Source organism: Canis aureus, chromosome 10, assembly GCF_053574225.1.
Source record: "Canis aureus isolate CA01 chromosome 10, VMU_Caureus_v.1.0, whole genome shotgun sequence".
Taxonomy (NCBI): Eukaryota; Metazoa; Chordata; class Mammalia; order Carnivora; family Canidae; genus Canis; species Canis aureus.
Genome location: NC_135620.1, coordinates 15,463,724 through 15,535,812, shown reverse-complemented (window position 1 = coordinate 15,535,812; position 72,089 = coordinate 15,463,724). Strand labels below are relative to the sequence as shown.

General features: G+C 40.6%; 1 long non-coding RNA gene across 1 annotated transcript; it reads left to right on the top strand.

The window, feature by feature from the left end:
• Positions 1-23,841: 23,841 nt before the first annotated feature.
• On the top strand, positions 23,842-64,642 carry LOC144322010 (uncharacterized). Its single transcript, XR_013387573.1, has 3 exons — positions 23,842-24,061; positions 42,311-42,399; positions 64,597-64,642. It is a non-coding gene; the product is annotated as an uncharacterized LOC144322010 (long non-coding RNA).
• The last annotated feature ends 7,447 nt before the right edge of the window (positions 64,643-72,089 follow it).

Below are 72,089 nucleotides of genomic sequence, written 5' to 3'. Positions count from 1 at the left end.
AAATCCTTTTCTTGATACTGACAGCATCTTTGATCAGGAAAATCCTTTCCTTACTGATGGGATGTCTCTAGTCATTTCTCACACTGTTAGCACGCACAAGATGATTTTATTTTTGAAGCTGTGTATTAATATGGTACCACTGTTTGGCATATTCCAGGGAATCGTAATTATTAAGGTGTATTATATAGCACTGGCATTGGATATAAGGCACATCCTGGGGTAACTGGTTTGATAGACCACTTGGTCTGGAAGGTGGGGAGATTTATTTAGAAAAGCCTAAGCATTGAAATTCAGCTCTTGATTTGAACCTGGCTCTGCTGCTGATCAAGATCCTGTGCAGATTACCTAATTTTTCAGAACAGAAATTTTTTCAGCTGTAAAATGGGGGATAACATCTTCCTAAGGTTTGGAATGTGTAATATACATGTGACGGATCTGGGATAATAAATTCTCCCTGTTATAAGCAACACTAGTACTGCCCAGGGCAGTGGTTCTCAAAGTGTAGTCCCCAGACCAGCAACATCAGCACCACATGTTAGAAGGGTAAATTCTTGGCTCCAGCCCAGACCTTCTGAACTGGAAACACTGTGGGTAGGAGTTAGCAATTTCTGCTTGAACAAGCCCTCCAGGTGATTCCGAAGCTTGCTGAGATTTGAGAACTCTTTGGCAGAGCAAGGAAGTGTGGAGCTCTTATCTGGAAAATGGGGTGTAAAAAATAAGCCTACCTTAGAGGATAGTTGTAAAAAGCTTATAACAGCGCTTGGTACTTGGTGTATGTCTGAGAGACAAAGATAAGACAATGGTGAGAATATGTGAGTCACATGTTCTTAAGTGGGCAAAATATAGTAGCTGTCAGGTGCATGGGTTTTAAACTGAGCCAACGAGCCAACTGTGTTTAAATCCCAGCTCTGCCACATGGAAGCTGTTGGTCTAGGGAAAGTCTGCATCCACAGGTCTCAGTGTCATTTTCTGTAAAATGGGAATAGTAATAGGATCTACCTCAAGTAATAGAGTTAGTACATGCTAAGTAGGGTGTCTTTGATGCAAATGTTAGTAGTTAAGAATTTTCTTCCAGTAGAAATCCTCTAATTGAAAAGCCAAATCATCATCAAAGGTTTTTATATTTTTTAAGATTTATTTGACAGAGAAAGAGAGCGTGAAAGAGCGAGTACACACGCATGTGCATGAATGGGGAGGGGCTGAGGGAGAGAGAATCTCAAGTAGACTCACTGCTGAGCACAGAGCCTGACCCGGGGCTCGACCTCACAGCCCTGAGATCATGACTGGAGCAGAAACCAGGAGTCATCCACTCAACTGAGCCCCCCAGGAGTCCCGAGATTTTTATGTCTTAAAATTGTCACAGTAAGTCATCCCATCATGGACTCCTGCTTACTGTTTGAAGTTTCAGTACATTTCTATACCTTTTGTTTTAAGCTTTAGGAGCACAAAATAGCCTATGCCTTTTAACGAGATTAATCTGGGCATTTAATTATATGTTCCATTTATGGAACAATATCAGTATCTGTGACAGCTCCTCCCACGTAGGTGTAACCAGCAGCTGCCATTCTGTAGGAGAGGGTTACTCTCCCCATCTCTTGAAGGGCAACTCAGGCTGATACCAATTCGGTTATTTCTAGTGCACTGCACTACTGAGTTCCATGCTCTCACATGAGGCTTTGTTCTTCACGACTGAGATCCCTTAGGTAGGCTGCTTCCACCAAAGGTTCTGAATAGAGGATGTGTCTGCTTAACAAACCTGCTTTTGCTCATCTCCCTTACCTTCTTTCAGCAGGTGCAGAGCTTTATGCCTTATCCTCCTTTCCATTTTACCCACCCGGCTCGAAGCCTTCTTTGGTTCCACCCAGATGCCAGCTTCTGCTTCACCATTCTTGCTTGGTCTTCTTTATCTTCTTTATTTGAAGCTCCTGACCATCTGGAGGAACACTGGTGGGGCATAAGATCATTTTCAAACCTTTGGAAATGGCCCTGGAGGTCGAAAGATCTGTCAAACCAAGGCACCACCCTTCTCAGATCTCTGAGGCACTCGAGGTAGGCAAGGGGGTCCTTGAAAAGCTGAGTCCAATGGAGGTAGCAAGGGAGGCAGAGAGGTGTGTGCTTGGGCTGCAAAATGAGTTGAGAGGTAGAGATCAGCCCAGTCATGATTCACATGGAAGCAAGTGAGAAAACATCCTCAGTTGAGGCGCCCTTGGCCAAGCATCTGGGCTTTGCATGCATGCATGCATAGTGAAGCATCAGGCAGCTGTAGGCTTGTATGGTGCAACAGGGTGGGCAGGATATCCAAATGCACAGTAGGTTGTCTATCAATGGAAGTGTTTTTAAATTCACATGAAGCCTACGATAAAAAGACGTGAGCACAAATTAAACAGTATTCAAAGTGTCAGTGAATAGTGATACAGGCCACAGGAAAACAATGGAAACCATCTTGGTTTCCCCCCATTGTTCTGCCCCCACCTCCACCCTGCCCCCCCCCCAATAGATTAGAGCTGCAGTGCTGACTTTGTTTTAAAATACACTCATGAGATCAAAGGGATCAATGCACATTGAAGCAACTTTCAAGGCATCACAGGAAGAGCAAAACGGTCTGTTTTCTTTTGAAAGACAACAGAGGAAAAATCACACGCATGCATTGGGGCATTGTGATATGCAGATGGTTAGCTTTCAGGAGAATTAAATATTCATGGTAGATAAAAATCTCTCCTCTTTTTGAATCTGTGTGAGGCTTTGGGCTCAGTGTCCTCTGTGGTCATGTGATAGGCAGACCCTGTTCCCCGTTCGCCGTCTTGCACACCCAGCTGACTCTGATGGCATCTCTCCGTGTCCCCGTTGCCCTGGCTGCTCCAGCCTTTGGTGGCTTGGCTGCCCGGTGGGAGCCAGCTACGTCCCTGTTAGAGCTTCCCCATCACCTTCCTTTATTTCCTCGGACGCACAGTCTGTGGCCAAAGCCCCTCAGCTGTGCTGTGTTTACCAGGGCCCCGAACCTTCATTTCATCTGATTGCTGGGGCCGCAGGAAATCTTTGAGGCCCTGACAGATAGAGGGCGGTCTCTGAGCTGCCAGGGCACACAGAACAGTCACTCTGGTGTCTCTGACTAACCCAGGTGCACAGTGGTCTCTTCCTTCTCATTTGTTGTTTTTTTTGCCTATGTTTGTTTGACAGGGAATCAAAGGAGTTTCTTGGAGCCTTCTAATCTGATGAGCCACTCAGGGGTAACGGCTTTCAGGGCTGAGATGATGCAGGACAAGGGGGTATTGTGGCTGGTGGTGGACTCACCATCCCTAAAATTCCACACCCTCCCTCCAACCCCAGCTCTACCTCTCTGATCCAGGAGCCACCCCACACAGCAAACATCCTTCAAAGAGGAGCTTTTGTTTAGGAAAAAGGATGAAAAAGATGGATTTGTTCTCCTTCGATTGATGAAATTATGAATTTGTTGGTCATAGATTAGTGAGAGGAATGAGAACTTGACCTGCTTACGGGAAGGCATTCAGAAGGGGGGAGGGGAATAAGTATTCCTCTGAATTTCAACTTGATTTTTGAATCTAGTTAATTTTAATCCAGTGGGGAAACAGGACTCCACCAGCTCTGTTGATCTGACCCTTTGCCACTGTGTTGCCTTTGCTTCTTCATGTATTTTTCTCAATTACTTTAAGAACTTAACACTATATAAAGATTAGTAATTAAAGAGTAGCTAAGGCTGGAGAGCCACAACATTTGTGGGCATCCAGGTCACTGCATTTGCTTTGCGAGGTAGTTATTGGATCATTTCCGGTTTGATACACTGGTCCATCACTTTTGGCAGTGGGTGTTTCTGCTATTCTCAAATAAATTCCATCTTAGCTCGAACTTAGATGAAAGAATATTTTTCTTTTTTTAAGATTTATTTATTTGAGAGAGAGAATGCGAGCCAGGTGATGAATAGAAGGAGAAACAGATACCCCATTGAGCAGGGAGCCTGATGTGGGACTTGAACCCCAGACCCTGGGATCCTGACCTGAGCAGAAGGCAGGTGCTTCACTGACTGAGCCACCCAGGTGCCCTGAAGAACATTTGTTTTCTAGGTGTTTGACATCCATATTTGAAATGCAACCATAAATGGGCTTGGATTTCTGGACTCCCAGATATATATAGGACACTCAGAAATCAAATATAATCCTTTTCTCCCTGTCTGGGAACTGTGTTTGGGCTAAAAGCAATATTTATATGATGAGAACCTCAGTTTTTGAAAAATCTCTTCCAAAGCCTGGATTTATACAGCACCCCAAATTCTTCCTCCAGTGAGTTGAGCAAAGTAATAATATAGATGTTAGGGATTTAAGAAATAATGCATCAGTCAGGCTCCCTGCCGCCACTGTCATCAAGTGTTGCACATGGGGCATCTCAAAACCTGTTGCCTGGGGGCAAAGCCGTACTCAGGACCCGTGGGAGTGCATCTCTGCGTGGGCAGCCTCCTGTCTGAACGTGAGATTTCTCACAAATAGAGCATGCCTCCATTAATTCACCAGACCACTGTCATCCTGGAAAAGGCTGTTTACTTATTCTTCTACAAGAGGAAATGGGGATTGTTTATGCCTTGTTCAAAGTCCTGGTCTCGGGGGAGAGGAAGAAACCTTGCTTGTACTATAATCGCACTGTCTACCTTACAAGTGTGAAAATAGCACCATTAATTTTAGCAGCATTTAAAAAAAAACCCTCTCACCTTGCTCCCTGCTGTCCTCCCTCTCAGCCCCCACACACCTTTTAGACAGCTCAGCTCTGTGATTTTTCTGATCTTTCTTAGAAGGAGGTTTCAAAAGAGATAAGCAGTGGGAATCAATGCACATCATCTTAATTACCAAATACAGTTTATTTTATTGTAAGCCATTTATCTCCCCATGGCTGTATGACAAATGCCTGGTCCTCGTGCTGAGGATTTGCCTACTTTTCTGCAGTGGTCCAGAAACATTTGTTGGATAATTCAAACATCTCCAAACTGACTTTTTCTATTCAGGATATCCTGATCCATAAGAGAAATGGCATCAACATTTAGTTGAATATGTAGACTCTGCTTAAAGTAGACTAGTACCTGTCAAGCACCTTCTTCCTTTTGTAACAGCTTTGTGTAATCCGTAGGTGGATATGGCAGTAGCTATGAAAGGCTAGGATTCTCCTCAGATGATTTCTGTAAACGCATTTTCAACATTGGTATAATTTTTTGAATCACAAAGTAGTACACCTTTGTTGTAAAGCAATAAAAATTATGGGCTAATGAAATGGAAATCTAGACCTGCATACACATCTGGTTACCATAGGGTTGGACCTTAGCACACGTGAGCCTCTGAGGATTTTGGGGACCCTGTAGAAGCCTGGAGGTCTGCGTAAGTGTCTGACAATCTCTTCACCCAAGATGGAACCGTAGGGGCATCTTTGAGTTGGTTGGTTTGTTTTTGCAATTTGCATCTGCCCTTGTCACACATTCTCCTTATTTTATATCCTAAACATTTATAGAATCTGTGACCTCTGAGCCACTGCCAGTTAACTAGCTTCTGGTCCAGGAACCCTCAGGTCCATGTATCAGCCAGATGACATCTGTAAACACAAATTTGATGTCATCAGTTCCCTTTAAAATCCCTCAATGGCTCCCCATCCCTCAGGACAAAGGCAAACATTCCCTTGTGTGGTCTCCACCCCACCTGTAAACTGAGTCTCCTTTCAGTATCACCCGGAAACACCACAGGGAGGATCCCCCTTAGCCAGTATGTCTCAGTGTGGGGATCACCTCATCCTTGGAGCCTTTTCTGGATCCCTACTTCCCTAGAGAAGCCCCTCTGCTTCCATGATGCTCTGTGTATCTCCATGCAATTGACACAATAGATCAAATTCCTTTCGAGCTTAGATTAGGACTGTGGTCCTGGCAGGAACGTGGCCTGGAGATGATGCTTGGCGCTTCCTAGGTCATGGTTTTCCCTGCAAGAGGCAAAGGCAGCACTGACCGGAGAAGTGAGGAGAGAGTGCCGAGGGTCCTGGAGCTGGCACCCCCGAGTGGCCCTGGACTTTATAGACAGGCGTGATGGAAACCCACTTGGCCTATTCCATGCAGGTATCGAGGTATCTATCTCTTTCTATCCCTTCCATTTGAAGGAAGGAGAGCAAATCGAAACCGAGATATTACATTCAGTTACCTTTGCGTTGCAAACATTGCATTCTAGCCTGAACTACAGGCTTACATTAAACTGAATTTTTTTAACGTTCCAGAAGGCATGTGTGTGTTAAAACTCCATACCACTAAAATGTTGTTATCTTTGTCCACTTGACTCTAGAGAACTGCCATTGAAGACTAATAAAAGTACATTTTTTTTCTTTTTTTCAAGAATATTTGTTCATGAGAGATAGAGGCAGAGACATAGGCGGAGGGAGAAGCAGGCTTCCTGTGGGGAGCCAGATGTCGGACTCGATCCCAGGACCTTGGGATCATGACCTGAGCCAAAGGCAGACACTCAGCCACTGAGCCACCTAGGCGTCCCCAAAGTACATCTTTTCAATAGGTAAACTTCTTGCTTTTTAAATTTTGTTTTTATTTTAAGAATCCAACTGAAGTATAATTATTGACATAATAAACATATAGTATTAGTTGCAGGTGTATAATATAGTGATAGAACAATTCTGTACACGACTCAGTGCTCATCATGCTAACTGTGCTTTGATCTGCTTTGTTTATTTCCCCCCTCCACCTGCCTCTCCTCCGGCAACCACCAGTTGTTCTCTGTATTTAAGTCTAATTTTTTGTTCATGTCTTTGTTCTTTGCTTTGTTTCTTAAATTCCACGTCTGAATGAAATCATATGGTATTTGTCTTTCTCTGTTGTTTTGTACTTTACTTCGCTAGTACCCTCATGTTGTTGTAAGTGGCACGATCTTATTCTTATGACCGAGTACTATTCCATTGTATATATACACCACATTTTCTTTATCCATTTATCTACAGATGGACACTCAGTTTGCTTCCGTATCTTGGCTACCGTAAACATAGGAGCGCATAGATCTTTTCAAATGAGTGTTTTGTTTTGGGGGGGTAAATAACCAGTAATGGAATTACTGAATCATACAGTAATTCTATTTTTAACTTTTTGAGGAAACTCTGAACTGTCACAGTGGCTACCCCAATTTGCATATTAATCAACAATGCCTAAGAGTTCCTTCCCCTCCCCCCAACCCCCGTATCCTTGCCAACACTATTTCTTGTCATTTTCATTGAGCCATTTCTGACATGAGTGAGGTGATGATATCTCATTGTGGTTTCTATTTGCATTTTCCTGATGAAGAGTGATGTTGAGTATCTTTTCATGTGTCTGTTGGCCATCTGGATGTCTTCTTTGGAAAAATGTTTATTCATGCCTTCTGCCCATTTTTAAATTAGATTATTTGTTTTTTTGGTATTGAGTTGTATAAGTTCTTTACATATTTTGGATATGAACCCTTTACCCCAGGTCACTTGCAAATAGCCCCTCCCATTCAGTAGGGTTTTTTTTTTTTTTTTTTTTTTTTTTTTTGTTTTTTGTTGATTGTTTCTTTTGCTGTGCAGAAGTCTTTATTTTGATATGGTCCCAATAGTTTATTTTCGCTTTTGTTTCCCTTGCCTCAAAAGACCTATCTAGAAAAATGTTGCAATGGCTGATGTCAGAGAAATTACTGTCTGTGCTTTCTCCTAGCATTTTTATAGTTTCAGATCTCACATTTAGGTCTTAATCCATTTTGGGGTTATTTTTGTGTATGATGTAAGAAAGTGGTTCAGTTTCATTCTTTTGCTTGTAGCGGCTTAGTTTTTCCAACTATTTGTTGAAGAAACTGTTTTCCCATTGTACATTCTTGCCTCCTTTGTCATAGATTCATTGACTATTTAAATGTGGGTTTCTTTCTGGACTGTAGTCTCTTTCATTGATCTATGTGTCTATTTTTGGGCCAGTACCATACTGTTTGGATGACTATAGCTTTGTAGTATATCCTGAAATCTGGGATTGTGATACCTCCAGCTTTGTTGTTCTTCTCAAGGTTGTTTTGGTTATTTGGGGGTCTTCTGTGGTTCCATACACATTTTGTTATTACATTCTTGGCCTTTTTAAACCTCTTCTAAAATGAATTTTGAGCAATATGTCCTAAATCCAGTTTTTGTGTTAAATATTACATGTAAAGAAGGCCATAGAAACTAGATCCTTTATGTATATCTAAATTTTTAACTTAAACTTACATCCACAGAGTCATAGACTATAACAGACAAAAAGGGCCTAGACATAATCTACTCTAATTGTCTGATTTTACAAACAAACATGCTAAAGTTAAGAGTATAAATTAACGAGCTGAGTTTACCTTCTGGTGTAGGACTGCTGTGGCACCTTGGACAGATGATTGGACTTGGACCTTTTTGTGTCTGCTTCCTCTTTTGTAAAATGGGAGTCAAAAAAAGTATTGGCTTCATAGGTTTGTGTGGAGAATTAAATAGGTTAATAGTAAGTGCTCAGTAATGTTTGTTAATATTGTTGTAGTTTTGTGCATCTCCTGGCAAATTAACTAAGTTTAGAAGCTGGGGTAGTACCTAGATAAAATCTAGGACCCTGACCATGATTAAAATCCAACTCCTATCCAAGGTTCTTGCTACAACTCTCTCTTTTTCCAAGTCTATTTAATTTTTCAGCATTTCTGTAAGATTCTGTAAGCGTGGCTGCAAAGCATTTTTTTTTTCTATCAGTGCAATGTATGCAGTGCCATATGCATTTTTCTGGCTGTATTGTCTATTACTCTCTTGAATCCACTTGATGCCTGCACTACAGAGATAGATGCCTTAGCCTGGTCAAACACTTGCAAGGTACAGCAAGCCATCTAGATTCCCCAGAGGACCTCATTCAAAATGGGTAACCTTAAATTTGTAATTCTGAAAGATTTTATGCAGAAAGGTGGCTGAGAGCCAGCCCTTAGCACAGGTCTGCAGGCATTGGGCAGGCTCGCACACATGCCAGGCCTCAATGATTTCACCCAAGGCCTTCTGTACTGGTCTGAACATTCTGGTCAGCCCCTCCTGACACCCCAATCCTCAGTGACATTCTTGCCCATTGTCAACCCTCAGTGACATTCTTGCCCATCTGCTGCCTGGGACCAGAGTCTTCCAATCCAGGCTGAATGCATCTGTTACTAAGATGAGACCAAATGTAGCTCAGGGTACAGGGCCAGCTTGGAACCAGAATGAATGGTGCCAAATGTGGGATGTTAGTCACCAGCCTCTGCTAATTGTCATCCTTAGTCACCACCTAAAATTTGGTGAACATACCTGCTGGGTTGTCCAGGATACTCTGATTTATGCTTGTTGTTCTGGCACTGTTGTAAATAGAATCTCCATGCACATCCAGAAGTACCAATCCCATCCAAGATGCAGGACCACATTCACCCTCCCTGATCTTGGATCCTCTAGGGTTTGTGTTTTATCCCTATCCTTATTGACATTTCTTATGCTGCCATGTTCCCAATTTCTATATTAGCCCTCTTTTTTTTTTAATCCTTGTTTCTCCATTGTGCTCTTTGGCATTCATTCCACCACAGGCCTCTAGAGCATGTGTCTCAGGCTTCTGGCTGTTTGTTGGCTTTCCTGACCCAGAGGCTGGTATGGTGCTTGGTCTGGGAGCTGCTCAGGGCTGCTCTCTGATGATTTTGGTTTTACTCTCCATGGATCTCAATAGTTTGCTCACCAGCATCCACATCATCCATCCTGGGATTGATGAGAGGAGGGTGGAGGGAGCTCATTCATTCTTACAAATGAGGCTCCTGTGAGTCTCATGGGCTCTGCAGGGTGAAGAACCTGACTTTGTCCGAGGAGGAGTCTGGCCTTTGCCCTTAGTTTCTAGAAGGTAATCTGTTTCATACCTGGTAAGAGTGTCTTTATTCAGGCCAGGCATTAACCTCACTGGATCTCAGAGTGGGGACGAGCCTCGGAGGAGATAGAGGGCAGAGGCGGGCCACAGCAGCAAGGCCAACCATGTAGCTTAGGGTGGGGTCTCTGGCTCATGTGCTATTAGTTGGCCATCAGCCTGGTGACTCTGATCAGTCATGTGGGCAGTTGGTCAGTCAATCTAGCTTGCATAATGGAGCCTCTGTGAAAACCCTGGACACTGAAGGTTAGGTGAGCTTTCCTGGTTTTTCCTGGTTGGCCTGACTCTGCTAGTTGCCACATGTTGATATCAGAAGGGTCATGTCTCCTGACTCCACAGGAAAGGGATAGCAGAAGCTTTGTTTGAGACCCCTCTCCGTTCCACTGCCTGTGTGCTGTGTGCTTCCTCTTTGGGCAGATTTTGACCTGTCTCCCTTCCCTGTAATACATTTTTTAACTGTGGCAATAGCAGGCCTCAGGGAGTTTTGTGGGTGCCTTCTTGTGAATTATCCAGCATGAGGGTGGTTCAGGTAATCTCCTGATCTTGGAGTTGGTATTAGAATGAAGGTGATACTGGGTAGAGACCATACATACCCTCTACTTTACCAGTTAGGGCAACTTCAGGTATGGTCCATATTAATACCTTTGCATTTCCACTGAAGATGGGACAGATGCCAGTCTTTTTCTCCCAAGAGGCCTCCAGCTACTTTTCTGGGCAGAGTTGTCAGTGGAGGGATGCTAACTCCTCCAGCATCATTGCAGTGCTTCCGTCCTTGGTCCACAAGGTCTGAGTCTAGTTTCCCAAGAGCAGCCAAACCTGCCATTGACCTCTCAGCCAAGATAATGAAAAACACTGAACCACGTTCATGGCTGATGTCAGGATCCCTCTTCACGGCCTTTATGAAACACCTTGGTGAGCCTGTACTAAGATATTATGGGAAGGGAGAAGATCATGTGCAAACGACAAGAGGAGTAACTATTCATTTTTACTTCTAGGGAGAGAAGTGGGTGAGTGAAGAGGAGGGAGGACAAGGGGAGAGAACCCCTTGGAAAGTAGAGAATGAGGGCAGCTGTGGGGGCTGCAGGGCAGTGCAAGGACCCTGGTGCCCGTGCTTCATTTGGAGCCTGTTGCCTGCCCCATCTGTGACTCCCCCAAAGGCTTTGCACTCATCCCCACTTGAGAGGCTCACCACTGCTTTGGGAGAGGGGGCCTGAGTTTCTCAGTGGGAGGGATGCGCCGTAGTGCTGGGAAGCAGGTGCGCTGGATGGAGCATAGGCTACTGGTAGACCAGTCCGTTGTGGCCATTCGCAAAAGACAAAGAGATGACTCTGGACACCAGGCAGTGGACTTGGCAGCATTAGGACTTTGGATCTGTGGCATGCATTAGATCTTGGTTTTGTATTTACTATCTTTCTCATTTTCTGAACACTGTTGCCTCCATTTTACAGTCAAGGAGCCTGACCCGAGAATTTACAGCTGGTCGACAGAACATTGGCTTCTGCTTGACAGCCTCAGTAGCTCCTGGAGACCATTCAATTCCAAGTATTTTGCCACCCTCCCCTAAGCCCCACCCCCTCCTATGCCCCACCAGGCCTTGGGATTTGACCTGAGAGCCCCTAGGGCCTGAATTCTTACATCCCCTGCTCCTGTCTTCTGGCCACTCTTGTTGACAGAAACTGGCCCGTGTTCATTTCCACCTGTGGCTCCTCAGACCTCCCCGCCTATTTCCCATCCGCTCATTGCTTCCTTCTGGGCCTGGATGCCCCCACCTGCTGTACCCCCCAGACACCATCACTGTCTCCCTGGCTGCAGTGGGTGCTCTGTGCCCGCTCCTGTCCTAGGGACTGGAAGGCCATGGAGGGCCCCTTCGCCCCGGGAGGTGGGGGGAATCAGCTCCTTAGAGGGTGGGAGGTGTGCTGCGTGCAGGTGACCAAAATCAGGCTTGCTCAGGGCAGTAAGAGTAAGACACATTTTGATTTTTGCCTGCCTGAGGTGCTCGGAACGTGGTGTGAGGAAGCTCCTTAGTGCGTCCTCTCAGCGAAGGGATGATGAAGCTGTAGGGGGAATTTCGGGGAATACGGAGGTGGAGCTCAGAGTCGGCCTGGACTCCTCCGCCCGTGAAGAATTCCATCAATTCTTTCTCGTCTGCCCACTCAGCTCTCTTTGATTTATCAATCTGATTTTCCAGCATTTTAAATTGGCTTGGTTTCTTAGGTTCCTTACTTGCAGCGTTAGTGGGTGTGACAGCCGGAATAATCCTCACCCCAAACTGTTGGAATCCTCATCCCTGGGACCTGTGTATACATCAGGTTACAGGCAGAGGGGGAATTTGGGCTGCTGAGCAGCTGACCTGAAAATGGAGATGATCCTGGATTTGCCTGGTGGGCCCAATATCACCAGGGTCCTTGAAAGCAGAGGAGGGAGGCAAATTGCTCAGGGTCAGAAGGAAATGTCACTAGGGACGAAGACTCAGAGAGATAGGGTTTGGTGGCATCGTAACGAGTTAGTTTGGGGTCATCTATTACAGCAACAGTAGAAGCAGATACAGTGATGACTGCCAAAGTTACCTGTGGAGAACTGTGTAGACCCACTGCTCAGGAGCCCAGGCTCTGAGGCTGCCTGAGGTCAAATCTTGGCTCTTGAGGTGTTGATTTCAGCCCCTCCTAGCATTATTTTAAGAATTAAGGCATTTACTCTATCCATGGGGCTGAATAGAGTGCCACTCACCCCCTGGTATGTTGTTGCTATTAACATTATTTTTCTATGCCACCGGAGCTGGCACCAGTGGTAATTTGCAAAAAAAAGTTGTGCTTGGTAAACATTTGCCTCATGTCTACATAAGCTACTGAGTTTTCCATTTGTTTGACTGGAAGATCTGGATTCCAACTCTACCTTTGCATAAAAGTCTTGGCATTGCTACAAGGAGTCCTGTCCTGAGCTGTGGAAAAATGTTTAAGCATAGCTTTGTGGATACACGAGGGAAGCGGTGCATTGAAATCAGCAGGAGCATGGTACTTCACACAGTTAGCTGATTGCCAGTGAGTTAGATAGATTTTGATTTGTCCTATTTGGGTTGCTGGAGGGTGGGGTTAGAATACTAGGTTAGGTAATGATATTCTTGAGCTGTTTCATAAAGGTGTGGCAAGGCGAAGAGTTTGTTTAGAAACCCACTGCAAGGTGGAGGTCAGATGGGGTTTGTTTAGAAAGCTCATTTGTCAAAAAACAAAACAAAAAACCAAAATAACAAAAACCAAAGCAAAGCAGGGTTTTTTGGTGTGCAATGTCTAATTTGGGGCCTTTCAATATTTCTATCCATGGATATAAAATAATTTGCATCTGTCAATAGAACAGTTTGATGATTTATTTGCAAGTTCAGTTGACCGTTTCCAGTGCAAATCAGGGTATTTGTACTTGCAAAAGACACTCACCTGCAGTCTGAGGACAGCCTACTAGAAGGCCTGAGGTCAGATGTGTATCTATACTTAACCAACTGAGCCACGCAGGTGCTCCTTATATCTCTACTTAAATGGCCGTCTTCTCCTCTCTTGCCTTGCTCTCCCCTCCTGGCAGTCTTTCTGTTAGTCTCTGATTCTATCAAAAACCCTCTCCCTACCTCAGGCTGAGGCCCCTATCCTGTTGGTGACTAAATCTAGGGACTTGAGAACCCCGCAGGGGTTGCTCACACTAGCCCATCCTTGGCATTCTCATGGCCCCTCTCTAATTCATGCCACCTCCCTCCTCCCTCATGCATAGGCTAGACCCTCTTGGCTCTGCTACTTTCAGCCTCTCCTTTTTAAAATTTGTTCTCCATATCCTTATTTTCCTGCAGTGCAGTTTTGATATGTGGTCACTCAGATCCACACAGAGCTTCAGTATCTCTTGCTGGTTACTCCATTAAATATCGGGGCCTCATCCCAACATCTGAGGCCTTTTGTCCATGCCTAGTAGTACATGGTGATGTTTCCTTCTCCATAGGCCCTCGGGCAGCTCCCTCCTTCTGAGCTGGCATTCTCTGTTCCTCTTTTGCCTAGCTGAGGTCCCACCTGTTGTTTAAACAAATTTTAAATAATATCTCTTGGCTTGTTGCTGGCTACCTGTATACATATTTCTTATATGTTTTTAATGAAATTTTAATTTTACGAATGCTTGGCACTTTCATTTCCAGTAGTGTAAGTTTTTTGATGTTAGGGACTATGAGTGCTCCATATATATGAATATCTCCTACAGTTTGGTACATTACCTCGAGGGTGCCTGGTTGGCTCGAGTCAGTAGAGCATGTGACTCTAGATCTCAGAGTTGGGAGTTCGAGTGCCACATTGGGCTTGGAGGCTACTTAAAAACAATTTAAAAAAATGGAACTATTCAAAATGGCATATTACCTTGAGCGCAGTGACAGTCTAAAGATATCTTAGAAATTAAATCCTCTAAATTGTGAACCTATCATTTTATTTCAAAATGCAGATAGAAAAAGTACATGAAGTATTTATGATAATGCAAGAGTCCATAAAGTGGGTAAATATCTGGCATCTTTGAGATGAATTCTGCATTGAGAGTTAGAGGATAATAGCTAAATGGATGCCACCGACATGCACACACATACACACTCCATGTAAATTGATTATGCTTAAAATGAAATGCATGGCTTTATTTATGGAGATACTTTAAGGTAAGAGTCAAGCAGTCAAAGATCATCTAATACAATAGTTACCTATTGCCGTGTAACAAATTAACCCCAAACTCACTGGCTTAAAACAGTCATCATGGAGAATCGGGGGCCAGGAATTGGGGAGTGGCCTAACTGGGTGGTTCTGGCTCAGGGTCTGTCAGGAACTTGCAGTCAAGATAGTGGTTGAGGTTACAGTTCCTGAAGAGGAGACATAGACTGGCATGACTGAAGCAAGGACCCTTGCTTGTGGCAAATGAGCACAGTCTGTGATCAAGTGTCTTTAGTCCCTCACTACATGGTCTTCTCTGTTGGGCACATCCAGTGTTTATTGACACTGTTGCTGGCTTCCTGCAGAATCCTTGGTCCTGGAGAAAGAGCAAGTGCGAGAAGGCAGAATGCCTCTTATGTCTTGGCCTGGGAGGACATAACCCCATTTCTGCAGTATTCTATTGGTTGCACAGTAGGCCCTGTCCAGAGTGGAAGGAGACTCCATAGGAACATGAATATCGGGAAGTGAGAATTACTGGGGCCATGTTGGAGGCTCTCCCACACTCTGGTAATTAACATCCAATTACTATACATCTTTGTGGCCCTGGAGAAAGAAGTTTGTTCTCCTCGTTTTAATTTTGTGGGGTTTGACAGGGCCTGAGGGATTAAATGTCAGCTGTAGAATTCCAGGCTTGGCTTTGCGGGGGGGCCATTTTGCCTTTTGTATCACCCCTCCCCCAAGCCTCAAGCAGGCCTTGCAAGGGGCACCTCGCTTCCTGGGCCACTCAGGGAAGAATGCAGCAGGCTCACAGTAGGTGCACAGTCATCAGTGGCTTCCGGACAAGAATTGGACCAGACATTGTAAAATGTGTCCTGATAGTGCCAGAATGCCCCACGTACTGCTGACTTGTTGGTAGGGCTGAAATTAAGGGCCGATGTCTTCTGAATGGAAGGTATTTCTCTCTCCCTTTGGAAACAAATCCTTTTAATAAGGCTCTGGATTGGCTTCAGTTATTCAGTGCTCTCTCAGCAGCAAGTTGATGATTAGATACATTCCATTTCGGTGACACACACATTTGAAAGGATTCATGCTTCTAATCATAAAAAGATAAAGTTTTTTTTTTCTTAACATCTGGAGCCTGATGAATAATTACTATAATTAAACAAGAGGCCATTGTATATTTGGGTATTTTTACAGCTTCAAATGCATCTCTGTGTGCAAGATTCATGTTGCACGCTCTTTGTTCTAAAGCATTCTACTGTGCTGCACTCACAATCTACTGAGGAGCCTTCATGGCGGATGTTAAAAGTAGGTCACGATTGCCTAATCTTCATCCCTCCATTATTCTGCTTCCCTGAAACCCTTAGTAAGTGAGCTCAGTGCTCCACTCTGGATTGTCCACCTGGCCCTCGCACACTTCATGGCTCTGGAGGGGAAGGAACTGGATTGGGCATCGGGGGTGACTTAGTGATGTCATCTTGATAGGTAATGCCACTTCAGTGGTTGTTAACCACTGCTAGGGAGAGATTTTGGATGAATCAATGTGAAATAGGCAATTTAAGAAACCTGTAGTCAGCTTTGTAGTGAAAAATAAAGGCAAATTTTTTTTAAAGTAATCTCTACATCCCATGTGGGGCTCAAGCTCACAACCCTGAGATCAATAGTTGGATGCCCTACTGACTAGGCCAGCCAGGTGCCCCGGCTTGTCAGCATTTTTGATGCAAGGCCTTTCTCACATGTTTGGCTTTCTCATGTTTGATGTATGGCTTTCTCCTTTTTGAGTTGGATAATTCCCATCGCTTCTAGCTTAGGCCTTCCCTACCGATTATCCAGTCATTCTGGTGTCTGGCTCTGAGTCCTCTAAGTTCTCCTTATCCCTCCCAGTTTTAGCCTAGGGTTGGGCATCATCCTCAGTATCAAGATGACTTAATGATGTCATCTTGATAAGTAATGCCACCCCAGTGGTTGTTAACACTACTAGGAAGCGATTTTAGATGAACCAATGTGAAATAAGCAATTAAAACAACCTGTAGTCAGCTTTGTAGTGAAAGAATGGCATCTTACATTTTCTAAGTACCTGTTTCTTAAAATCATGTTAGTCTTGTCATCATTCCCTCATCTGGTCACCGTTCCAGATTTATTCCCCTCTATATTAGAACATGTTCACTCCTGTGCAGAATCTTGGTGCTTTGCTGGGCAGGCTGACCTTGGCAATGGGTTTACTGTCCAAGAACTTGAATCTACAGAGGGACTTGGTTTATCCAGCTTTGTGGATAGAAGCATGAAAATAAGCCTAATTGCCTAGAGCCCAAAGGGACTTTGGATCAGCCTATATCTTCATTTCTTGTTGAGTTGACCATTTAATAAAACTTCATGGATATTAATCATTTCTTGGCAGGCAAAGAATTACAAAAATATCCGCATGCTTTTATAAAGGAATTACTTTATATTTCAGAGTATTCCTTATACGCCATGTGCATTGTAGGTACTCAATAGCTTTTTACCAGTGGATTGAGTGACTTGAATTCTGGATAGGTTGTTATTCAGTATTTATGTTTGGCTTATCGAATCATGATTCTAGAGGCGAAAATAACTAGAAGGAGAATGGTGCAAAGTAAAGCTGGACCAAATTAAAATATGATGTTGAGAGGTTTATTGTTAGTGAAAATCCTTTGTAAGTCTATACTAGTGTTTAAATAAATATGTACTATTCTATAGAATCTAATGTGGAGCTTGTTACAAAAGAATGATGCCAACATTTATTTGATGAACAAATATTTTGCCTGTGGCATCTTGAAGAATTTTGGGTGCAGTCACACCTAGGAATTATAGCTAATGGAGATCTTCACCTTCTCTTATTAAATGAGAAGGGGTTTTATGAAAGTCATAGGACAGACATTTACCATTAAAGGTGTTGGAATGAAATCTGTAATGTTTTGTGATTTTGCGGTTTAAAAATAATCCAGGTGAGGTTAATTAAAGCATACTCGCCATCTCAACAAAAGAAATCTGCTAGAGGTGCATGTGTGGTTCAGTGAGTTAAGCATCTGACTCTTGATTACGGCTCAGGTTGTGATCTCAGGGTTGTGAGATCAAGCCTGTGATGGATTCTGTGCTGGGCATGGAACCTGCTTAAGATTCTTTCTCTCTCTCCCGGTCCCTCTGTCCCCTTACCCCTCACATTCACACAGTTTCTTTAAAAAAAAAAAAAAAAACAACCTGCTGGGATAATAAGCATTTAAGTACCTATTGCAAAGATGAAAGTACTGATTTCTAAGGCAGAAAATATATTTTCATATTAAGTGTATATATTACACCTGCATATATGCATATTAGATACACACAGATTTAGAGTTATGACTCCTGTATCATGTTGGAGAAATCCTGAAAATTATCGTTTGCAAGGAGTTAGTGGTGCTTGAGTCGCAGAATCTAAAGTAAGCCCATTCATTTATCCTCACCATGTGTCAGATGATCAGCTCTTATAAAAATTACTATTAACCTAAAAAATTAGGGTCAGTAAAAGCCTAGCTCTAATTCACAAAACTCAACAAGCTGAACCGTTAGACCCAATGAGCTCATCGTGATAGATTAAAGACCAAACGTAAAGACATTATGAAATATGCGATTTTAATATGTTTGATTGTATCAGAGCAATCCTTATAAATACATGATTTTTATCATGGAGCTTTGTGTTTTTCCTTCAACCCAAGCAGGCAATCTAAAAGAATTTAACCCATTTCTTCGGTCATAGCTGTAATTCTGTCTTACTTGATTTAATTTGGTAAAGGTGACTGAAATGATGTCGTTCTGGTACATCCCAGGAGAGCAAAGATGACAGGAACTGCTGCTGTGCCTGAATTCTGAATTTCTGTGAATTACCCCCAACCCATCTGCCACTGGGGTAGTAATAATGTCAAGGGCTAAACTCTAGGCTTGAGCTTTATCCAACACCATTCTTGGGATTACAATTATTCATACTTGCTTTGGTAAGGTCCTAACCAAAAGCAAACAATGAGGGTTTGCAGCAACAAGAAGCACCTTCTCTCAGAATGAGTAATCTTACTTTTAAAACAGGAAAAAAAAAAGTGTGTAGCTTTGTTCATTACCACCAGTGGGCCAATCCACATCCAATAAAATAGCTTACAAGAACGATTTATAGCTCGCAAGAATGAGATCTCATGTTACCTCATGCAACACTCAACATAATTCTAGTTTTTATCATTACTTCCATTTCACTAACAAGGAAACAGGAATGGCTCATTTGAAATTCCTTGCATTTTCCCCTTTGCTCCTGTTAGGGTCAATTCTGAAATTATCAGAAACAGGTAGAAAAGAGTGGTTTCTTAGAGTCCTGGACTTGCAATAAGACAACAAGAAATCCTGGGACACCTGGGTGGCTCAGTGGTTGAGCATCTGCTTTCAGCTCAGGGCGTGATCTCAGGGTCCTGGGATTGAAACCCGGCAGGGATTTCTTTTCTCTCTGCCTGTATCTCTGCCTGTATCTCTGCCTCTCTCTGTATCTCTCATCAATAAATACATAAAATCTTAAAAAAAAAAAAAGCAATCCTCATAAGTGGTGGTTTCTCAGACTGCCATCTCTTTTAGTAATAACTCTATCTGGAGCTAATGTTTTGTTGGTCTTTTTTTTTTGAGCAGGAGCTAATAAAAAAAATTCTTCATATGTATCCTCTAAGTCAATTGAATGAGTTCCCTTTTTTCCAGTGAGGAAGTTGTAGAAGGTGGGGCAAGCCCCTTGAGACTGGGGACTGGATAGGTCCTCCCATTCATGCCCAGGGCAGTTGAGACTAGCCCTGCCACAAAAGATCCTCCAAGAATAAATGGGATGGATGTGGAAAGGGGGAAACAACTGAATTAAAAGCCTTTTGTCTTTTGCTAACATCCAGTTGACACATTGGAAAAAAATTATTAATTATACTTTTTATCTACAAAGAATGGGATGTTTACTTAACATTCCATTAGAATGCATATGACTAAAACAAAGCTCTCTGAAGGACTGATGTTTCCGAGAACGGATGGCAAGAGAACACAGCTTTGCTGTCATGAAGATTTTATGACCAGGCCCAGATGGAGACTGCCATAGTCTGAATGTTTGTGTCCCCTAAAATTCATTGAGAAATTCTAATGCCCTATGTGATGGTGTTTGAAAGTATGGTCCTGGGAGGAGGTTGTTCAGGCCATGATGGTGGAGTTCTCATGAGCAGGATTAGTGCCTTATAAAGAGAGACTCCACAGAGAGATCCCTAGCCCCATCTACCATGTCAGAACACAGAGAGAATGTGCTGGCCATGACCCAGGAAGAGGGCCCTCACCACATGTGACCTTACTGGCACCTAGATCTTGGACTTCCCAGCCTCTAGAGCTGTGGGAGGTAAAGTTGTGTTGTTAATTAACCCCCCCCTTTGTGTGCTATTGTGTTACAGCAGCCCATGAAAGAAGACAGGGACTGTGGACGTCTTGGCTTGTTAATAATTTGGTCCCTTAAAAATCATATTCTCTAAAGTCTTGTACATTACTTTGAAAAGAGTGTGGGCTCTGTGTAGGAGAAAGGTGGAGGAGTAAGTTTCATTTCCCATAACAGGGCAGTCAGCATTACCAGCCCTGAATAATCCACTTAACACAACTGAGTCTGCACTGCCTGGCCCACCCTTCTTGGCAGTTGGAGGAAATCTCAGCACACCCTCCCCAAGTATTTCATCCAAACATATTTTATTTGTAAGATGCAACATGGTAAACACAAGTTTCTCCATCTTGTGATTTCCATGATTTTTTTAGTCCCTCTTAGAGAATAGTGCCCTAGGCAAGCCTGCCTGGTCTTTCCTTAATTAGCCCCTGTTCCTGACAATACATCTATAGAAAAGAGAATCTTGTATATCAGGTGTTTCCTGTTTCCAGTACCAGAAAGTCATTACTTGATTGCATATGTATTTGCAAACTTGTAGAAGAAGGATGATCAAAAGTTTTTTGACTGCCTAGTTCTTCAATTAAGAAAGGAATCCTCTTTGGTTTTCTTTTTTCTTTTTAAAAATTCAAATCTCCACTGTATTATTTCTTTCAACTAGGAAACCCTACTTTTATCTCCTTCCCTACCCTAGATAGGCATACCCAACCTACCTATATATTAAACATGTACATGTGAAGGTTGAGAATTTTAGGGGAAAGAAGACATCATTTAATTTCATAATTCACTCCAAGGTGACATGTAGCCCTCTGATCCACCGCCTGGATATATGGTTTCTAGGTACATATAAAGCTCAATGATATTTTAATGTTATTAACAATAACAGAAAAGACTCAGGCATTTGTAATGAAGGAATTTCGGTTATATTTATTTCCAGGGAACCCCTACCCATTTGTCTTAGTAACATTTAAAATTGTTCAACAGAGGGATTCCTGGGTGGCTCCATCAGTAGATCATGAGTCTTGATCATGGAGTCAGGAGTTCGAGTCCCACAACAGGAGTAGAGATTACTTAAAAAAGAAAGAAAAAATGTACAACAAAAATTCTTCCAACTTTTATTTTATAGTAATATTCAAACTTTTTTTTCTGGTGGCTGAATCTTTTTTAAATTTCAATTATGAAGACATCCTATTTGAATTTTAAATAAAGAAGTTTGGGAAAAGAATTAATTGCTGAATGTAGGTTGCAGCTACATAGATTTTAAAGTTACTCTCTGCTTAAGTATGTTTAGACAGCTTTTATAAAAAATTACGTGATAGTGGGGAAAAAATGTTGTTTGACTTGAAATTTAATTTTCTTTAGACATCAGGAAAAATCCTTTTGGATTAAAAAAATCTTAAATTCTACTTTAAAAATAATTTTCAGATGTGCTTTACTAATTTTATGTAAGTCCTTGTCACATTTTTAATGAAGCTGCTAAAATGCTTCATAAGCTGATATGTTAATGTAGCACTATGTTAAGTTATTGTGGTACTTAACTCCACATTTTATCTGATGGTATGGACTATCAGGCCCAGCTACACTCAGTTTCTTTGTGAATTGCCCACTGCTGGGTTCTTGGCCATGGTTTCAGAGCTGGCCAGGAAGCTGCTGGCCTAAGAACAGACAGGGGATGAGGTTAAGACAGGATCTGAGGTTGTCTGACCAGTTAGCACATCCCTACATGAAGAATGTTGGTTGTCTACTCTGGGCCGGCCACTGTTCTAGGTGCTGGAGTACAGAGGTGAGCAGACCCCAAAATTCTCCAGGGAACTTACTTTTCTAGTAAACAATCAAAAAACAAAGATGATAATCATCGCTGTAAGAGCAGAAAACTAAATCTTGTCATAGTGATGAAGATGTGATGAAAGGGCTCTCTGTGTTTTTTTTTTTTTTTTGTCTAATGAAAGTTTAATTTATTCATAGCATATCACTTCACTTTATTTTTAAAAGAGGTATAGTTAATACTGTTTCAGATATACAATATAGTGAGTCAGCAACTCTGCATTATGCTATGCTCACTATAAATGTAGATCACTAAGCAATGCTGTAATAATAACATTGACTATGGTGTTTTAAATTTTCTTTGCATTTTATTCATAGTCTTTGCTTTTCCAAACGAACTAATTTAGTTAGCCAAGATGTAAACATTCATACTCTTTTAACAATCCAGGTTCCAGGGGCAGCTAGGTGACTCAGTTGGTTAAGTGTCTGCCTTTGGCTCAGGCTTAATCCTGGGGTCCTGGGATCGGGCCCCATGTCACCAGGCTCCCTGCTCATCAGGAAGTCTGCTTCTCCCTCTCCTCCTACCACTCCCTGCTCATGTTGTCTCTTGTACATATACACGTTCTCTCTCTTTTGTAAATGGGTAAAATCTAAACAAACAAAGAAATCCAGAGTCCACTTGTAGAGTGGTAATGGAAAAGCAGAAAGCAGAGGGAAATAGAATGAATCTTCCCACAGTGATAATTTTTATTCCCGTTACAAATAACTTAAAAAAAAAAAAAAACTCTGTTACATACATCTTGAAGTTACCAAAATGAAATCATATAGCCCAAGTGTCTATGGTAGTAAACATGGATATTACATAAATATACAATCACTGATGAATAAAAATGAAAATATTTGATCTACTTTGTTTTCTATTAAACAATAAAAACAAAAATAAATGCAGGAATGGGAGTCATAAAAGGATGTTTAAGGAGCTGTAGTCTTTGTAGAATGGTTAAATGACTCTAACTACCCAAAATAAGAATTACTTACCTTTTAGCTCTTCGATGAAAATCAGCTCATCTAGCAGGAATGCCCATGTTGAGCCTTATAATTCCAATTAGACCTGTGCACAGCAGAGCTGCAGGGTTTCCTGAGATGGGTCCCACCACCATGAGGGAGATGAAAGCAAAACAGTGTCTACCCTTCAGGTCATTGCTGCAATTAGCCTTGCACTCATCAGGACCTGTTTGGAAAGGATTAATGTTTTAATGTTTATAAATGGTTACTATGATTTTACTGTGCGCTCTGAGCCACCAGTTACTGAGTCCATTTCACCAGAAAATACTGTTGTTCCACTAATCTCAAGAGGCCGGGTAGAGGGGCAGTGCTCTTGGCTAGAGACCCAGCATGGTGTGGGGAGGGTCTGTTACTGGCAGTGCTCAGTCATTTGGTCACAGTGTTTTACAACCGCACACAGGGAGTAAATCAAGCCAGGAGCCACCTCCTTGGAGGCCTGCAGAGGTTCTGTTGAAATCCATTAATCCTTTCCCCAGAAGGGCAAGTGGAGACAAAAATGAAGCAAAGTGTGGGACTGGCGAAATCTGATAAGCACCTCTATTTTGTTTACATCTCAAGTGGCTTAGGAACGCAGAGTTTTTCTGAGGCTCTAACAAAGAAACCAAGAAACCGCAGTAGCTTTAGAGGTTGATTGTGAATATGTGGGTTTCTCTTTGGTCACTTTAGAAGGTTCGCATTGTTTGATTTGAACACTCAATAGTCCTTGTAAGTTTTTAAAAACAAAATTCTCCTTCCACCTGTGTCCTCAATAGCAATCAGATAAAGGCTCTTCTCCTCTAGAGTTCACGTACCATTTTCAAGAGGAAATGATCTAATCTGGTAATATAAATAAAACCTAAATCAACAGACCTCAACAGCCCACTGAGATTTAAATACAGGTCTTCTGTGCATCCAGCTATAGTTAATGAGAAAAGAAAGACGTGTTCCAGGAGCCCAGCCCTGAGCCAAATCAGGAAATCAAGGAAGTTTGTTTTCGGCATCTTGCAGGTTTCACTGTGGGCATTTTTACTTTCCTTCCTCACGATCCCGTCCACGCTCTGCTCTCCCCTGGCTCCCTGCCTCCCAGATAAACATGCACACGTTTCATCCAACCCCTTGGCATCTGCTCAGTTTCTCTTCTCAACTTGCTGCTTTCAACCCTGCTCAGTCATTAAGTAATAATTCACCTTTGAACAGATAATGACACACAGAGGGACTCCACGGAGATGTGAGGTTCAAGATAGAAGCTTCTAGCGGAGTGGGCAGGTGAGTGGTGAGTTGGGAACTCTCGGGAAGGCCGGTCCACCTGCTGCCGCCTCCTCAGCCTGGCACGGGCCTATCCCCTTTCTCTCTTGTTGCCACCGCAGACGTGGGGTTTGCTAACTGAGATCACTGATTTTTTTCTTTCTTTCGTTTACCTCTATGTTCCAAAATCCTCAGAAAGCTGGAAAGCATTTCAAACTAGCAATTGTGGATGTAAATAACTGAAAACAATAATGTAAAAATAGAGCTGGCTGCTCCCAGTGTGTTTTCCAGAGCGGCGGCCTTGACACGATTTGCCAGCTGGTTGGAAATGCGAGGCCTTGGGCCCAGCCCCCACCCACGGATCAGGATGCACGGAGATTCCAGGTTATTCGCATACATGTCTAAGTCTACAAAGTACCGCCCTGTCTCTCAGTCCTTACCCACTAGCTACCTAGGAATCGCGGACACTTTCTTCCTAATGGAAAATGCCATGGTGACGTGGAGACTGCTTTCCCACTTAGCCTTCAAAGGACGATTTAGGGAAGAAATATTAACTTCGAATAGTCAGGTTGAAGAACGTTCTGATTTTGTTCACCTGGGCATTTTTGGCCTATGGAGAAGGAGTATGCTCTTATCAGATGGTGGTAAATTTGGAGGGAACAGATTTTAATGTGAAGATAAGATAGATTTATAGTCACAAGAATTTTCACAGTTGGGAGGTAGGGGCTTCAGGAGGTGTTGTGGGCTATAAACAAAGTGAATGAATGAAAAGGAGTTACTTAGAAATCCAGCCTTGGACTATGTAACCTCTTCATGGTGTTGGAGAAGTCCAGGTTATTCATGTGAGTTATTTCAAAAGATCTTTTTTGATTTGTGGACCATGTGTTTCAATGATGGCACCCGATTTGGTTCTGACCATAGTAGAGTTACAAAGGATTTTATTACAGGAAGATGCACCATTATCAGATTTAAGACTGTGTTACTGGTAAAAGCCTATGAAATACACCGCCAGGGAACATTATGTTTTAGGTCATGCTGATCTACTTACAGTAAACTAGACAGTGATGAAAATAGTAAGTGGGATCCAGGACCATGTTTGCACTATCTGCATCACCCTCGCCCTAGTATTTGCTACAGTCTGAAGAAGAATACGTTGTACTTTGATCATTTGCTGCTGAATATACCTTATCACAGCATCCATTTTTCTTGTGTTTTATAAGTTACATAATGCTACAGTATAGAACTGGACTCACCTTTTTAATTTTATCACTAAGCATATTTTAAGATATTTTGAAAGATTGTTTTCCAACATGTAAACATGCATGATTAAAAATGTGCCTTTTCATTTTAAATTTTTAAATTTAAGTGTAATTAATATACAGTGTTATAGAAGTTTGAAGTGTATAACGTAATGATTTAATGATTCTTTACATTTCTCCAGGCTCCTCAAGATAAATATACTCTTAATCCTCTTTATTTCTTCCATCCTCCTATCCTCCTCTACTCTGGCACATCAGTCTGTTCTCTGTATTTAAGAGATTGTTTTTGTTTGGATGTTTGTCTCTCTTTGTTCACTTGTTTGTTTCTTAAATTCCACATATGAATGAAATCAGATGGTATTTGTCTTTCTCTGACTGAATTATTTCACTTAGCACTATACACAAGTTCTGTTCACATTGATGCAAATGGCAAGATTTCATTCTTTTTTATGGTTGAGTAGTATTCCATGATACATATTTATGATTTGCCAGCTGGTTGGAAATGCAAGGCCTTGGGTATATATGTATGTATGCTTATATGTGTGTGTGTGTGTGTGTGCGTGTACATACACACACATACACACCACCTCTTCTTTATCCATTCATCTGTTTTTAGACACTTGGGTTGCTTCTATATCTTAGGTATGGTAAATCCTAGAGCACTAAACATAGGGGTGCATATATCTTTTTGAAGTAGTGTTTTTGTTTTCTTTGGGTAAATATCCAGTAGTGGAATTACTGAGTCATATAGCAGTTTCATTTTTAATTTTTTGAAGAACCTCTATACTGTTTTCAATAGTGGCTGTACTAGTTTGCATTCCCACCAACAGCACAGAAGATTTCCTTTTTCTCCACATCCTGGCCAACACTTGCTATTTCTTGTGTTTTTGATGTTAGCCATTTTGACAGGTGTGAGGTGATACCTCATTGTGGTTTGAGTTTGCATTTCCCTGATGATAAGTGATACTGAGCATCTCTTCATGTGTCTGTTGGCCATATGGATGTCTTCTTTGGAGAAATGTCTATTCAGTTCCCATGCCCATTTTTAATTGGATTATTTATTTTTTTTTGGCGTTGGGTCATTATAAGTTCTTTATATATTTTTGGATAGTAAAGCCTTAGTGGATATATCATTTGCAAATATCTTCTTCCATTCAGTAGGTTACCTTTTTGTTTTGTTGGTTTCTGTATAGAAATATGACGTTAAAAATACTAATTTTTAAGAGCATTCCTAACTTTAAAAAGTATTAAAAAATAATAGATGAGTAGCTATTTGGAAATCTGGTTTGTTTGGTGGAGAAGTGGCAAGATCTAGAAATTTGTTCTTTTCCCCTTCAAAAAATTAATCTCCTTTGACCCATTGTATTTTTTGAAGATGGCCACAAATACATTTCACATCTCATTTTCCTGCAATGTGACTTTGAAATTCTTTCCAACAACAGTTGAGTTCTACATTGCTTCCCTTTGGCATCAGGCAGGCTTTGATGACTGGACCAATGGAGTGTGGTGGAAGTGGTTCTATATGAATCTGAGGCTGGATTGTAAAAAGCCATTTCAGTTCTGCCTTGCTGGAATATTGGAATATTTCACCCTACACTACCTACTCATTAAGCTTTTAGCCTCTATATAAGCAGTGCTACTATGAGGAATTCCAAACCAGCCAGATAGAGTTCATGGAGAGGCCCTGAGACTCTGGGTAGCCCTGTCTTTCATTGTTGCAAATCCACCAAATGAGAGACCTTGAGTCAGAGCTATTCAGTTGAATTCTTGACCCAGAGACCCCATGAGAAAAGATCAAACAATTGTTCTTCTTTGAAGTCACTAAGTTACTGCTTACAAGTATTTTATTGCTTCCTGGCTAACAATATTTTGTGTTCTCATGCCAGTTTTCGGTAGTGATATCTTAATCTGAGATAAAAATAACGTTGGTGAACTGGGAATGGTGTTGTCTAAAGGGTAAGGAAGATTTTTGAAGGAAAAATGGTGGAGGTAGGATGTTGGCATCCCATGGATAGTGGCAGAAGAAAATAGAAATCACTAGTACAAGAATGCCTTTAGCTGGGGCATTTGTAGGGCAAGGAGAAGTTAGGTAACAGAATTTGGGTAATGAATTTGGGGACCAGATTATAGGGGTTATTACAAGGCAAAGTGAATTTTGATTTTCATCTCTGGACAAGGAGAACTAACTGACACTTCATTTTGCATGTGCGCATGTATTGGAGGAAGGGTGGTGGTACTTACCTAATTGCTGTAGCACAGTTATGATTGTACATAAAGTGAAATGGATCCGATAAACTTCATCATGATTCCCATCTGAATACAGTACCAGAATCTGCTCTTTCATGCTTGGTCTTCATAATTTGTTTTTCATGTGGCAAGGGCACATGCTCACATTTCACGAAAGCAGAAGGAATATTGCTCACAGCTGTATTTGGGCCACTCTTACACTCCAGAGATTTCACTCCTTTTTTCTATTTTTATAACCATCTTTGTCACTTTCACTTCTTTCCTTTTTTCCCCTTTTAGATTCAGCTGCAGCCGTATCCAATAAAACACAGTGACAGATAGATGGATCTTACAGAAAATCTGCTGATTGCTCTCTCTGTAAACCTCAACTGTAAACAATAGAAGGACATTTGTTTCTCTGTCATGTTTCTTTCAGTACATAAAGATGAGAAACCAAATCAATGTTCGGAAAAAAGAAAAAAAAGAATACGTTATGGTTGTCTCCTAGTTGGCTTTTTGGTAGTCATTCTCTCTTACAATGGGCTTCTACGTTTTGCCCATCTATTTCACCGGGGACAAAAGAATGTCTATTCTTCTAAATTTCAAGTTTCTGGGTGAGGGGACTCTAGAGAAGGAAGCCAGATCCAAATTATTGACATATGTTGACTTATTTTATTCCTCTGATTCTCTGAAGTACCATAGCTGCAATATGGTGTAACATCTCAGAAATTATATGTGGAATATTCAAGAATATGCTAAGTACTTGGTTTAGTAAAAATCTAAATGTGCAATAGTTGCTTATTTAGTTCATAAAGAACCAGGATATTAACAAAACGAGGTCCAATGTTCCATCTTCCTTTATCACCTGTTGCTACCCCCAGCCACTCATTGACATAGACACTGCAAAGATCTTTTGGGTTCACCACACAATGAGTCAAGTCTCAGTTTAGTTTGGGTTGTATAGACATATGCTCTGTCTTGGTAAAGATGACTTAGCTCTACCTAGACACCAGTGTTTCTTCTTCTTCGAAACAGGACCTTCATGTTTATACTTGTCACAGCTGGAAAATGCATCCCTTGGTCAGTAATATAAGGCACAAAAAGTACGCTTTTGTGCTTTGTGGCAGGTGAGTGACTCGGGTCCCTTGTGGAGGCACATGGACAAGGATCCAAACAGCAGTACAGATGGATAATTTAGGCACCATGCGGTCCCTTGGGGTTTGTACTGCTGGAAAACATTTTCAGTCCCAAGTAATAAAAATGACAGACTGTCACTCAGCCTACATGGAATTGTATCCTGTCATCTTTATTCAGGAAAATCTCTCTCTGAAGTCAGTGGGGGGTTTTAGACTGAGAATGGGCATAAAATGTGCCCCTTTAAGTAAAGACAATGGAATTAATGATTAGCTGAGCAATTCAGAGCACATTTTAGTGACATGTATAAGAAATTATGGAAATTGCACAATTTCTCTTATAAGTGCATCATCACATTACTTGGTATCATGGTAGCCACCAATTTGTTTCTGAGGATGGATTTAACTGGCTTATTCATAGAATTCCACAGGGAAAATTGCTTTTCTTTTCTTCTTCAAAAGTCTATTAAGAACCTCATTCTATCACAGAGTTCTGGCTATTTGAGAGCAGCGTGAAGTACCCAATGGGGATTTAAAAATAACACCCTTTACTTAATTCTTTGAGGATTTTTGCATAGAGTTAACCTGGCAATGAACATGGTAGCTGGAACTCAAATGTTATTCCAATGGAGAAAAGAGAAAACTAGCACAATCACAGGAAGTCATTGGAGAGACCCAGAGCCAGACCCAGCCCCCTAATATGTGATCTAAAGATAGGAAAAACTCTTCCTCCTCCTTCCTTCCCGTGACACACAGGCATGACAGCCGCCTCCACATGGTGAGGGTGCCGGCTTCATATTGTTGCTTATCCTTAAAATAGAGTAATTTTTAAAGTTAAATTTCTCTTTAAATTTCCAAAGTTTTCTTTTGGTAGTTATTTAAGATGAGATAACTATATATGTAATACATGTGTTACATATGTTCTATACATGTCACACACACCCTACAGTGTCCCATACATTTACACCTTATAATGAACACATTTTTACACCTTGAGACAATGGCATTGATTGGTACAGGATAGGTGAGATGTTGGAAAAATGCAAGAACAGTTTATTGCTTCCAGTTTTATTTATTTATGATGTAAAGATAGTATTTATTTGAGAGAGAGTGCACCAGAGTGGGGGGGAGGGTGGGGCAAAGGGAGAGGAAGAAGCAGACTCTCTGCTGAGCAGGGAGGTCTTAAACCCAAGACCTCCAGAACATGACCTGAGCCAAAGGCAGATGCTTAATCAACTGAGCCTTCCAGGCACCCTGGATGCTTCAGGTTTTAGAATTCCCTCTTAGACTTCTCTTTTACTTCTCCTCTTGGTATATTTTCTTCCTCCATCACTAAATATTCAGCGAATTTTGCATTAAATTCAACCAGATGATGGGCACAGGTAAGTGTCTCCCCTTCACTCTGCCACATTCTTGGGCACTCCATTTGGGGTGCCAGCTGCTGGTGTACATGAACCACATCAGGTAGTCCCTTCACTGGCCTTTTGCTGTTCCTTCACAGAGTTGCACTGTTGTGGTCTCCATTCATTCTCCATGTGCAGGTGGTGTCACAGGATTTGGACATCACTTCATCTCGATGTTCCACGCAGATTTTTATCTTTCCCTCTATCAGGCTCATTTTGGTCTGCAACATCTCTTGAAGAAGTGCCAACAATCTGCTAATCTCCCCAGAAAATTTTGTTGAGATGATAGGTTCCATCGTCTCTGCTCTGGATAAATATCATAGTGGATTTTCCTGCCCAAGAGGCAGTGAGCAAATGAACATAGATTGTTGGCTGGGATGCCACCGAATAGGATACAGCCTAGAAGAGGACCTGACCAGAACTATGAGGTCTGGATATCCAATATGAGAATAGATCTCTTTGAATTTCTTCCACCTGCTGCCCAATGGCAACTTGTCCGATTTTCTTTTGAGAACAAATGATTGCCAGCTAAATGTCTTATTATTTCCGAATGCACTTCTGATCCTGGTGGCTTCAATTCCTGTCCAAATCCAAGTATAAAAAACAAGAGAACACAAACAGATGCCATTGCTCCTCAGTTCTTGCTTGGAGAAGTAGAGCGAGACAGGCCCAGAAACTAGATCCTCATGTAGTCGGTGCCATTGGATGCCTCTTTCCATGCCCACACACTGTAATTAAAGAAGAGAGACATCACCATGGAACCAGATCCGAGGCTCTGTCCAGTTGAAAAGGTCACCGCTGCAAATGAGCAATTAGTGCTCCCTGCTGCTGTGGAGGCTTTGGCTGCAGAAGGAGCTGCCGAGACACAATGCCTGGATAAACCAGCTTTGTGATCTGCTTGTCACAAGTCCAGTTGTTAGGGGGCTGCCCTGAATCACAAAGGATAATGCTGTCTGGATTGGGAAAAGTGAGATTGTGAAAACGCGGCCGTCAACAGAACGGAACAAAGGGATACTGCATGTGTTCGTGGGAAGGATGTGGTGGACCAAGCACCGGGGTTGTGGCTTTGAAGCCTCATTATAAACCTTAAATATTTGGGAGCTGCTTTCTCTGGCAGTCTCAGAGCTCGGCAGCAAAGCTTTGTTGCTACTAAATGGGGATTTGAAAAAATGGTGAGGAATGCCAGGGTTAAATTGACTGTGTTATTCGCACTTTCTCTAAGAATCAGCTGCTTTATTAGGGATTGTCCTTAAGATTGTTTCTTTGAAAACCCAGAACCTCTGCTTTGTTTTCATAGGGGTGGAAAGTTGAAGCGGAGAAAAGAATAGAGGAGGGCTTTGTGGCAGCCCTTACGTGAGGAAGGATGGACAGTGGGAGGAGGGGTCGAGGGAGGGAACATTCTCCCACGAGTCCGGGCCTGTCCCAGCCCCCACCCTTCCAAACCCTACAAGACAGTGGGCAGATAGGGTTTTTGGGAGCCTCTCTGTAGCCAGGGGTTTGACCTTGAGGCAGATGACCCCCCCAACACACCCTCCAAGGTAGCCTGATAGAAACTTCATTTCTTTGCCCACTTCAGTCAAATCCACAGAAAGAATGAAGACAATTCTCATCTTCCCAGCCCCAAAGGCAAGATTTTTTTGATATTACAGACAAAGCCCTGAAATTGCATTTGACAAGAGAGGCCCCAAATAGTGAATCATCTAAGGTTTTGACACATGAATCAGATTTTCCCTTTGTGTTACGAGGTAAGCTTTCAAATTGTAAGATGATCAAGCTGTGTTTCACGCAGAGGAGGGAGGCATCTGCCTCTCCCCACCCTCTCCTCCTTGGGGTGTCTCCCTGAACACAAAATAGGCCCTGTTTTTATATAGGTTCAGACTTTTTGATTCTACGGTGGAAGGCTGGGATGTCTTCTGATGCTCAGACCCATAAGTACATACCTCTAAGATGGATTTGGAAGTCGCACGTAGTCGTACGGGAAGTCATCTCAGGAAACAACATCATAATTGTTGTTTTCTCCTCTTGCATGTAAACTTGGGTGAAATTCTGCCCAAACTGTCCACATTTTCCTGCATGAGAGTCTGACATGTCAACGCCTAAATTGTGTTCTCTATCATCTGCTTTGGAATGGGGAGGTCTTTGGTTGGCAGGATTGTTTTCTTTCTCTCGCAGTGGTCAAGGGACTGAGAGGTGCACTGAGGAGGGGAGGACCAGCCAGAAGGGAAGGAGCGAACAGAATGGGACACAGGCCCATCTAGATGCTGGAGCGTGAGGCAGTGCAGGGTGAGGAAGGGAGCTTACTGATTTCTAGAAGCTTCTCTTACCTTCCCTGGGGTCCTGCCTCTGTTCATCTCTGATGGGGTTATTAACTGAGCGGGCTCCATCACTCACTCAGCTTGCAGCTCTTTCAAGAATACATTTTCCTAAGTTTGGGTTTTGAAACCCCATGATCTCTTCTTATATGCAGCTTGCCTGAGCCTCGTGGAGGTTGAGGCTGCAGTTGGTGCTAACTTCTTGGCACTAAAAGCTGCTTTTCTTTATAGAAGCTTGGCTCTTTTTACTGAGGCATTTTGTTGTCAAGCCCTGAGTTGACAGCATGGAGTTACTATCACTCTTCCAACAAAAACTAAGTTTATAAGCTTGTAATTAGTGTTTAATGTTTAATATTTACACAGAGCTTTGTAACAAAAAGAAAAGGAAACGTAAGCAAAAGAAAACAGAAACACATTGGAACAGGGTCATGGAATGATAGGAATTCATATAAAACCTAAATGACACACACATATACACACATGCACGGATGAAGCCTCCATTCTTTCTGAATAAGAGGTAAGGACTTTTTAGATAATCACTGGTAAATTCCCAAAGCATTTTCTTATCGTTTTTTTTTTTTTTTTAAAGATTTTATTTATTCATTCATGAGAGACAGAGAGAGAGAGAGAGAGGCTGAGACACAGGCAGAGGGAGAAGCAGGCTCCATGCAGGGAGCCCGATGTGGGACTCGATCCTGGGTCTCCAGGATCAGGCCCCGGGCTGAAGGCGGCGCTAAACCGCTGAGCCACCCGGGCTGCCCTTCTTATTGTTTTTTTTTTTTTTTTTAATCATTACTTCTCTTTTTCTAGAAGTAACTTTATTCAGTAATGTTATAGAGAGTCCAGGTAATGACACTTTGGGGTTTTGGCTGTGGATTTTATTTTATTTGTAGGGGAGTAAAAAGCATTTCTCTTTGGTTCTTCTGAGTTCTTGGCTGAGACCTCTGTAATAAAAGACAGATTAACAAGGGAAAAATATACATGCACATCATGTATATATGGGAGATAGCCAGGGAAGAATGAATAACTCTCTGAGGTGGCCTAAGCCACCAGATTCAATCTCATTGTTAAAGTTCCCCCCAAAGGGGTGTGTGTGTGTGTGTGTATTCTGAAAAACAACGGTAGTTATGAAAAATACCAGGAAAGGCCAGGGTAGGTTTTGTTATGCAGATTTAAGATATATTCACCATAAGTAAGATTTTCTTCTGATTTAGAGTCTTTTTTTCCCCCTTGTAAATGGGTGTTTCACTTATAAATGTAAATATCCTTTATAGAACAGTCATTTCTACTCTGTTTTCAGAGCTTCTCCTATTTCTCAAAATAACCCCCTCAAAATAATCCTTAAACCAAAGAGGCTTATTTTGGGGTGGTATGCTTTGCTGCCCCTAATATTCAATATGCTGCCTCTGCTGAGGACCTGGGTCTTTTTTACTTTTTCTCTTTCCTTTTTCTTTCTCTTCCTCCTTCTTACATGGTTTATTTCTCTTTGTTCAGTGTATTTCAACATTTAAATTCATAATAATGCAAGTACGTTTTAATGGTAAGATTACTAGTAAAGTAATAATTCTCATGAGTTGTCTCTAAGCCATATTTCCTCTGAATTCATCACCACTCTTTCTAGATTGCTGTATATTCTTCAGGATCACTTTCTTTTCATATATGTATGTGTATAGATGTGTGACAGTGTGTGCATGAAAAGAATATTCAATTTGTAAGTTAAAAAAAACAATAGCTAACATTTTTGGAATACGTATATTCCAGGCACTGCTATAAATGTGCTACATTTAATCCTCTCAACAACACTATGAACTTAAGTATTATTTCTATCTGCATTTTACTCATGAGAAAACTAGGAGCCCAGAGAGGTTAAATAACTTGCTTAGGGTTGTACAGTCAGCAAGTGACAAGGCCTGGATTCATAACCAGGTCAATACTTGAAGCTTCTGTGCTCAATTTTACTCTGACATTAATGATAGTCTTAGGTAGAAATTATACTCTATACAAGCAACAAAGTGGGGAGCTTCTTCTATAGCAATACATTCTAAACTTCTTTATTCTTCTAAATTATTATATAGTCTTTCTTTTTAGGAATGGGCCATATTCTATTTAGCTGTTACCTATTGCTCAACTTTTTGGTTGTTACTCATTTTTCACCATAAATACTTACTGAAAAGCCTTGTATTAGGCTTTTCTTTTCTTTTTTTTTTTTTTTTAAGATTTTATTTATTTACTCATGGAACACACACAGAGAGAGGCAGAGACATAGGCTCCCTGATAGGGAGCCTCATGAGGGACTGGATCCCAGGACCCCGGGATAATGGCCTGAGCCAAAGGCAGCTTTTCAACCATTGAGCCACCCAGGGGTCCCTAGTATTTTCATGAACATGTATGGGTGTTGTCTCAGCAATACAAGCGACGTGGGGATTTCTGCCTTGATATATATTGCTGAGCTGATTTCAAAACATTGCACTCATTTCCATTTCAAATCTGTATTGTGTGAGAGTACTATTTTCCCTTTTGTCAACTTTTGATGTTACTGATGTTTAAATTTTTTGCCAACTGGATGAGAGAAAACTTGTCCCATTGTTTAAACCTGCTATCTTCCTATGCACATTAGTCTTATTCCCCCCACTTCAATTTTATCTTTATATTTTGCTGTCATGAGTAGCTGCTCTAAATTTTATTGCAGCCAGGATTTTCCCCATCCATCCCATCTGGGGCTGCTGATGAGGTCTTAACTGCAATTACCTATGTCCATCACAATGACTAGCACACAGTCAGTACTGAATAAATAACAATTGAACAGATAATCAAATTTTATTGACTTCTCTAGGTCCTTAACTTCCTAAGATTAACTCTCCCCAAGTACATCTAGGTCCATATCACACATGAGCACAAACATGCTAGTTGAGTTGTAACTTTCAGTGGTCACATGGCCACTTGGTGCTGCTCTCGACTCCAGGCCCTTTGGTATTTACAGCTCCTCTCAAGCATGTGCTTCCCTCCCAGTGGCAGTATCGACCACGGGGACTGCGTTAGTAGATGCCCTGACTGTGTGGCCAGTACTGTGCAGTGTTCTGAGCCAGTGCAGCAGGAGAAGAGGAATGGTTCATTCCATCTCCACCATTTCTTAGAGGACTCTCACAGCAGTGTTTCCTGCATCCTGCTTCTCTAAAAGTCTAGAAAAATAGTTCTTTTTAAGTTTTTACCTACAATCAATATCTTTTTAAAGGAACACATTTCTAGGAGGCAAAGTTTTTCTCTTGGGATCATTTTTTGCCCGCAGAGTAACCCCAGCTCTGCCTAAAACTTGCTTGTTGACCAGTTCATCAAACGATTGCAGACATGCCTGAATGCCAGCATTAGTCAGTGGTGTGCTCTTAAGCCTTGTCCTCTCCACAGCTCCCTGAAATCTCATGCTTTCAACTCTTAGAAAAGATAATTTTTGATAAAAGCTGTTTCATTAGAGGCAGAGGATTAAAGCTTATAGTACTAATTTTGAAATGCTTCTGTAAGGAATTTTTTGGTAACTGTTTTTAAAAGAAGATTTCTTCATTTATTCTGCAAACATGTATTTGATGCCTAAGATATGGTGATTCTGGGATATAAACACATAGCCATGTCTTCAAGGGGATGATAAAGACACAAAAAAATTAGGTGTGACCAAGCGTAGCACATACTGTGATGGTCTGGAGAAGATGTGGAGGGGCCAAATGGGGAGTGTAGAGAATTCTGTCATAGGGGATGAAGTAACCCTCACTGTCAAGATGATGTTTCAGCTAAGAGGATCCTTTTTTCTTAGATATGGGTAGCTGAAGTTATGATGACTGGTAGTAGCTCAAGAAAGATCTTTTCCCTCTAAACAGACGTTGAGCCTGAAACTAAAACTAAACCACTTCCAATAAATGTGAGGACATTTTTAAAGTTTCTATCATATGAATTTTGTAAATATTACCTAAAGTACTCTGCTCTAACAGGAATATTGTGATAATATGAAACAAAACAGACTTTCAAAAGTCCCTCAAAAACTTGTAGTTTGGGCAGCCTGGGTGGCTCAGTGGTTTAGCGTCGCCTTCAGCCCAGGACCTGATCCTGGAGACCCAGGATCGAGTCTCACATCGGGCTCCCTGCCTGGAGCCTCCTTCTCCCTCTGCCTGTGTCTCTGCCTCTCTCTGTGTCTCTCATGAATAAATAAACAAAATCTTTAAAGCAACAACAAAACAAAACAAAAAAATTTTAGTCAAAGGTTACTTTGAGAGAAATCTGATCATCGTGGCATAGAGGCAGTTGATTTCATTTGCCTAACCTAAGGGTTGATCTATGTCTTTATATATTCTAGATTTTTAAATGTATGTATTTAATATTCTGGACTTTTAAAATTGGGCTTTAAAGAAATAGAAAGTAGTTTAAATGAACTCAAGCTTTTCAGATATTTCCTTTAAGTTCATAATGAAATATATACTTATACGTGCAGGGGGAATAGGAGAACATCAACATCTTTGTGATGGTATTTGTTTTATTTTTAAGGTCAGAAGATAACATATAGATCCCTGGAATTTTTAAGAAAGCAGATTAGAACTTATATTCTCTAATTTTTGATGTTTCCAAGTGAACCTAGAAAGAAGCAGAGTGGAGATGAGAGGTTGGCATGTGTGAGCATTAGTCCTCCGAGGGATACATGTTTACAGACAGTGTTTGTTGATTCCTACAACAGAAATAATGAACGTGTACTATATATTGGGTAATGTGTGTGCAGTAGCACATGGAAGAATAGGTTTTTTTTCTCTTTAAAGAATTCACAGTCTACTTCAGTAGATGTGGGCCTAACTATGTACTTATAATGCAGTACAGTAAATACTCTGTTTCTAGCTGGTCTTTTACTAAATTAGAACTATAAACAAAAGATGTTTTATGGGAGCTTAAAGGTGGGAATTACTGACCTGTCCTTAAGAACTGAGAGAGACTTAACATGTTAAGAGAGACTTAACATTATCCATGTTTTATGGATAACGAATATATAAGTTTTTTTGCTTTCTCTAAAAAAAAAGCAATTATAAAACCCATAAAGAATAAAACAAAACAAACACAAAGGAATATGGTCCAAATACAGAACAAACTCAAATATGAAATGCTTTCTTCTAATTAATGATTTTTAAGAAAAAGTCATTCATTTGACTGAGTGCTTAGTTCTCTTGATCTTTCTCTTTTAAATGGTACAAAATCATGACTTTGGACCTATGAAATATAATCCTAGCACCATGCTGAGCTATTTTACATGTCAGAATAATCCAAACACTTAGACTGGTTCAGTCTTCACCTAGCTAAATACTCATCCTCAGGTTAAAAAAGAATACTCCAAGAAAGCGATTTTCATTAACATTGCATTAACTCAATAACTAAAAATGATAAGATTAAGTTAGTTATCTTGGGGAAGCAGAATGGAGAACAATGTAGACAAGGATGATTTTTGAGAATTTAAAATGACTTCTGCACTACTGTATGATCTTTTTTAAATTCAAATTCAGTTAGTCAACATACAGTGCATCATTAGTCTCAGATGTAGCTTTCAACAATTTATCAGTGCTCATCACATCACCCAATTACCCCATCCCCCCACCCACTTCCTCTCCAGCAACCCTCAATTTGTTCCCTATAGTTAAGAGTCTCTCACGGTTTTTCTCCCTATCTGATGACTTCCCATTCAGTTTTCCCTCCCTTACCCTATGATCCTCTGCACTGTTTCTACTATTTCACATACAAGTGAAACCATATGATAATTATCTTTCTCTGATTGACTTAGTTTGCTCAGCATAATAACCCTCCAGTTCCATCCACATTGATGTAAATGGTAAGTATTCATCCTTTCTGATGGCTAATATCCCTATGTATGTATGTATGAATATATACATACATATATATACATACATATGTATATATATACACACACACATTCTGTATCTTTTTTATCCATTCATCTGTCCATAGACATATTTTATGTTTTTTTTTTAAAACAATGTGTATGAATTACTGTGGTTTTTAAAAGAAGACTCATGAAAATCCTAAGATAAATCATTTGTTAAATTAGTTCAATGCAGAATCATAATGATTCAAAATGACCACCCTTAGCTTCCATAGAAACTTACAGATAGTACTATCATTTCCACTTAGTGTTTCTGATAATACTATACACAATACTTGTCATCCTTAGAGTGTGACATGTACTGTGTCATATGGTTTTGTGTTTTTAGTGTTTTAGAGTTACATTATACTCCTTCAGTCCCCCATCCCCATTTTTTTCTATCAAACTGAAAGGTAGAAGAGAAGGAATTGCAGAAATAAGGTTCAGTAGCCATTTGTCCAGAAGATAAATGGTTACAAGTGCTTTTCCTACTAAATTATGCTAATCCACTCTGTAATCCAATCACCATTTTCTAAATGACAAGGGACCCTAGTGCCAAAGGAACTGTAGTCAATTTTCTCTTTTGTCCCAATAGGTCAATTATTCTTTTTTTCCTGAGGTAAAAGAATAACTTTCTTTCTCTGGAACTTGTGAGGGCTCTGAAATGCACACCACCCACTGGATCTGCCAAACTATTATCACTCCATTAGAACCAGCTGAGATCATAATTACTTAAGAAATACCATTCTTCAATCCACGTTCCAGGATGTCAGTGACTTCAGGCACCTCAGCTCATTCAAGAGTCAAGGATCATATATTCTGCCCTTTATTTTCCCTTTGGACTTGTGTGACTCCACATGCTAAAGAATCCACAGAGCATTGCCTTAGAGTTACTTAAACAGAGTGAAAACCCAACCATTTGGAACTAATTCGTTTATCTGTCATGGAACCCATAAGAAAGATGGCATGAAACTTCCCTATTTTGAAGAAGCATGAGAATTGCTTACACTTTGGTTCCTGCAATAACACCATACACACAGAGAAAATTGGAAAGGGCTATGGATAGGGGTTTCTCTTTATTTGGATGAATAGATATGCATAAAGATTCAGGAATAAAACACAAATAGAAGGCACACACTTTTTAATGTTAGTGATACTCTGAATTGTAGCCACTATGAAATAGGAGTCAGGGATTTTGATGATTTCTCCTGCAAGAATTGCTTTTAAAGATTATTTATTTATTCTCTATGTTTCTACTTTAGGACACTATTTGCCTCCATTTGTATGTCTGTGTGTGTGTGTGTGTGTGTGTGTGTAGAGGAGAAGGTGTCTTGATTAGCTTTGAAATGTCCTCCTTGAATAATCAATATCATTCTGGCAAGAGCTGACTCTAGCATCTAGCCCTCATTGTTAGGGCGGCTTTATCAGGCACATTTCCTCAGTCTCTGAACATGCAAGAAATGTTATCAGTGATTTTTCATCCTTTGAGGGTATTTGGATTTGGAAGACTATCAAAATGTATTTGGAGCCTAGCCTGATAAATAAGTAGATGGATGATAAATCTGAGAAATAGGGTATTTAGAGAAGTAACAAAAACCAAATTATCCTAAAATGTGTGTGTGTGTGTGCGCATGTGTGCACGTGTGTGTGACTCAACACGGGACTTAAATTTGCTCTCTGTAGAAAGTTGAGAATGGGCACCAGAGGCTCCTCTCTCTCAGGAAATGACATAGTGGGTGGTGATGTTATTTATACAGATGAATAACTAGGGAAATTTGACAATACTCTCATCAGATAAATGGAGGATATTATTCTTGAGATAAAGCCTTCTGGCTCCTTGTCTCCAATTCCAAATTCTCTAGTAAACCCCTGGCCTATACCGCAAATGTCATTAACTTGGGGAAGGAAAAAAAGGAAATTTGATGCTTCTTCAGCATCTTAGATAGAAGCTGTCATATGTGTAGACAACAGACAGCTGTGGAAGAGGTCAAAGAAAGCAAGGAAATTGTGGACACTAACTCTTCCTTGCCCTCCCCCACCAAATCAAGTAGGGTTCACTTATACTCTAAAGACATTTATGTAACTAAAAGAAATTATGTAAAAATCTTAAAAACGCAGCAAAGAGAGAATGGAAAGACTACAAAAGAATCTATTCTTTGTGATAATCTAACATTTTTCTTTCAGGAGAAATTTTTATTCCTCTCAGGGTAAAAAAAAAAACAAAAAAACAACTATATAAACATCACTCTCATCTCCCCCCCTTCCAAAATCACACCTTACAAATTATTTCTTGATTGTCCAAAACATTTGATTTGTTTTTGGCCCTAGTTGATCTATTTATCAAGAGTAGTTGTTAGTCATAGAAATATTGGTCATGTGCTTGTCCTGTAACAAGGAGCAATATATTAATAAATAAATAAATAAAATGAGTAACAGCTCACTAAGCTGGAAGAAAAAAGTCAGTAAAGAAAGACAGAGCTGCGAGGAGTACCCAGATTTGACTCACAGCCCTAACATTGACCTTGGTGCTACCCAGCTATCACTATAGGAATTGTGTTTGCCATTTTAGATCTGCCTTTCATCTGGAAATGAAAATATGTTTCATGAATCTCTTTCCATAGTTGTTTGGAGACATTCTTACTGGCATAGCATAATTACGTGGTTATGAAAATTGTAAAAATTCTTTTATTCTTTACATACTTTACTCCATGTATTTCTTTTGCTAACTCACAGGGTTTTAGACTTTGACTTATATTTTAGGGCTATAAAAATTTTAGTTTTGGTTGGATAAAGCAATTTTGTAAAAATTAAGAAGCAAGTCAAATCAAGCTAGGAGAATGAATATGGAGTCATATAGTATAAACTCAAGCTTGAGTGATACCAGTAGGGTCAAGTGTTCTAATTTGTGCATGTATACATATTAAGAGGGAATAGTTTTTTTTCACATTAACCCTGCTGTAAAAGACTATCTGATTTTCACACTTGGGGACTTTGAAGAAAAATTTTGTCTTCTAGATTTTCCACATAAGGTCATGAAATGGTTATTATTTATAAAATGCATTTTATCTAGATGGTACTGTCTTTTAAAATAAAAGGGTCTAAATAAATGGTGACAGGGAGCAGATGGTGACAATCAGAATTTTTTAATATAAATAAAAAATTTTAGAGCCTGCATGAATTGAACACATTCATGAACTTGTTCCTGTCATGTTTTGTTTCTTTAGTGTTTATATTGCAAACATTTTTTTGAAGGGTTCTGTCTTCTAAATTGAGAAATATTACAAGATTGTGATATTCCTTTCCCAGAGAAACACTTATTTCAAGGGGGAGAACCTAACCATGATGCTGGGTGTAGAAGCTCTAAATTTATAACTTAGATATGGTGTTGGGTGGAGGGGCCTCAGGCTAATCCTTTGGGATAATTTCTCAATGCTGTAATGCTAGACTGATTTATTTACCACTATACCAACATTGCCAAGGATCTGAAATGTCACCAGACAAATTACACAGTGATTTTTAAATTACAGAAGAATGTTACTGGCTTCAGACAAATTTTGTAGTGATGAGTGAAGTTTCAGTGATACTTAAAATTTATTCCTATGGCTAAAGAAAAAATTAGGAAATTCTCTACAGTTCGAGGCATAATTATTACCAGTGCATGGCTCATTTTCAGATTCTTTTTGATCGGTTTCAAAACCATTTTGGAAAATAGGCAAGTTTGTTTTGGTTTCTGGAAAGACATTTTATTCTACGCTGTGATGATGGACTTAGGTACCTCTTTTCTAAAAGGCAACAGTTACAGGTAACGTTAGAGACAATTCACCATAATTTTCAATTTTTCCAAAGGCAAATAAGACACCCTGTCGTGGTCTGGCTCCATTAACATTGCAGCAGTATATTAAAGGATGTGTTTCCATCTAGATCCTTGTTCATTAAAAGGGAAATTGAAAAAAAGGCCCATGATAGTGGTCGCATGAACTGCTAACAAAAGAATGTGAGTATTCCAAAAAAATCTGTTTTCCTTTTGTTGCTTTATAGGGAACAGAAGAGGAACTTAGACCTCAGTGCAGTGTAAAGAGCACTGGATATAAAGCCAAAAGACTTGAGCCTGGGGACACTTCCTTGCTGTGAGTACATGGGCAAGTCACTGAAGCCCTTTGAGTCTGTGGTGGTGTGTTTTCTTTTTCTTTTTTTTTTTTTTAAGATTCTATTTATTCATGAGGGACACACAGAAAAAGGCAGAGACATAGGCAGAGGGAGAAGCAGGCTCCCTGTGGGAAGCCTCATGCAGGACTAGATCCCAGGACCCCAGGATCACGACCTGAGCCAAAGGCAGCTATTCAACCACTGAGCCACCCAGGTGCCCCTAGTCTGTGTTTTTTTTTTTCATGTACCAAATGAGAATAAATAATATCTTCTCTACCTATGTCACAGTGTTGCTGGGAGTAAAATGGGGTGCTAAACAAGTGAATGAGTTCGATACTGTCACTCTTGTATAAATATTGATGTATACTAGCTCCTTGTGCTTGGTTATAAGCCATAGAAATGAGTCTTGGCTAACTAAAGTTAGAAGGAATGCATTGGAAAGTTGTCAGAGGCTCACAGAATTACCAGGAGCCTAGACGACCATGCTGGGATGTGGCAGGAAATAAAGCAGCCCTAGGGGCAAAGAGGCAGGACACTCTAGAAGTCCCAACAGGAACTGTGCTTGGGGATGGAGGGGAGAGCTTTAGTTGCTTCCAGGCCCTTTGACCCTATGCTCAGATTTAAATATTGAGGAAAGGGCATCCAGTTGGCTCAGCCTGTATCTTGGTCTGACCCCTTGGCTAGGAAAAGGCTTGGCCTGAGTATTGTCCCAGAAGACTATGTCCAGTGGAGAAGTCGTTTCTTAAAAAGAATCAGAGTACTGATTGAAAATGAATGCATATTGGGCAATTTCAAAATCAATAGTAAAAAGTTGGCAGTCATTATTCCCTAGTTTGGAATATAAATTTTACCATTCAGATTCAATGACTCTGAGCCCCTGTTCTTTGCAGCTGAGGGGATAATCATTTTTTTTTTTCCCTTCTGGGATTTTACCTGACAATTCCTAAGAACAGTAATGATGGCTCAGACCAAAGAATGAGTTCTGATTACCCTAGCTCAGTCAGAGCAGAGGAAATCTGAGATGTGGCTTAGCCTACAGAGGAGTCATCTTTGGGAGATGTTGATATTACTGCCCACCATAACTCTGTTGAAATCCAGGTGATCCAATCCACCTGAATCCAGCCTCCTTGTCCTCCATCTGACATTGGGACTTGTCTGGGCACCCAGTGTAAATCAGGGAGCCTTTCCCTGAAGAAATGCACTTTCCATTATCCCTCATTGAAAGCTATTGCCAAGCTGATGGCCTGTCCATAGTTTTTTGTTTGCGTGTACAGGTCAAAGAGAGACTCTTTCTGTCCCCCAAATCTCTCAAGGTGTGGCTGTGGATCTGATGTCTGCATCTAGGGGATTTCTTGTCTGAGTCACATGTTTTGCCTGGATGACTCCTTTCTCCTGATCTGTAAACACTTATCCTGGAGCTAAAGGAATCCCCCTCCCCTTCCTGTCCCAGGGCACTATTTCCTTTTTTTTTTAAATTTGTTTTTATTGAAGTTCGATTTGCCAACATACAGTAAAACACCCAGTGCTCATGCCATCAAGTGCCCTACTCAGTGCCTGTCACTCAGTTACTCCAACCGCCCCCCCCCCCACCTCCCCTTCTGCAACCCTTTGTTCATTTCCCAGAGTTAGGAGTCTCTTATGGTTTGTCACCCTTCTAATTTCCCCACCCCCTCAGTTCCTTTCCTTTCCCTTATAATCCCTTTCACTATTTCTTATATTCCATGGTTGAGTGAAACCATATGATGATTGTCCTTCTCCAATTGACTTACTTCACTAAATATAACACCCTCCAGTTCCATCCATGTCGAAGCAAATGGTGGATGGAACCATCATCCTTTCTGATGGCTGAGTAATATATATATATATATATATATATATATATATATATATACACCACATCTTCTTTATCCATTCATCTTTCAATGGACACCGAGGCTCCTTCCACAGTTTGGCTATTGTGGACATTGGTGCTATAAACATCGGGGTGCAGGTATCCTGGCATTTCACTACATCTGTATCTTTGGGGTAAATGCCCAGTAGTGCAATTGATGGGTTGTAGGGTAACTCTATTTTTAACTCTTTGGAGAACCTCCACACTGTTTTCCAGAGTGGCTGCACCAGTTCACATTCCCACCAACAATGCAAGAGGGTTCCCCTTTCTCCACATCCTCTCCAACATTTGTTGTTTCCTGTCTTGTTGATTTTCACCATTCTCGCTGGTGTGAGGTGGTCTCTCGTTGTGGTTTTGATTTGTATTTCCCTGATGGCAAGTGATGCAGAGCATTTTCTCATGTGCTTGTTGTCTGTGTGTATGTCTTCTTTAGTGAAATATCTGTTCATGTCTTCTGCCCATTTCATGATTGGATTGTTTATTTCTTGGGTGTTGAGTTTCATAAGTTCTTTATAGATCTTGGATACTATCAGGGCACTATTTCCTATGTGCCACCTGTATGATCTTTCTTAAAGACTTAGAAGTACAAGAGGGATGTGCTTCAACTGGTACTTTTAACTACTCCTTAAGATGGGAGATGGTTTGAATGAAAATAAAGTCAGAGAAAATTAGGGCAGTTAAAAGAAGGACCAAAACGCAACTAGGGAAGTGTGATGGGCGAGTTCACTGAGGCAAGAGCAATGTGTCTTTTTGCCCTTCTTCTGTCTCAATCTGAGTACCTTCCTTTCTTTTCACTGGATTTGCCTACTTGGCTCATCTGGAGATTGAAAGTCTATTTTTCCAAGGGTCCCTGGAGGAACCCAGGTGAGTATACCCAGGTAAAAAAAGAAAAATGAGAGTGCCTAAGTTGGCAGTAAGAGGGACAGGTATGGGGAAAGACATGTGAATTTGAAGTAAAAGACCAGTGGATATTAAGAGAAGCTCATGTGCAGGATGGCACCTGAGGCGCTGGCCAGCAGAAAATTCTAGTGAAGAAATATATTTATGTCCTTTTGCTTTTCCCATCCTAAGGGAAGCTATTGTGGCTTTTGAGTGGAGACAAAGTTAGTACATAGAAGATTTGATTTAGTTTCCTCTTTCTTGGCCTTTTACACTGATCTCAAATACCAAGTCCCTGGCAAAGAAGAAGGGAGTTCTGCATTAGATGAGCTCTGGGGCATTCAGGAAGAAAAGAAGCTGACCAAAGCTGCTTTATCCCACTGTGCATTAGGTTAAGCTGCCCCATGTCAGGACTTCTTGTAAAGGTCAAGTAGTTACCAATATGGGTGGCCAGCAAGCAGCGTACATTGGATTCTGGGCTTGTGTCCTTCCTCACAGGTTCTTTAAATCAGAAAACTCAATGGACAGAAACTGTTAGGACAATACTACGCCTTCCCATGATGCATAACTATCCAGACATATTTCCAAGGATGCCACAATTGGTTTGTTTGGGAGACTTCCTCTCCAGATGTCAATTGGATCGGTGTTTGCTGTGAAATCGAAGCATATGAGAATAATCACATCTGCTAGGAAGATGATATTTGAAATTCCTGCTTTCCCAAACATTTTACAATTTCAATCATGTTGTTGTTTTTGCCTGAAAACTCTATATCTTATGGTATCTCTATGTAGTTATAAACACCTTCAGGCTATGTTCTGCAGCTCAGTGAACATGCTGTCCAACAAAAAGTTATGTTCATTTCTAATATATCAACTTTTTTGGCTGGGATTTACCAATATACTTTGGTTTATCAAACAGAATAACATCTAGTTTGTGCCTTTGCTTTATTCTCTGACATAGATGCATTTTTTCTTTTAAATCAAGACATCTTGTTCAAATGTTTTTGCTCAACTTTGGATGATGCTCCAGAAAAGATATGAAAGAGGCTCTGTGAAATATTTCTGGTGTGATCTAATGAGCCAAATAAAGAGCAGCATACAGAAATACCTTGTTGTTTCTCAGCACATTGAAAATTCTCAGAGCATTAAAGGAAAAATAATTTTAAGTGCTCCGTGCCTGTTTTCTGTTTGTGAGCAAAATTTTGGCAATAGCCACAACTGTTTACATGGGGGAACATGAGTCAGTTTAATTTAACATGATGTCAATGTGTTTTGGAGTAAAAATGTGCACTGTATATCATGAAATTATGCTCTGGCACTGGATTCAAATAATGTCGGAGTGGAGAGCACATCCAGCTTAATATTCTCATTTAAATAATGAGAGAATGGGGACCAAACTTGATGAAATGGTTTACCCAAGATCAAATGACTAGTCATTTACAGAGTTCAGGTGAATCTGATCTTATAGTCTCTCTCTCTCCTGTTCCTTCTATCTTCTATCACATCCAAAAGATGGTGATATGCTCTCCATGGCCCTTGTCCTCACATTTAAAAGATGATTTTGGATAAATATTTCCATTGAGGTGACCAAAGTCTATCCAAATATCAAGTGAAAGACTAAAATTAAAATCAAGGCCAAATTATTACCCAATTATTAATAACCAAATTATTACCCAGTATATAGAACTTCTGTATCTCCTCCATTAGAAAAGAGAAAAAACTTCAGGTAAGTAGAAAAAATTCGGGTTTCTCTGAAGTTTACATCCTGATTCAGGGATTGAATTTGGCCTAGCATAGAACCCATTTCTGGAACGAGGCAATGGACATTAAGAGAAGGGCATAACTGAAGATCAAGGAGAGAGGATTCTCCCAAAGAGGAAGCTGAATCTCTTGGGTAAAAATACTTAAAACCATTTCTTTGAGTTGTGAGACACTGAGGGGTGGAGAGAGCAATTGGCATAAAAGCTCTGGTCACAACAAGCAAGATTACCTTTCTTCAGGTCACTAATACGTGTCGCACACCCCTGGGTTCAAACTTGGATGTGTCACACAACATGTGCTTAATCTTAGGTCTCAATTTCCTTCTCTAAAAAAATGGGTGAAACAATACTTGACCTCATGGCATTGTAGTAAACTCATGGCAAAAATCAGTTACAGTTTTATGCACTAACAAAGAACTATTGGAGAGAAAAATTAAGCAAACAATCCCCTTTACAAGAGCATCAGAAAGAATAAAATACACAGTGATATATTTAACTGAGGTGGTGAAAGATCTGTATATGAAAAACTAAAACATTGATGAAAGAAAGTGAAGAAGATACAAATAAATGGATACTTTGTGTTTATGAATTGGAAAAGTTTATATGGTAAAAATATCCCCTACCCAAAGTGATCTATAGATTCAATGCAGTACATATTAAAATTGCAATGACAGTTTTCATGGAAATTGCTAAAACAATGCTAAAATTTGTATGAAACCCCAAAAGATCTTGAATAGCCAAAGGAGTTTTGAAATAGAAGAATGAAGCTGAAGGCATAACACACCCTGATTTCAAACTATATTGCAAAGCTGTAGTAATCAAAACAGTATGATATTGGCATAAAAATAGTTACATGGCTCAATAGAACAGAATAGAACCCAGATATAAATCTCCACATATATGGTCAATTAGTTGATGGTAAATGAGCCAAGAATATACTAAGGAGAAAAGGGCCATCTTTTCAGTAAATAGAATTGAGAAAACTGAAGAGCCACATGCAAAACACTGAAATTAGACTTTTATCTTGCATCATACAGAAATTCAACTCAAAATGGATGAAAGCCTTCAATGTAAAACCTGAAACCATGAAACTCGAGAATAAAACAAAGATAAGCTCCCTGACATTGGTCTTGGCAATGATTTTTGGATTTGACACCAAAGGCAAAAGCAACAAAAGCAAAAATAAACATATGTGACTCCTTCAAACTAACAAGTCTTAGCACAGCAAAGGAAGCCATTAAGAAAATGAAAAGGCAACCTAGGGAAAGGGGGCAAATATTTGTAAGCCTCATATTCAATTAGGGGCTAATATCAAAAATACACAATAAATTCATATAACTCAATAGCAGAAACAAAAAAACCCAAAACCAATCCCCCACAAACCCAAATAATCTAACTTAAAAATAGGCAAAAGGACTAAGTAGACATTTTTCCAAAGAAGACATAGAAATGGCCAGCAGGTACATGGAATGGTGCTGAATATCACCAATCATCAGGGAAGTGTAAATTAAAACCACAATGAGACGCTAACCTACTCCTATTACAATGTGTATAATCAAAAAGAAATAAATCTTGTTGAGGATGTGGGAAGAAGGGAACACTTGTGTACTGTTCATAGGACTGTAAATTGTATGGAGAAAACAGTATGGAGGCTCCTTAAAAAATTAAAACTAGAACTACTCTATGATCCAGTAATTCAAACTGTAGGTATAGATAAAGAGGAAACAAAATTACTATCTTGAAGCACTGTCTGTATTCTTGTACTCATTTCAACAATATTCACAATAGCCAAGGTATGAAAACAAAGTGTCCATGAACAAATGAGTGGGTAAAGAAAGAATGTACGTGTGTATACACATACACAGAATGGAATATTATTTGGCCTTTCAAAAGAAGGAGATCCTGCCCTCTGTGGCCACATGGATGAAGCTGGAGAATATGAAGTTAAATGAAATAACCCAGACAGAGAAAAACGTACTGCATAGTGTCACTTATTTGTGGAATCTCAAAAAACAAAAAAAACAAAAAACAAAAAAAAAACAAAATTTTACTTATAGTAACAGTAAAATGTGGTTGTCAAGAACTCTGGGGTAGGAGAATTAAGGGGAGTCTGGGGAAAGAGTACAAGCTTGCATTTATAAGATCTGAGGAGCTAATGTATAACATGGTGCCTGTAGTTGATAATACTGTTGTCCAATTGAAATATACTGAGAGTAGAGCTTCAGTGATCTTTCTCTCTCTCTCTCTCTCTCTCTCTCTCACACACACACAGTAAATATGTGAGATGAATGTGATAATTGATAGTTAATGGAATCCTTTCAATGTATCCCTATATCATCAGTGTATGATTTGAATAGAGTTGAAAAAAAGTGAAGAAATGGGATGTTATACAAATCAAGAAGTACATCCTGTTCCTTCACCTCATTGGCTGTGGGCTGGCCATGTGACTCAGCTTTGACTTTGAATGTGGGGGGAGCCATGTGTGAGTTCTGGGATATAGACTTCCAGAGACCATGTAGTTTCTGTCTTTGCCTTCTTGCAAAGGAAGCTGATTGAGCTTATTGAAGAAAGCAAAGCCTAACAAAGGAGAAATCATCTGCCCAGCCAACAGGCTGGCAAGGCGCCAGACATGTGAGTGAAGCCATCTCAGCTCTTCCAGTCCGGTTGACCACCCTCCACCCCCAGCTAAATTCTGCCACATGTGAAAACCCAGCTGATGAATTCACACTTGCTACGTGGCCATGCTCACACTTAAGAGTGCATACACATGCTCTCTTGGCACGCAGGTGTTCGTGAGGTTGTGTGCCCATCTCACCTAGAGTTTTTCCAGAAGCTGTTTATTTTGGCAGCCTACTGCATTCTGAGGCCCTATACCTCTCCTTTACCACTTACATGACTAGGGACACCAAGTATGAGAGCTACTAGTGGGGGTGACATGGAACCTGAATTATGTGGGAGGTTTCGGCTCCCTTATGACTTCAGCCAAAGCTGCTGTCCACCTATGGTTATGCAGATGGTATAATAATATGCTGAATTAAGAAAAAAATGATACACAAGATTGACGTTCCCTTTTGTAAGTCCCATTAAGACATCCTGCTTGGTGCCTTTGAAGGACAGCTCTATCACAAAATAAATTTTCAGTGAATGGAAATTAGTCTATTAATAATTATCAGCTAATAATAATTCACATAGTGTTTTATAGTTTATAGAGCAGGCCCTACAACCTTATCTTAATTAAATGTCAAAATAACCCCCTGGGGAAATTATTTTTTCCATTCTATAGAATATGAAATGATTTAACCTGAAGTTAGTATCTTATTTAAAATCGTTGGAACCTGAAGTTAGAATCAGGGCTTGTAAATTGCTCTTTTGATCCATTTTAAATTTCTCTGCTCCTGCTTCTGTATGAGACCTGTAAATATATGATATCACAGCTATCACTAGCGATAGGGTACTAAAGCTTGGTTTTAAATGGTGACTTAATGATTCAATTTCAACTTTCTCTCTTGACTTGGCCTTGTGATGTTCTCTCAGTGTATTGTTAACTAGCATGATGTCTGATTCTCTGATGTCCTTTGAGATGATTAAGAGTTAGCACTAATGTACTTCTCATACTCTTACCCATTGCAGAATGATGTGGTATGTGTCGTCACAAAGACCTGGGCAGTATGAGCACTTTCTTGTGTAGCTGTCTTATGGTGGTGAAGCCTATATAGACGGGTGGTCCTCTAGAAAGCACAGAAGAGTCAGGGCAAGATATTCCCAGAGGCAGTGGCTTATAGTGAGCATCACTGAAATGTTTTCTTCAAAAGAAGATGTAAGCCATCAAGGAAGTATAAATTGGAGCCTCAAGGAGATACCACTTCACATCCTATAGGATGGCTATAATCGAAAGGACAGAGGATAAAAATGTTGGTGAGATGTGGAAAAATTAGCACCCTCATAACCCACTGGTGGTAGTGTAAAATGGAGTAGCCACTTCAAAAAAAAAAAAAAAAAACCTGGCAGTGGTTCAAAAATCTAAAAACAGTTACTCTATGACCCAACAATTTGACTTTTAGAATTGAAATTGCGTGTTGATGCAAAATCTTGTACATGAATGTTCCTAGCCCTGTTTGTCATACTAGTGAAAAAAGGGAAGCAGTCCAAATGTCCATCAACTGATGAATGGAGGAATAAAATGCGGTGGGCTGATACAATGGAATATTATTCAGGAGTGAACAAGAATGGAGTGCTGATACATGCTCCCACGTGGTTGAACATTGAAGACATTAGGCTAAGTGAAAGAAGACAGACGTAAAGGCCATTTATTGTATGATCCCATTTATACGAAATGTCCAGAATAGGTAAATTCACAGAGAGAGTTGGACTGTAGGGGGAACAGAGTGGTCGAGGAGGTGATGATGAAAGGCTGTCAGGTTTCTATTGGGGATGGTAAAAAATGTTCTGCAGTTGATGGTGGCAATGGAGGCACAAGTCTGTGAATATAGTCACAGTCCTTGAATTGGACGGGATAAATTGTATGATATGTGAATTATATTTCAATAGAGCTCTTAAGAAGAGAGACTATGGCTTTAGCTAGATATATTAGCAGGTCAAAAGCTGATCTAATATGAATATTAAGATGTTCAAGGAGAATAATAGCTATGAAGGCTTGTCTCTGAGGTTCAAGCCTTAAACGTTGGGGTATCTGATGTGGGTTTCAAACCTTGAGCTCCTTTGCTGAGGGAGAAGCTCTGGGTTTTGAGTCCCGTCCTAACTGTGAGTGGCTGCACCAGGTAGGGAGTGGGGGAGGTTATAGTGAGATTGTGTGCAATTCTCTCTCTCCTCACTTTGCTGTGAGCCTTCTCACATTTGTCTGATGCATAGAAGTTACCCAGTCAGTTTTTGATGTTTTTCCCTAAGGAAATTGTTCCAGATATAGCTGTAGATTCAGCGTGTTTATAAGAGGAGGTGAGTCCAGGATCCTTCTGTGTCACCATCTTGACCAGGACCCAGGCTTATTGGTCTTGACAGGAGGCTTCTCACCATGAGGGAGCAAACATTTGGGCTTCTGCACAGGCTGCACAGAGAGAAGGCAGGTCAGACAAAGCAGAGACAGCTAATGTTGATTCAGATCAGCTACCATATTTGGTTCCACTACATTAGGCTCTCTCCTACTTTGTAATTCTCGAAATCATGTGGTCAGATAGGTATTATTATTTCCAGTTGGGAGTGGAGTAATTCAAGGCTGGAAGAGAGTAAGTGGTTGATCACCTGGCCCACAAGAGGCACGGCCAGCGTGTAAAACCACGTCTATTTCTGTGAAAGCCTGTGACTTTCTCCCCTGAATATCTATTAGCATGATCCCAAATCCTTGGTTCAGACAAATGCAGGAAATGGACAAGCTGGAGTTTGGCACTAGCAGGATGGAGAACAGACAAAGATGCCTTCCAGAAACATGCCAATGTACCGCTGCCCTGCATTAGTCAGGTTCCACGAATCACCTTTGATTTAGGGGAATGGGGTCGTGCCCCACTGCCTGGAGACAGGGACCCGAGGGGACCCTGCTGCCCAGCATCCCACCTTCGCTTGGTGACCACATCTGATTGTTCTTTGCAGATGGTCGAAGCAGTAGCCCTTCCGGCTAATTGCCTCCTCGCTTCCGAGTGTCCCCTCAGCACCCAGGGACTGCTTTGTGTGACAGAGCTCCAGGCAGCTGCTGTGAGCTCGGAGGTCAGGCGAATGTGGGCTGTGGACGTGGGGACACCTGCCTCTTGCATGCAAAGATGAAACAAATGACAACATTTGTTGCCTCGGATCTGAGCAGCCCAGGCAGCATGTGTGAGGGCCTCACAAGCTCTGTTTTCTTCATGAGCACGGGTCCCTCTTTTCATATCTGGAGCAGGGAACAGATGTTTTATCAAAAGACACATTTAAAATAAAGATAATTATGCAGTAAGAGGCTTAATTACATCAGCTTTTTCAGGTCCACTTAATTGCTTGACAGACCGAGTGCCTCCCACTTATTTGCCGCAGAGGCGCTCGTGTTTTGCTGCTTTGTCAAATCCTCTGATGGCTCGAGGAAGATGTTATTGCCTTAGCAATTCAGAAAATATCAATTCCTTACATACAGCTGGTAGAAGGAAATGTAAATATTTTTAACAAGCAATAAAGAAGCATCAGTTTCCTAGAGGTGGCTTAGGGTGTCCTATAAATGATTAGTTACCGGAATGACTCGGAGAGGTAAGCCTGAACTAGACATTTCATCTGTACCTGTCTCCTGGTCCTATTTGAAACCTGGCTGTCAAATTAAAAGCCCAGAGAAAAGGTGATTTGCTAATTTAAGGAGGCCATTAGAATCAGGTGACAATGAAGTAATTGACCAAAAAAACAAAACAAAACAAAACAAAAAACAAAACAAAAACAAAAACAAAAAACAACAAAAAACAAACAGAAAACAGTTTTATGGTGCTATTTCTGTCTCTCCCTAACTTCAAAGGTGTAGACTAGTTCTGTTTCAGATGGGTGGCCCTTCCCTGAGCCTCCCTAGCCCATCGGCCGTTTTGAAGCAGGCTTTTCTGTTTCTAAGGCTTCATTCTCCCCTCTCCATTCGTTTCTTCTACCAAAGCTTGCTTCCTGACTCCTGCCCACCCAGTTTCGGTTTCTAGAAAACAAACATCCAACTCTGCTTCTCTTTAGGTCTTCCCTCCTGAGCGGGTCTGTAGCATTTATGCCAACTCCTCTATCATGGCTCGCAGGATACTGCCTCCTCCCGTATTTACCCCCCTGAATCCTCAGGCTGGATACCGGCACGAAACAGATGGCACATCCATACTGAGAAGCGGAAGGGAGCGGAATCGAGGGGCTCTTGACCACGGCGGGGGAGTCTGCAGTGTCGGGGCAGTGTGCTGGGAATAGAGACAGGGGAGCTGTGGGCACCGCAGGGCTGAGAGGCAGGGACCATTGGCAGGGCCACATGGGGAGGGACAGGACCCCCGACAGAAGCCGTGGACTTCGGAGAGAGCTAGCGAACCTGGGGCAGTCCAGCAGGAGAGAGCGAGGGAGATGAACACTCCAACTTCGCTCTCTTTCCTCCTCTGATACCGGCCAGTGTTCCCAGCAGCCACATCAGCCCCGAGGCCGGTGGACCAGGGGGCCCATGGAGGCAGCTCACAGAGGCCGGTTCTGGCACGGAGCAGGGTGGAAAGTGGATTTGGCAGGACGAGAGAAAGTATCGACGACGTCCAGATCTCTCTTAGGTTTTCTTCTTCGGATCACTTCTAGGCTCTTCTTCTGTCACCACGTCTGCTAAGAATGATGTTCCTGAAGGCTCTGCTTGCCCCCCTCTTCTCCTTGTCCTAGACAATCTGATCTGGTTCTTGGCTTCGAATATTGTCACGGTGTTGATAATCTCCGAGTCCTATATCCCCTTCTTTTCCCCCAAGCTCCATTTGCTGGATGTGTCCGGATCACCTGACTTGTCTGCCTCCTCCTCACGTTTTAACAAAGTCTAAGGGAGCTCCTCTTTCTCCCAGTTAGCCTTCTCCTTGAACTCCATCCTGCGTTAATGTTCTCCTCCCAGACTAGCTAAAATCATCATACATGTCTTTATTTCATCACTCTTACCCAGGCATTTTGGCTACCAAATTCTATAAATTACATCTTATGCGTACTCTTCCATAAATATTTCCTTGCTGCTCCTCTTTCACTTTTACATGATGTCCTCCACATTGCTTCTCAAGTTATCTTTCTAAAGCAGTTTCCATTTTGTTAAACTCTTAAGTAAAAGCCTTTGGTGTCTTAACATGACCTGAAGAATAAGCTCGGTAGCTCAGGATGATTTTCATAGCTCATTCCATCGTAATCGCAACCTCTATTTCTATCCTCACAGCTTAGTATATATCCTTTAAACTAATTCGCGTCTCATACCTTCCTTCCTTTTATTAGGCTACTCCCTCTGTCTTTGCTCTTCCTTTAAGATCTGCAGATGTCAGTGTAAATGAGGGAAGTAGCCCATACAACACACAGGGAGTGAGGAAGATTGTGATTGGTATAAACATGCCAGTGTTGAGGACATAGTTTGTTAATTCTGGTCTGGGGATTGTTGTCATGTGGGACTGTGGATCCTATGTCTTCAGATGTTTATTTTTGAAGACTACCTGAAAATTTGAATTTTTATATGAAGCTCCCATGGGTGTATCTGCAATCCACTAACAACCGTGTGAGTTGATCATGTGTCCAGGATCTACTTCTGTTAGAGCCTCTCTAACAGTTTCAGTGCAACGGAATCCTTGATAAGCCTATCAGGGATCCCTTGAAAAGAACAATTTGGATATTCCATGTGCTAACACAAGGTTCCAGATCCAGCTGCTCATTATACTGTGGAAGTCAATGGCCACACATCCCAGGAAATACACCTCACAGTAAGGGGGGAAAAAAGGGAACCATCTGATGATTTTCAAATGTTGGAAGCTGAGGACTGCTCACGCTCTTCTCTCTTGAGAGATTTGGGAGAGTGCATCAATTCTCCCAATATAGGATGGCAAAAACAGCTCGTTGTGGAGACCCAGGGTCTCATGATCAGGGAAGAATGCAATGGAATGCTGTTTTTCTGATGTGGCATGGTGGGTGATTTGCAGCTTCTAACAGGATGACCTGGATGCAGGGCTGGCCCCAGATTCCTGAACACAGGATACTCCTATTTGACAACTTTATCAGCTGGTATGTTGCCAGTGCTGTGAATCAACTCTCGAAAGGGTAGTTTTTGCAAACTGTATGATGAGTTGTCCAGAGCATTAGACTTCCTCTTGTTCCTTGGAATTCACAGACTTCTACAAGGCTAGAGTTTGGCCCAAACTCACACGACAATACCTAATCCTCATAGTGGAGTGGGGATGTACGATACGCACATACAAAGAGCTGCTTGCTGGGTCTTTCATGGGTACTTGAAAACAGCATGGATCACCAAGCAGGGGCAAAAGTGTCAGTGCTGTGGTAAGGCCAGGTGCCTAGTGCTTGGATCAGCAGTCTGAGAGACAGCCTGCAGGGCACTGGAAAAATAACCAAGATCACTGGAGGGGGAAGCTCTTCCTCCTAACCTCCTAACCTCCTACTCCTTTGGGAGCTCTCACAATGGACTTTATGTTAGACTTTATCTCCTCTCTCCTCCTGCAGTCCCGATGATGACGCACTTTGTTAAATGGCACACACCGTGCTCTGAACTTCACCATCACTCCATTCTCCCCATGTTCATGATAACTTCTGCAGCCCTTGTCAGGAAGGAAAATTATCATCTCCCGGAGGCAGTAGTCATCTTAATCTCAGCTACTTGTTCCAACTTTCTATCTTAGATATTGAAAGCCCTATTCAAATACTTTCATATCCACAACCATGTTCATCATCAGTTAGTATAGATTGGTAGCCTGACAGAACAATGCAGCCAGTCAGTCCCTCAGGAATGCACTGGTCCTCCTCAACCGGTACAGTTCATGACTTCTATACTATGCAATCTGCATGGAACAAAGTCCCTACTCATCCGCCTGCAATACAACCAGTCTTGCAACTAACTCTTTTCTCATCTCAGGTGATTGGCTGTGGAAGTTCCAGACAACTCAGCAGGACTTACATGAAATATCCTAGTAATCCTAAGAACCATCTAAAATATAGTCTGCTTGTCACTGAGCCCTAGGAGAAATCATTTGAATATGATATGGCATCTGAGTTTGTTCTCTAGAAGTATCCATACATACCGAGGCTCCGGGGACTCATCCTATAGACCTAATACTCCCTTTCATGACTGTTATGAGAAGCCTGATAAGTTCTCACACTCCAGATCTCAGCTCCAGGGCCCTGGAAATTACTTTCTGCTCCATCCCAGACAGAGCTATAAAGATATAGGCAACAATGCTTTGTATCATGATAAAAACATGTGATAACAAGTGATGGGCAACACTTCCCATTCCAGAGTTGGTCTATTCTTACCCTATGAGGATAATCTTTCCATCCTTCACAGCCTGGTTCAAATGACCACTTGATTTTATGAAGTGTTTCCCGACACACAGCCAGAACTGATAGATCATTCTGAGCTTCTGTTGGCATCTACTGCAGGGGAGGGAAAGGTTGGGTCCCATATTATACAAAGACTTCACAACATGATACATCTTGTGAGAATAAGAAATACTACCTTGTTTAATCCTGACAACCACATTGTCAGTCTTTTTATCTCCATCTGTAAGTAAGAAAACTAAGGTTCAGAGACATAATAGAACCTGTTGAGGATCACATAGGTATTGAGTAGCAGAACCAACATTAATACACAAGTCTATTTCAGATGAAAAGCCTGTGTTTCTCTCTACAACACATTGGTTTCCTACTAATTTCATTTCCTATATAGTATGGTTACTTTTTTACTTCAGAATTGCTAAATCAGGTCCTTCAAGGGTCAGGGTGAGTAGTATAATTGTTTGGAGTGGCCAAAAGTAAATCAGCAAAGAATGAGTGGGCCAGTGCATGCTAAGCTTGAAGCATTCAAATTAGAACTTGACAAAACAAGCAAACACAGCAGGACTGTAGGCCAAATTTGCCTTCAGGCAATGAGTTTGTAAATCCTAATTCCACACCTGCTTCCAGGGCTAAAGTAAGATTGTCATGGCCAGACTTATAAAGTACTCATTTTAGCAAACTCTCAAAATCTTGTCCAGGCCTCCTCACAAAGTAGAAACATGGTAGATATCCACTCAGTTAAAAGAAGAAATTAAAAACTGGCCTTTAATGTTCAAATTTGTGTTCATCTAATTGTGTTTCTATAGAAGGACATCCATACAAGGTAATTTAAAGCTATTAAAAGGTTTGGTTAAAATTAGTTCCCACTCCCTAACTCCCAACTGCCCATCTAGAATTTTGAAGTGAGCATTGAAAAACCAAAGCCAGAAATTATAGATTGGGTTGATTCCTTGTTTTTGGCCTCAAAAGTCACAAAGGGAATGTTTGGTTTCTCAGTGACTCTGAGTTTAGGGCCTGTTCAACAGAACACAGTGGTTTTACCACTGACGCATATTTTGTTTATTATCCACAAGCGTAAAGTCAAGGTGTTACACAGTGAAACCTTGTATGGAAGTGAGATGTGTGCCTCATGAGTAAGCCTATGGGAACAATGGTTCTGGTCAGTTCCTCATTCTGTAGGTTACCCATCCCCACCAGCCAAGACATCAATTCCTTTGGCCTTGAGGAACAACTTTGTTATGTGGTTTTCTGAAAATAAAAGAGAATTGCTCTGAGGAAGGCGAGATCCAAAAAGCTCTGTCACTTACTGCTGGTTTTCTGACAGGGAAGATTTATGGGTGATCTTATTTTATAAAAAATTATGAAGCCTCTGAACTAAAAATAAGTTCCTGGACTCAGACTATAGGACAAAGAGATTATTTCATCATTCAGGAATTTGTTTGCCTTCATGTTCTGCTGCTTTAGACTGTGTATGAATTTATACACACTAATTTTCTCAGTATGAAGTCCAAGGTTGTCTTTAAATTAGAAGGTCCTACTTAATATGAAGTTACCAGATTTCTCTTAGAGGAGGAGAAGGATAATTGTCCTGTAATGATTTTAACCTCATGCTCACGGGTAGAGTCATTTCAAGCAAATACTGATAAATGTTGGAACTCTTTCCAATAAACTTTGAGGTTTCAACATCATTTATTATTCTGTGGCTACATTAACTACTACTTTTAAGGGTAGCCACAAGGATTGACCATGCATAATTGGAAATCTTAAAACTGTTTCCCCTATGTTTATTTAAATGTAATTAGCACGTGTTTTGAATTAAGCTTTCTATTAGTTTGCCCAGATTTCTTCAAAGAAACTTATTCTTAGACATATATAGTATACTAATCTATAAGACAATCTCAGTGGGTAACATTTACTGCTTAGCTTTACATCCCAACTTTTTAGCTTGCATCTTGGGACTTTCTGAGTGAATCAAAAACACTCCATTTCTCCAGTCTCCATTTTTTCCAGCAGTATTTGAGATGTTCTGACTTTTCTCTTGATCCTTCAATTTCGATTCCTCAACTTTCATGCCATATCCTGTCTCTAAAACATACCTCTCTGTACCTTATTCACTCAATGTACTTGCATTATCTTTTTTGGTGGTTAAATTAATGTTATGTTTGGATTATTATAATCATGTAAGTTATATTATATTGTATTATATTATATCAATGTAAGTTACTTATAAGTAGGTAAATATGTAAATATGCTATATATACATATACAATGACTTTTATATTTAACATTTTTGAAATTCTTTTTATCTTTCCTGAACTAATCATTTGAAAGTTTTAAGCTAGACATGTACTCTGCAGCCCATTCTTTGCATACTTACCTTTGGCCACTCCACACTATTACATTACCCACCTAATCCTTAAGGAAATTGGTTTTTTTTTTTTTGTAGTCCTGTAATCCATACTTGTACTTTTTAAAAGAACTCTAAAACTCCTTTCAACTTACTCTCACATATGAAGTTGTCTATCAATTCCTTTTTTTCTCCTAGAAATTCCTTCCCGAAACCAGCTGTTAGTCTTCTCTGATGTCTATTGGTTATTCTCTAGACTCTTTCATTGCACAACTGTTGTCCTGGAACTTTTGCTCTAGGAAGTGATAACTTACAAAACTGCCCAGTATCCTTTACCCTTTCCTGAATCCACTCCCCTTGCAATGTATCTTTGCAGCTTCTCCCATCCAGAAGCTATATTTACATCCTTTCCCTTTAATCTTGGCAGTATTTTGACTTGCTTTGACCAGAAGAATGCAATGGAAGTGACAGTGTGCTTCTTCCTCTAGGCATACTTTATCTCATGCTGTTGAGCCCTGCCACCCCCATGACAACCCCAGCCTAGCTGGAGAATGTGCAGCCCTGTGGACAAAGATGACCCACCTTGCTGAGGCTATTCTAGACCGTGAAGTCTATAGATGACCCAGAAATTGACTACAGCTACAGGAAACCATCCAGGACTGGAAGAACATAGCTAAGCCTAGTCCACCTCGCCAACCTGCAGAATCTTGAGCTAAATAAATAGTGACCATGTCAAGTAACTGGTTTTGGAGTTGTTCTGTGAATTCAGATAGAGCTGGTGTCAGGAGAAGGTGTCAGGTGAATTTATGGGAGGAAGAAAGACAGCATCTTAGGATATGGTTATGGTATTGGTGCTTACTAGGCCCTAGGAGCTAAAGACTGAAGTATGAGCAGTAGCTTTGGTTCAAAAATATGTTGAAAGTTTTTTTTCTAAATGAGGTATAATTCAGATACCATAAAATTTACCCTTTTAAAGTGTACAATCCTGTGGATTTTAGTGTAGTCGTAGGGTTCTTCAACCACTAACACTATCTAATTCCACAGTGTTTTAATCACCCTTGAAAAAACCCCATATCCATTTGCAGTCACCTCTCTTATCCCTCTCTGCCCTCAACCTCTAGGAACCACTCATCTGCTACTGCTATCTATGGATTTGAGTATTCTGAACATTTCATATAAAGGGGCCATATAATATGTGGCCTCCTGTGTTTGGCTTATTTTCTTTGGCACATAGTTTTAGCTCTTACATTTAGGTCTTTGATCTGTTTTGAGTTAACATTTGTGTATGGTGTGAGGTAGGGGGTCTGACTTGATTCTTTCTCAAGTAGATATCCAAAGGAGAGTACTTGTCTGGCTGGATATATTCAGTGGGGAGGTGAAATTCTTCCCTATGTAATTCTAGTACAAGAGGCAAAAGTAGCAGCCCAAGCTCAGAAGTGCTTTCTAATAAGAAAATGGGGAGTCTGTATGACGAGACAGACCTGACCCTCAGGCAGGAGGCAAAAGGACAAGTGAAAGTAAGTAATTAGATACAATGGTTACAAAAGATTGACATCTAAAATAATACCTGATGATTGGGTTCCCATCATTTCAAATTCCTAACCTTTGTACATAAGCAGCAGTATCTCAAATGTACTCTGAGAAATGAGACATTAAATTGATAGACATTACCACAGAGATGGCAAATGAATAGTGCCAAATAAATATTTTGTTGGGAGATAGTACCAAATTGAGTTTAAGTTCACAGTTGATATGTTTGAGATAGTAGGGATCAACTGATAACATGTGGTGATGGTGAACCAAGACTTACCTGGCTACTCTCCTTCTCTCAGATGCCATTGAATTTTTGCTCTCTGGCCTTCAGTAACTCTTACGATGGGTTGCATGACTCTACTTTTGCCTGCAGTAACTGTTCAAGAAGCTAGAGATCATCTTGTTTTCTCAATTTGATGCTTATGGAACAAGGACTATAATTATCTTGTGTATCACATTAAATGTTCAGAATCTTAGGAAAGGCTTTGTGATCCTTTACTTTATAATAAGAAATATATGTCTGACCTTCATCCCCATTTTTGGCATAGAGCTCATAAAACTCTTGGAATTTCCTAAATGATGAGAGCAATAAAGTTGTCTTTTGTTATATTAATGAGATGAATTTGGAAAGCACAGAAGTCTAAGGGCTGGTTGCCAGTGGAGCCAACCACATGATTATAAGATTGGAACTTCAAGTCCTATCCCCTGACCTCTGGGGAGGGAAGAGGGGCTAGAGGTTGAGTCATTTGGCAGTGGGCAATGATTTAATCAATCCTGCCTATGTAATGAAGCCTCCATAAAACACCAAAAGGATGGAGTTAGGGGTGGTTCCACATTGGTGAACATGTGGATATTTGGGGAGAGTATCATGCTCACAGAGGGCATGAAACCTTTGTGTCCTTGTCACCTACCTTACTGTATGCATCTCTTCCATCTGACTGTTCCTGAGTTATACTCTTTAATAGCCTTTGCAATAAATTGGTAAATTAGTGAGTAAATGAATTTCCTGAGTTCTTTCAGCTGCTCTAGTAAATTAATTGAACCCAAAAAGAAGTAATAGGAACCTGTGATTGATAGCTGGTCAGGCAGAAGTATGGGTAATGACCTACACTTGCTACTGGCATCTAAAGTGGAGGGTGATCTTGAGACCTACGGAGTCTGATGCTGTCTTCTGGTAGATAGTGTCAGAACCGAGTTGAACTGCCACACCCGGCTGGTACTCTCTGTATATTAGAATATATTAGAATTGGATTCAGAATCTATGAGATGAAGTCAGAGAATAGGCACTGAACTTAATGCCACTTTTGATGTATATAAGAAACGGTATCCAATATAAAGAAAAATATCCCAGGATGAAGCTGCTAAAGGAACCACTTTCCTGAGGCATCAAGATCTTCTATACCTTAAAGATGAAAGTATCCTGAATCAGGATGAAATTTGAACTTTAAGAATTTCAGACAGAGTACCATTAATTCAAGTAGGTCAGGAAAACCTGGTTTTTAACCTTCATACCTTTAGACCTCAACCTGCCAAAAATTTTTACTCACAAGGACAAAGGATTTGGACTTTAGTGTATTTGTGGTGTAATGCTTTTGAATTGTAATAGCGGGAGAGTATTTATGTTAAAATCTGCATCATCGGGATCCCTGGGTGGCTTAGCAGTTTGGCGCCTGCCTTCAGCCCAGGGCGTCATCCTGGAGTCCTGGGATCGAGTCTCACATCAGGCTCCCTGCAGGGAGCCTGCCTCTCCCTCTGCCTCTCTCCCTCTCTCTCTCTCTCTCTCTCTCCCCCCTCCCCACATGTCTTTCATGAATAAATAAATCTTTAAAAAAATCTGCATCATCTCCACATTGTTGACATTTTATTATTGGAGTATCTTTATGCATTTTTTTATTGGACATTTTCCTTAATGTTATTACTAACTCTCTCATACATTATGTCAGAGAGTGTGTTTGGACATTATTTTGGGTGAGAAATTGAATGATGAATAGGTTTTCAGCTTTGGATACAGAGGGCTTTGAAGATGATTTAATTACCACATTAATGAAACTCATTTTAAAACTTTCTTGCGGGGGGAATCACTATTGCTCCTCAGTGGTCCCAGGAGGGGACCTAAATGTGAATGATATTGGGGGAATGACCTCATGAAGTTCATTCTGGTGTTTTGATGGACACCTTTTTTCATCCCAGTGTGATTGTACCCCACCCTTCTCTTCTACCTTCGAATGACCATACACTTCATAGTTAAGCACAATGTACTAAGGAAGAATCCCAATTATAAGGAATTTTATGGGGAAATCATTCTTTTCCATTCCAGATGTGCCTGTCCACATGGGGGGATATCACCTGTAGTGTAAATCCTACCTTCTTTCACTCCTTTTGCTCACTCCACAGAGGAGGACCCAGGTTTCTTACTGTATGGTGCTTGATTTCTCAAAAGGAACATCCAGAAAGTAAGCATTCCAAGAACATCAGGCAGAAGCTGCAAGGTTTATGATAAAATAGCCTCAGAGGTCCCAGAATGTCATGTCTCTTATATTATATTCATTAAGTCACTAAAGCCATCCTAGGTTCCAGGGGGAGGGAAATTAAATTGCATCTTTTGATGTGAGGAGCAGCGTGCTTCTCTAGGCAAGGAAGGATTGATGGCAACTGTCTCTGGAGACTTTCTAGCATACATGTTACACCTTTTCCCACTGTTTTACTTCCAACCTGTCTGTGCTTTGTGATTAAAATGTTTCTTATAAACTACATAAAGTGGGGTCTTGATTTTTTTTTTACCTAAACTGATCATTTCTGCCTTTTAATAAGTATGTTTAGTTCATTTACATTTAATATAATTATTGGTATACCTGGATTTAAATTTCTCATGTGAATGTTTGTTTCTCTTTATTCAATTTGTTCTCTTTTCTGTTCTTCCTCCTTTCCTCTCTTCTACTGCGTGAATTGCATTTATCTTATTCTATTTTGCAATATGTGTTGCCTATATGATCTCTTATGTTAAATTTGCTTTTAGTAATTGCTTTAGAGTGTATAATATGAATTATTAATTTGTCATCTACTTCAATGAACAGCATAAGAACCTTAGGGATGCCTGGGTGGCTCAGTGGTTGAGCATCTGCCTTTGGTTCAGGGCGTGATCTCAAAGTCCAGGAATCAAGTTCCATATCAGGCTCCCTGCATAGAGCCTGCTTCTCCTGTCTCTACCTCTCTCTGTGTCTCTCATGAATAAGTAAATAAAATATTTTTTAAAAAAGAACCTTAAAATAAAGTAATTCCCTTGATCCTATGCCACACTGTATTCTTCTCATTTCATGTACCATAATTGTTGTTAGTGTTTTTGCTAACAAATGGAAAAAAATTTTTAAATCATGTATTTATATTTGTATATATGTACATATATAACTTAATATATAATATCATCTGATATAAAGAAATCAGGGGTGCCTAGGTGGCCTACGCAGTTAAGTGTCTTCCTTTGATTTGAGTCATGATCTCAGGATCCTGAAATTGAGCCCTGCATCAGGTCCTCTGCTCAATGGGGAGCCTGCTTCTCCCTCTCCCTTTGCCACTCCCCTGCTTGTGTTCATTCTCTCTCTCTGGTAAATAAATAAATAAAATCTTTAAAAATCATCTTGTGTGTATAGTACATATTATATAAAATAAATATATATATGTGTGTATACACACATATCTGATAGGTAGCTAGATGGATAGATAAATAGATAGATACCATCTCAAGGAGTATCTCCTTCTCATCTACTTCTCTGCCCCTGTTCTTTAGGTTCACTACTCTTGAGCACTTGATGAAGACACATGGAAAACACATGTTAAGTCATTAGAGACCTGCTTTGTGGCTTTTTGAGGCTCCTTTGGCTCCTAATTTGTCTTGCTTCTCACATCAGGCTATTAAAAAGTCTAGAATTTTGGCTACTAAGTGTCTAAGTGAATTCCTCTTTCCACTGTGGTTCTGCCAGATATAAGAGCAATGCTAAATCTTTTTTCTCCTACAAAGGCTCCTACTTTGGATTTGAGCCCATTTGGGTTTCTTTGTATACTCTTCTTTGGGTTTTTTTTTTTTTTTTTAAACTCCAATTCTGGAGCTTTTTCAACTTTTTGTTGCTTTTAGCGGGGGAGCTGCTTTTCTTTCTTTCTTTCTTTCTTTCTTTCTTTCTTTCTTTCTTTCTTTCTTTCTTTCTTTCTTTCTTTCTTCTTTCTTTTCTATTTGAGAGAGAGAGAGAGAGAGAGAGAGACCTAGCATGAGTGGGAGGAGGAGTAGAAGGAGAGGAAAGAGAGAAAATCTCATGCGACTCCTCATTGAGTGTTGAGCCTGATGTAGTGCTCAATCCCATAAACTATGAGATCAAGACCTGAGCTGAAACCAAGAGTTGGATACTTATCTGATGGAGCCACTATGTGATCCTCTTATTTCTTTCTATATGTGAATTAGAGTAGCATTTTTCCAAATTCTTTAGATTTAAGAGACTTCACACTTAGGGTTCCTTCATCCTCAAAGGCTTTTGCCCTCCAAGTTGTCTTACTCCTATTTATCCTTCAGGTTTCAACTTAAAAATCATTTGCTCATGAGAAACTTCCTCTCATCATCTTTTTATTTATCTTCTAATTGCAAATCATTTTCTCTGTGAGACTCAATAGTTGTCAGTGCTAAGATTAATACTCTGTAATTAATGTGCCTATTACAACTCACAGAAAATAGGGATGGAGTGAAGGAGAAAGTTTTTCAGGACAGTAGTTGTCTGTTTCATATGCCTTGGATTTCTTTTGTTATTTTCTATCAGTGACCCCTATTTCTTTGGAGAAATGATTGTCTCAGGTTGTGGGACCTCTGAGGCTGTTACTCTATAGATTCTGAGCTATACCTCTCTCCTATTCTTGGTGGGCAAGTGATTTAGGCTGAGCCAACCACAGTATCCTACTCCTAGTACAATATAGATATCATTCAGTATTCCTCAGTTACAAGCAATAGTATCCCAACTTAAAGACACTTAACCAGTACAGATAATTCATTTGTTTACACAACCAAGAAATTTAAGGAGCTTGTTTCAAAAACTGAATCACAAGCATTTTTTTCACCATGCTTCATTTCATTTACTAATGAAAGGAAGAATGTTAACTTTCAGTTCTTGCATTATTTTAGACATTATATTATCTCACAGGTTCCTTATGGGCATGATAAGTCAATGTATCTGCTTTCATTACTAATTCTCTGACAATTGGCCAATATCAATATCCTACAGTTAAACTGTTACATACCTTCATTTTGGAGATAATATCTTAGATACTAAGTGAGAAATACCAGGACCACTGCAGCTCATTAATAAAAACCAGATTATTATGAAGAAAGCCTATTGGTGGCAATACCAACTTCTTCCATTTGTTTCAAATAGTATAGTTTTATGGATACTGTGTCAACTTAGTGTAGCCTGTAGTAGGACCTGTTTATCTGCCTTTATCTTTTTTTACTTCTCCCTCTTAATCTCTTTTTTTCTCCCTTATTCCATTCCTTCCTTGGCCTTCTTCTTATCTTTACTCATTTCTACGCCTCTTTATTACACACACATCATTTCACATTTCTTTGAATGTATATAAAGGAAACAGTAAACCTAGATAACATGACAATTTACTAGGACAGGATAGGCCAGTGAAGAATCCCTGAAGTGTTATAGCCTCTTGTGGGAGTGGGCCAGTTTCTATTAAGGTCATTTAGTGGAAGAGAATTCCCACGGATGAGGATCTGGCTAAGCCTGATAGGGTCTGGGGCAGGGTTACTACCTCTCCAGGGCTTTCCAGTTGGTGGGTTGTGATGATAAAACCAGCTCTGCGTACAGGAGATTTTCATTTGATGAGTGGTCTGAACATCCACTTAGTGGTTATAAAATATTTGCTGCTGAAAGCCACAGAGCATTGATAAACAGATCCTGGACAGTTGAGTTATTGCAATCTACTTAACATGAGGAGAACAAATTATGAGTCAAATGTTCCTGTTTAATAACCTGACTCAGGGCAGAGGGCTGCTTGAGGCTGGCATTAACCCTGAATACACTGTGCCTGGCCAAGATCCAGGAATGGGCCATGCAGGCACCAAAGCCATTCAGGTGGGTTTGCTATTAGAACTAAGGCACACAGAGAGGAAATTTTCAAAGGCCCATCTGGTAAAGGAAATAAACAATTTGTAAAACTGCTGTATGGTATTGAATATACTGCCTAGGCTCCCTCTGTGGTTTACATTTCATCTTCCTTAGATTATGAGTGTGTTTACCCTTATTAATCTTGTCTTCAGCACAATACTGTGTTCCTTTATGTCCTTAGGGGAAAGGAAGGGGTATTTGTCTGTTCTCTATTACTCGTTTGAACCTAGGTCAACCATCTCAGCCCAAGTACTATAAATACTCTTGTTGAAATCTGACTCCTTTTCTGTACTTCCAAGATTATGCTTTTCTTTAACATGTGCAGAAAGGGATGACCTTCCTCTTACTTGAGGGTACCAGATGAGGAATGCACCTTATGTGAAGGGATTTTTAAAAGTAAATGAATTGAAAATGGTGGTTGTTTCTTAATGGGCAGCCACTCGTGCATTTGGGGGTATGTATGGAAGATCATATTTGAGGGTAAGGGAAAGCATTGTCGGCGGGTAGTGAGAGGGTGTTGTTTCTCACAACTTGAATGTTGTTCTGAGAATTTTGCTTAGTCAAGGCAATGGGGTGGTACTTGAGTTTCTGCCCAGGTGGGGGTATCATGTTTGTGTCCTGCACTCACCCTCTGTCTCCCCCACCAGCAAGTGTACATGTCCAGACACACATGCACACACAAGCACTTCAACCTTGAGCTCAGACTGCACCTACCCTTTGGCTCCTACGAGCCAATTTTCATTACTCCTTTGACCCCAAGATGAGAATTGCTGCTGGAAATCTACCTGCAGAATCCCTATAGACTTGGAATCCCTATAGAATTGGAAATAGATGTATGCAAAGTATAGAGAAAAAAAATACACAGAGTCACATTAAGCCCCACAGTATTTTTCTGACTTTTGGCATACTCCCATGGCTTCAAATTGGTTTTCCTGAACCAAGAATTTCCTTAAACAAAATGTACCATGCTAGGAAGGCTTTTAAGACATTTTCATCTTAGAGGGCAGACCTCTGAATGGGACTCTAGAAAGCAGTCTAGATTCGGCATGCCAATTAAACTATGATTAGTAGAGCATATCAGTATGCTAGAAATAGCTGCCTTTCTTAACCTCCTGTTCTTCAACTCTTGATCACCAGCCAAGTCCCTAATCAATCCCAAAGAATCAGAACTCAGATAATAATGAGAAAATGGACTTTGCATGCCAAAACTCAGGAAAGAATCATATTCCCCATATGGTGACTTTGGGCCACGGGAAATGTGGACTGGAGACCCTGGCCTCCTGGCCCCGTCTCCAGGACAGTTGGCTCGGTCCCTGTACCTAGAACTTCCCTACTCCCTTAGGTCAGTTTCCTTATTGGTAAACCGAGGGCCAATTTTGTTAGCTTTTGCATGTGGGATATAATGTGCTGCTTTTTTTCTGAGTAGCTGGTCCTTGTAGTCGGCCAGGATATTTTGTAGGGAAGGGCTTTTTCATAGTACCAGATACCAAGCTTAACTCCTCTTCAGAGTTGGTGTGAGGCAGACTTGATATTTTTTTCTTTCCTTTGAAATATGGCTTTGTGCCTTGCTTGACAAGCTGTCGTAGCATGTTCAGAGATCTCTCTTTATTTTGAGGCTGTGCTTTCTTGGGTCTGCATCCGAGCCCAGTAGCGAACAGACACACTTCCAACTCGGGTGGGCGTTGCCTGCTGCTATTATGTGTTAAGGAGAATCAGCCATAAATCAGTGCTCATTTTCCATTTTCTTCTTATTGATGAAATTGCTGTAGGAAAACAGCCGTCTCTCAAGCTCCTGGAGCCCCGCAGCCCTGAAAGCTGCATACAATAAAAGTTGTTTTGACAGCAAACTGACCAAACATGACAATGGACAGAGGGAGATGACGGAAGGGAGGGGGAGGGAGTGTACATGCTTGTCTGTTTTGAACTGAGGTGCACTCTCTCTTTTTTCTTTGTTAAATTACTTTTTCATATGAAGGACACAAAGGGAACGGCCCCTACTGGCAGCCAGAAGGCAGAAAACAAACCCTTTGAAATTTCTAATTTGTTTATAGATGGTCCTCCAGGAGCCGGCTGGAAAATAATTTTGTCTGCCAGAGACAGTGAACAGCTACCCGAGGGTGTTGTGAAAAAAATGACTCTCTCGTTTTGGTCCTTGAATGTCTTATTGTTCAGCACTCAGCAGTTGTTCTGAAATTACTCATCTGGCAGAGAAAGAAAATGAAAAAAAAAAACCAAAAACCCGCTTCTACTCTCTGAGTTTTTAGGAAAGTTCTTTTTTAAAAAGCGTATTTTTGTTTTTGTTTTTTGTTGTTTCTTTTTTGGCTTGAAACTGTGTCCATTTTGGACTTACACAAAGGTTTGGTAACTGTGTCCCTCCCAACACATCTTTCCCTGTCCACGTGGATTTTTATTATGGATCTGGGAAGTGACATCACACTGTTCAGGAGATGCTGTGTTCTCTGATAAGCTGACAAATCAAACTGCTTTCTAGACAGTTCCACAGAGTCTATAGATCTTTCATTCTGCAAGCCTAATCTGAGGGTGTTTTTGACTAGGGATGAGGTATGGGTTTGGAGATAGTTAGGGGATCCCTATTCTCTAATATAAGAGGGTTTCTAGAAGTTTCCCCCTCAGTTGTGCTGTTTGTGAAAAGGGCTTTTTATCGTGATGTTGGAGGGAGACCTTCTTCCACCGGCTGTGGAGGAGCTGCAGTGTTTTCCCAGAAACTTAGATCACTGACTTGGAGGATCATGTCTCATATAGTCCTTTCATTTGAAACAGAGACACAGTGATTGGATGAAGGAGGCAGAGCTGTTTGGGGCAGAGTTTCGGTTAGAATTCAGGTCTTCGCTGTTAGCCTACCCACCACTGCTTCTTTTCTTCCTCTTTCATGTTGTTGAGAGCCATAGTAATTTTAAGTAATATATCCATTTTACATGAATCTCTCTAAATGAATAGAGTTGACTCCTTCCTGCAAGCACAGGAGAGAGCTGACTGTTTGACTTCTGAAGTTTGGAGAGTAATCCAAGTGGGTCTATCTTAGTTGCCTCGCTCTGCTCATGCTCTCGGCATTGGTAAAGTGCTGGATGGTATGAAAACCATTACAACATGTCTTTAAGATACCCCACTTCTTCTGGGTTACCAGTGTCACCTTGTCCTTCTCTGTTCCCCTAATGTGCTCTTTTTCTTCAAACTTTCATTCTCCTTTAACTTCTGTCCTCCTCACCTTCCTGTTAACTCTTGTCAGAAGAGCCTCCCATGTCTTCTACAGAGAAAATTGGAAGCCATCAGCCACATCACCCATAAACTCTTACCCCTAAGCCCACACTTGGATCTCTGCCCATTTTGTTCTCCTATTTCCCAGACAAATATTCCTTCCCTTTATTCCTTTAGTTTTCACTTTTCCAGAGGTCTTCATCTATTCATTCCATGTCTTTTTCACATCTTTCACTTTGCTCCATTTGGTGATTTCTTTCCAATCTAGGCTTGAACCACTCCCACTGACCCCATATTGCCCTTTGACTACTGACTTACCTTTTTCTTTTTTCTTAACAGCAAATCTTCCTGAAATAAGTGTATATTGCTGTTTGTTCTCTCTCTCTCTCTTTCTCTCCCTCTGTCTCTTCTTTTTCCCATATTCTTCAACTTAAAGTAATCTGGGTTTTACTGCCACTACCTTTCTGATGCTACTCTTGTGGGTCAGAAGAGATTGACTTGTTGCAAAATTCTCTGGATATATACTTTCTAGGCATAATCATATTTAACCCATGAGCAACATTTGATACTGATGATAACTTTGTTTATCTTAAAACACTCTTCTCACTGACGTACCTGGCATTGTAGACTCCTGGTTTCCCCATTATTCTCTGGCCACTTCCTCTTGGATTTTTTTGCATTCTCATTTTTTATCTGCCTAGGTCTTTAGGATTGGCCATGGTTAGATTCCCCCCTAAATGTATGATCCCATCCATTTCAAGTGTGTTTAATTTTCCATCCATACTTGCACACCTTCCAAATATTTATTTCCAACAGATGTGTCTTTTCTGGACTTCACATCCACTTGTCGAGCTGCCTACTAGACATCTTTGTTTGGTTGTTATACAGACATTTCCAGCTCAGTACAGAGCAAATTGTCTTTTGTTCCAAACCTGCTCTTTCTCACATGTTACATATGTCAGTGAATGACACCATAGTTTGGACTAATAACTTGAGATTCCTCCTTGATCCCTTTCCCTAGTCAGTCCTTCTCATCCAGTGTCTCAAAGACATTTTGACACAGCCTTAAATATTTCTCAGATCTCTCCAGTTTTCTACATACCCTAGTTCTAGCCACTGTTCGCTCTTGCTTGGATTGCTCCATGTACTTCTAAAAATGGTCTATTTTTGTCCTGTATTGTTCCTAGTGTATAGTCTCTACTGCACCCGAAATGATATTCCTAAAACAAAATCTTGTTTCATGTTTCTTAGTCTTGCTGTCTGTTGTGTGTAAAAGAACCCCACAATACTTTACTTTTATTTGAGTTACATGGTCTGCCCTCTACCTATCTAGTCCTTTTTTATCTCATTTGTTTTCTCCACTTCTACTCTTTAGTATAGTAAACTTATTTCATTTCCACCAGTATGCCTTGATTTTTCTGTCTCTTCCAGTCAACAAGCATTTACTGAACATTTACTGTGTGCTAAGCACCATGTAAAACAATCACTTGTAGGTCCATGTATGTACCTTCACTGTTGACTCTGCCTTCACTCTTTTCCATGCTCCTTTTAATGTAGTTAAATCTCCCTCATTAGCCTAGTTTTCTCTGATCCTTCATATTAAAGGTTCCTGCTGTATGACTCTAGAGTGCCTTGAATATATTCCATGTCAGTGCTTACTGCTTTCTTTCCTATTTATTTAATTACTAGTCTTTGACACTAGATTGTCTGACATTAAGGTACAGACCATTATCTGTGTTGTTCACTCTATGTCTCTATTGTTAAGGACAAAGGAGAGGCTTAGTCAGTAATAACTGAATGAATAGATGAGCGAATACTTTTAAAGTTTGAAAAAGAATGTGCACTGTATGCTAAACTAATAATAAGAAGACATGCACCTAACACTCAAAGAGTGAAGAGAACTTATGTTTAA